This window comes from Trachemys scripta, chromosome 5 (genome assembly GCF_013100865.1).
Source record: "Trachemys scripta elegans isolate TJP31775 chromosome 5, CAS_Tse_1.0, whole genome shotgun sequence".
In the NCBI taxonomy this organism is placed as follows: Eukaryota; Metazoa; Chordata; order Testudines; family Emydidae; genus Trachemys; species Trachemys scripta.
The window spans coordinates 102430711-102502799 of record NC_048302.1 but is presented as its reverse complement, the minus strand read 5'-3'; positions in this window follow the sequence as shown (position 1 = coordinate 102502799).

The window sequence follows — 72089 nt, the reverse complement described above, 5'->3', positions numbered from 1 at the left end:
CAGTGTAATATAAGCCCAAGAACTGATCTCTGCCTGCTCATTGACAATTCCCCATTTACAATTACATTTTGAGACTCCCTCAGGAGCTAGTTTTTAATCAATTTAATGTGTGCCATGTTAATTTTATACTGTTCTAGTTTTTGTTGTGGGCATATGGCTCTGATTGCAGGACTGGAGTCACAGTATGTACCTAAAGTTTTCCACACCAGTTCATCCAACCTATTGCTGAATCTTTAGGATGCACTGGTGCAAAATCCCAATCTCCCTCAACTCCCATTGATGTCCTGATACCTTATAACATAATCCAGAATCCCCTCACTCCAATAGAGTTCTTGTGAATGAAATTAATGAGTAGAACAAAGCATGCCAGGAAGTGGGAGTATGTGATGAACTTTAATAAAGCTAGGAACTAAAGTGATTCAGCCTTATAAAAAAGATAATTACTTATAACATTATATGCACTTAGTTTATTTAAATAGTTACTCTTAGTGCACCAATTTATGAACTAGACCATTAAGACTCAGTGTTTTATCTTAATTTTAGAAAATTATTTCATAATATATATTGTAGCAAAAATGTTCCTAGCAAGATAATTATTGTAAAAATATCTATTTAGGATAATTTTGTTAGAGTAACAGTGTGAGTGAATATAATAATGGTTTGGGGGGGGGGATCTTTTCTTTTCTAAAAAGTATTCCAAAGATGCTGAATAAATAAATAAAAATGAAACATTTTTATCAGGATTCTTACTAGCAACAGCTTAAATGAGCCACTATTTTTGTTACTGTGAAAACAATTGTGTGAAGGAAAAATATCAGTTATTCTCCTATGTGTAATTTATGTGAAGGGTACAATCAAGTAGAATCACAGTCATAAGGTTAGAAGGGACCACGGGGTCATCTAGTCTATCTCCCTGACAAGATGCAGGATTTGTTGTGTCTAAACCATCCAAGACAGATGGCTATCCAGTCTCCTTTTGAAAACCTCCAGTGAAGAAGCTTCTACAATCTCCCAAGTCTGTTCCATTGTCCTACTGTTCTTACAGTTAGGAAGCTTTTTCCTGAGATTTAATCTAAATTGGCTATGCTGTAGATTCATCCCATTACCTCTTGTCCTGCTCTCTGTGGCAAAAGAGAACAACTTTGCTCCATCTTTTTATGGCAATTTTTCAAGTATCTGAAGACCACTTCATATCCTCACTTAATCTCCACTTTTCCAAACTAAATAAACCCAATTCCTTCAGCATTTGCTCACATAGCTTGCATTTCATGCTTTTGATCATCTGTGTTACTCGCCTCTGGATCCTTCCCACTTTCTCTACATCCTTTCTATACATTGGTGGCCAAAATTGGACACAGTACTCCAGCTGAGGCCTAACCAGAGCTGAGTAGAGTGCTACTATCACTTCTCGTGACTTGCACATTATGCCTCTGTTAATGCAACCTAATACTTCATTTGCTGTTTTTGCAATGGCATCATGTTGCTGACTCATGCTGAGGTTAAAAGAACAAGGAGTACTTGTGGCACTTTAGAGACTAGCAAATGTATTTGAGCATAAGCTTTCGTAAGCTAAAACCCACTTCATCAGATGCATTCAGTGGAAAATACAGTAGGATGATATATATACACAGAGAACATGAAAAAATGGGTGTTGCCATACTAACTATAATGACAGTAATCAATTAAGGTGGAGTATTATCAGCAGGAGAAAAAAAGCTTTTGTAGTGATAATCAGGATGGCCCATTTCCAACAGTTGACAAGAAGGCGTGAGTAACATTAGGGGGAAAAATTACCATGGGGAAATAGTTTTTATTTTGTGTAATGACCCATCCACTCCAAGCCTAATTTAATGGTGTCCAGTTTGCAAATTAATTCCAATTCTGCAGTTTCTCATTGGAGTCTATTTTTGAAGTTTTTTGGTTGGAGTATTGTGACTTTGAGGTCTGTAATTGAGTGACCAGGGACGTTGAAGTGTTCTCCGGCTGGTTTTTGAATGTTATAATTCTTGACGTCTGATTTGTGTCCATTTATTCTTTTATGTAGAGACTGTCCACTTTGGCCAATGTACATGGCAGAGGGGTATTGCTGGCACATGATGGCATATATCACATTGGTAGATGTGCAGGTGAATGAGCCTCTGATAGTGTGGCTGATGTGATTAGGTCCTATGATGGTGTCCCCCGAATAGATATTTGGACAGAGTTGGCAATGGGCTTTGTTGCAAGGATAGGTTCCTGGATTGGTGTTTTTCTTGTGTGGTTGCTGGTGAGTATTTGCTTCAAGTTGGGGGGCTGTCTGTAAGCGAGGACTGTCCTGTCTCCCAAGATTTGTGAGAGTGAGGGGTTGTCCTTCAGGATAGGTTGTTGATCTTTGATGATGTGCTGGAACGGTTTTAGTTGGGGGCTGAAGGTGACAGCTAGTGGCGTTCTGTTACTTTCTTTGTTGGGCCTGTCCTGTAGTAGGTGACTTCTGGGTACTCTTCTGGCTCTGTCAATCTGTTTCTTCACTTCAGCAGATGGGTACTGTAGTTGTAAGAATGCTTGATAGAGATCTTGTAGGTGTTTGTCTCTGTCTGAGGGGTTGGAGCAAATGTGGTTGTATCTTAGAGTTTGGCTGTAGACAATGGATCGTGTGGTGTGGTCTGGATGAAAGCTGGAGGCATGTAGGTAGGTATAGCGGTCAGTAGGTTTCTGGTATAGGGTGGTGTTTATGTGACCATCGCTTATTAGCACTGTAGTGTCCAGGAAGTGGATCTCTTGTGTGGACTGGTCCAGGCTGAGGTTGATGATGGAAATTGTTGAAATCATGGTGGAATTCCTCAAGGACTTCTTTTTTATGGGTTCAGATGATGAAGATGTCATCAATGTAGTGCAAGTAGAGTAGGGGATGAGAGCTGAGGAAGTGTTGTTCTAAGTCAGCCATGAAAATGTTGGCATCCTGTGGGGCCATGCAGGTACCCATAGCAGTGCCGCTGACTTGAAGGTATACAATGTCCCCAAATGTGAAATAATTGTGGGTGAGGACAAAGTCACAAAGTTCAGCCACCAGGTTTGCCATGATATTATTGGGGTTACTGTCCCTGATGGCTTGTAGTCCATCTTTCTATGTAATGTTGGTGTAGAGGGCTTCTACATCCATAGTGGCCAGGATGGTGTTTTCTGGAAGATCATCAATGGATTGTAGTTTCCTCATGTTGAGGTTGTGATCCACTCCCAGATCCATCTCAGCAGTGTTGCTGCCAGGTCAGTTTTCTACCATTATGAATGTGTGCATTTGGTTTTACTTCCCAAGTGTAGAAAGTAGAAAGTATTGATGAAATTTTGAAGTTACAAATAGCAATCTAACTAATCTGCCATAATAATGAGCCTCCATTACATTCTTCTCCAGTTTACAAATGTGTTAACTGACCCAAGCCAAAAGAATTAAAAATCTGCAATAGATTTCTGATTTAGAAAGCATTATATTAAAAATAAAAATATGTCATTTTGGATATTTGAGATAATGGAAAACTTAATAATCCTTTTCTCAATTTTCCTATTGACCTTATATCACTGCTCTAAACTAAGAAATTCAACAAAATAATCTAGAGACTAATTTTTGAATTGTGTGAAAACCCAAAGTAATTATGATCACAAAGCTGATGTCAATCCCACTATTTGTAAGGAAAGCCATAATATAATACAGTCAAACTAATAGTGGTGGCAATATCACAGTTGCAAACAATACTGCGCAGACACAGCACTACACCAGGAAAATTGTGTGCTTGTGCAGTGTTGTTTGCAGCTGGGACAGATATCCATTAGTCATGGATACCATACATAAAAGGAAAAATGCATTGATATAGCAATGTGTTTTCTATCCAGTTCACATAGTCTTGTCAGCAACTTCTCCCAGACACCCAATGAACTTCTGTATGTAAAAACTGTGTGACATTTGCCCCTATCTCTTCGCATAAAATGGCAAAAATATTTGAATTAACCAGGCGCGACTTTATAAAGTTTACAATTTTTACTGCAACTGTAAGAATATTGCTGAGCTCCTCTGCCATCTTCTTAGCAGCCAGTGCCTGTCTGTAGATTATACAAAGATTCCAGGTTGCTGTTGGGGCCACTTCTTTTACCCTTGTCATAAGCCTTCTATGCTGTCCTGGCATAGACCGTGCTCCATCGCTGCAAATTCCAATGAAGGTCTGTGACTTGGACAAAATTATTTATTGTAAAAGTTCTTAACTGATTGCTTCTGTTGGAAGTGGATGACAAAACAGAAATTCTTCTTTTAATTCTGTTTGCCATAGCAAAACAAATATACATGAGTAGCTGTGCAGCATTTGATATATCGGCAGACTCATCTATCTGAATTGAATAATGTGGGCTCTGACAAACATTTTCTAGGAGCTGCTCTTTTTACATCCGTGGCCTTCTCTGCAATACGGCATGAAACGGTGTCATTAGAAAGTGGGATCGTGTCTAGCTGTGATGCTGCTTTTTCTCCTATTATCACCACACAGAAATCCTTTGCAGCTGGAAGGAGTAGTTCCTTACCTATGTTGTACAGCTTACCCACTTTGGCAATGTGCAAAATCACATGGTTAGAAGCGTCAGTAGCCTTCATGGTAACAGTTCTGTACACGTCAACCTTTTTTTTTTTTTTTTGGTCATTTTATAAGAAACTTCTCACATGAAAATTAAAGGAAATGTGTAAGTATCAATAAAGTTAGCTACTGTAAAACGGAAGCATCAACTGTACAGTTAAAGAGAGATGACAGATATACCAGTAACAAAGTAAGAAGAGGCAAGGGAAATGGGGAAGAATCAGAATGAAGGAGGAAATGTAATAGAGCCATGAGCAAGAACATTTTATTTACAAAGTGAGATGAGCAATCAGACTAAATGGGAATTGTAATACTGAATCAGACCAGAGGTCCAGTGTCCTGTCTCTGACATTGGCCAGTACCAAACAAAATATTTTGGTTTTGTTGAAACAAAATATTTTTCTCCAAAATAAATATTTGTTTCATAATTTTGTTGCTAAGGAATTTCACATTTTTTTGTTTTGTTTCATTTCAGAACAGAAAAAAATTGAATTTTCCAAATTCCCTGAAAAACAAAAAATCTGGATCCAGGAGGGGGTGTAGGCTCTGGGAGGGACTTTGGGTGTGGGAGGAGGCTCAGGGCTGAGGTGGGGGTTGGAGTGTGGGAGGGGGGTTGGAGTGCTGGCTCCAAAAGGGGGTTCAGGACTTGGGCAGTTGCTTGGGCTATGGGAGGAGGTGACGGGTGTAGGCTCCGGCCAGGCGGCGCTTACCTCGGGTGGCTCCCAGGTGGCAGCGCAACCGGGATAATGCAGACTCCCTGCTTGCCCTGGCCTCACACCACTCCCAGAAGCAGTCGGCATGTCCCTGCAGCTCCCCGGGGGGAGGGGAAAGGGGTCTCCGTGCACTGCCTGCACCCCAAGCACCAACTCCACAGCTCCCATTGGCCAGGATCTGTGACCCATAGCAGCTGTGGCATGGAGCCTGCCTTAGCCCTGATGCGCTGCCAACCAGGAGCTGCCCGAGGTAAGCAGGGCTAGGGGATCCATTGGTGGTTCACTTCTCAGTGCCAGCAAGTCTTTTTAGGCCTTACATCTCCCTACACCTAACAAGTTGTTGTCACGATATATAACCAAAAGATGGCATATAATAAATAACTGGAAAACTAATAACTCATTGATCATTAGTATTCTTGTGTGATGTATTTTGGGGGGTGTACAAAAAGTTATAAATATATGCTAGAATAATGTTCTTACATGTGTTTGGCAAGCAATGAATAAGCATAGTTTGCCTTAGATAAAGGAAAATATATTTGCTTGTCTGACCAGACTGGTTGTCAGGTAGAGAAAAATGAAGGTAAATTTACATAAAAAGTAAACAAAACCATCAAACTAATGGATCAAGGAGATAACCTCTGAACTATAAGGACCGGGGTGGTCTGAACTTCAAATGATAAGCAAGCGAATCAACTGATTGTATACAATATTACAGTACTATAAAAGTTTATAAATTAAGGTCTTTAAGGAAAGTCTGTGACACACTGGTGATTAATGTCACATTGTGAAATGTCTTCATTAACACTATATGAGGAATTATGGATAATCGCTGATATTATGATTTAAAGTCTGTGACCAAAAACAAGTTTTATCTACCTGTACCCAATGTAAATTAAACAGTGTGGGATCAAAAAATGGAAGCCCCATTTGCCTGAAAATCAGTAGGGGGAATGGAGCCTGCACCCCCTGGGAAGCCTTCCTGCCTCTTGAAGCATGGTCAATGAACTTTGGAAAGACAGCATGGTGTCTCACAAACTCTCAGGAGAGAGAAGCTTTGGCTAGACTTATTTTCAAAGAATACATTTGAAAGGTTTACTGGACTATAAAAAGAAAATGGAGATGGCCTCTTGGGGGGATTGAAAGCTCTTGAAGTCACAGAACTTCACAGTCTCTGGGAACTGAGTTTAGGTGAGAAACCTGTTTAAACACAGATTATGATGTGCTGAAATTAAATTTTAGTCTTAGAAATGTATTTTTACGTTTGTTTGTTTGTAAACTTTTCTACCTTTATTCCTTCTGCTTGGTGTCCCTGAAACCTATGACTTTTTGCTTTTTATTATACTTGTTTTACTTTCACTATAAAGAAATTCAGTGCTGTGTTTGAAATAAGAGTGTTTGTCAAATTCCATTTAAATTAATTATCTGTAGTGTATCATCTCTTTAAAGGAGAAATAAACTTAATAACTTCTGAGAATGTTCCAGGACATGCCTGGACACTGTCTCTGGGAAACTCAGGAGTTGGGATTCACTGATTGTTACCTGCAAGGCAAGGTTTGGACTGGCAGAGGCCTGAAGAGTTTGTTGGCAAAGCAGACACGCTGGTGTGTCAGGAAGTTGTAGCAGTAGAAAAACTCTCACTTGCTGAGGCTGAGATGGGTAATGCAGTGACTCACAATTCCGGGAACCTCAGCAGATTGTCACATTGTCCAATGTTTTTGGGGAAATTCAGGATGGGAGGTTGTTGGGGTCACTCTGCAAAAAATAATTGAGTAGCAGAAGCCAGGGTGTGATCTGCATACTTGTAGGGTGTCAGGGCTCTGAGCAATAACAGAATAGCATTGAAGACACCCAGAGTTGCAGGTCAGATGGTGACACAGCTCCTTATTTGTCTGGGTTGAAGCCCCAAGCATTACAGAGCGGTAGAGTTTATGTATTGTTAATTTTGTCTTTTATTATCCAAATCCCTTTTCCAATTGTCCCCTATCCTGAGTCCCCCATACCTAATAAGCCCCAGTTACAGTTTTAACTACTCTGGGAATTGTGATAGCTGTTTTATTTTATTGTGCTCCAACAGTCCTGTGTATGAGAGTAGGTGTTGGATATTTTCCCAAGGGACAGACCCTGTTTTCTCTGCATTAGGAGTCCTTCCTTAGGTGCAGACACCAGGCACACTTATAAATGAACCCTTCAGGAGAAAAGGGAGAAGGCTGCAGCCGTGCCTCAGGTCTGGGTTACATTTTATATGTATGTACAGGGCTTAGCACACTGGGGCTCTGATCCCCAGTTGGGACCATTAGGTGCTACCATAAAACAAACAGTAAATACTAATAAATAACAGCTGCATTCACTTCTGCCTCAGCTGTGGTCCAGGTAGTTCATTTCCTCTTCTAATTTAATTTTCCATTCTGAAGATTCAGTGTCTGCTACAGCAGAACTTAGCTATTCTTTTTTAAAATGCCCCTAACATTTTTACTAGTTGCTTCTGGCTCATTAGTCAAAGCTTTCTGGCCCTCCTTCTCCATTCATTCCTGATTGCTGTAATCATAGTTTTATGGTTTTGCTTTTGTGATTCTCTGAGTTAATCATTTCTCTGCTTTTCCCCGCTGTAGTAACAGTGTTCTGTAGACCAGTGAAAGAAATGTACTATCTAATTGATTTTTTCCTAAAAGTTGCTCTCCACAGTTTGCTTTTGTCAGATTCTGTTTGCGGGTGCATTTCTAAGTCTAAAGAACTCTTCCAGCTCTTTTCTCATTAGCTAACATTCATGATACCAAATACTAGTTATAATAATATTCCTAGCTTCACGCACACAGTTTTCTGCAACAAAGGCTGATATTCAAATGGAATCACCCTGCTCCTTATTATCCTGCAAACCATTGAAGGATTCAAGGTTTGAGTTAGGTTCTATCTTTTATGCTTTATGCTTTTCTCTTCCTGATTCAAGAGCTCTTAAGTTTATCACCCATCCTCACCAGCCTTTTAAATATATTTGAATATTTTTACTTTACTTTCCATCTTGCTCAAACTCCTTTGGTGTAAATCAGAGATGCTGGTGTGATTGAACCAAGGAGCTGAAACATGCAGCTTGGTTCAGGAAACAAAAGTTTAGGAGTCTGATCCTTCGAGATGCTGGATAATCCTGGGCAGTGCTTAGCACCCTCATTCCCAGTTAGTCAGTGGGAGTTGAGAATGCTCCACATCACTCAGAAGATGCTCAGGATCTTGCATCATCAGGCACAAAAAGTAACAAACAGAAACAATATATGGTTTTTCAAAAGCTCAGTAAGGTGAGATGCCCATTTAACTGAGCTAGACTCACCATCATGATATTTCATATCATGCTCCTGTTCTGCACACTCTCTGCTGACTATTTGAGGCCTAGAACATGAACCTGGATGTTATGAGTCTCAGGTCGCATGGGGCCCAGCCACCAAATGCTCTTTCCATATTATTAGGTGAGAGGGTATCCCAGTTAGATCCCAGCTATTTGGGAGGCAATTCCAGTATGAAAAAAAAAAAAAGCAAAATACTACCCAAGAAGGTTTAATGTCTTTACGATTTGATCTAGTTGGCTTGCTCAGTCACGTTGCAGAGGCCAGCTACTACATGGAAAACTGCTGTAAGTTGAGACTGTAACCATCTAATACAGAGATCCTCTTTCTAAATGTCTCCTCAGTATACTGTCTCTGAAGCTTCATCTACATGAGAGTTAGGTGTTTTTATTATTTTATTTAATTTATTTATTTATAGCTCTAGTAAAAAAAATGTAAGACAAATACAAAATCTCACTTTTTCAGTTTTTAAATGAAAAACTGAAAGTGGAAACAGAAAAATTTCCATTTTCCATAAATTTGGTTTTTGAAAACTAAATTTTTCCTGAGAAGATCAGTTTTGGTTTCCATTCTTTTGTGCGATGGAAAAAAAATAAATTCATTCTGGTCATTTAACAAAAATACATATAATTTTTTGTTACCCCAGTTCTAATTATTAGCGCTATAATTATTCTACATTTCTATGATTCTATGATTATTTTTGTAATCTTCCTTTAACACATCACAAACAGCTTTCTACGTCCTGTCCTTCTTCCCAAACCAGCTGGACTTCTACATATTTTTGTATAGATACAAATTCAAACAGGGCATGAAAAGTAAGCTTCAGTGAGGTACACATTCTGATTTCATGGGCCCTTTAATGGCCACGTGGGAGTATAACAGAAAGTTAATCCATCTGTGCCTTCACTCTCTGGGTATAACTTTAAAAAAAATGTTTTTCTTCTCATTTCTCCCTCTTGTCAAAGCTTCCTACTGCTTCTCCTGCTGCTTCTTCAGTTGGGAAGCTGGATGAGGGGGAACTAAATTGGTTGGAGTGGCTTCCTGCTGCCTCTCCTGCTCCTGCTGCTCCTGCTCCACTGTACAACTACCTCAAGAAGGAGTCCTAGACTTACTTATTTCTGACTAGTTCTCCCTTAAGCGAATCAAAGCCTCACTGACCTATTCAGGCTTTCCTCTTATTTGTAAATACTAATCATCAATCAGTGAATAGAACAGTACTGTGACATAGGAGATAAACCATTTAATATAAAATTGTGACTATTCTACAGTTTTACAGCAAAGTTTTGAGCATTCTATGGGCTCAAATACATCTACTTGTATCATTCACTGAATAAACATGAATGCAAACACACACACATATATATATATATATATATATACAATTAAATTATATTATATTTTATCATATTATACATTTAAATTTTATATTTGCACACATATACAAATACATGTGCACACACACATCCATTATAGTTACATACACACGTTACATATCTATATCTATCTACATACCTACACACATATACTGTACAACATGGTAGTTTCAAGGAAAAAAAGTTTCTACTTCTTTTAATTGGTATTACTCTCCCTGTTCTAATCTGTATGCCTCCCACTTTCAAATAGTTTCTTTTTCCTGATACTGACCTAGTCTAAACAGTGTTAAAAAAACTATCAGTATGGGGCTCCTTGTGATTCACTGCATCCTGATTAGAAGCTATTGAGCCATTTCTTCAATAAGGCTGCTGTACTTTGCTTCCAAAATCCATTGACATTAATTCTGTGTACCCCCCACTTTTAAACTTTAGATCTCAGGTGCCATGTGTGCTGTGCTATGTCTGGCTACAGTGCATTTAATACCGCTGTCTCTTCATTAAATATAATCTGGTGAGAAGTAAATTTAAAGATGCATTGTGCTGGCATGAATAGAAGTCAGCCAGGAACTGTGAGAAACAGGTATTTTTTAAAAAAATGTCTAGAAGATGTTTTCTAGTGGCTGGTGCTGAATCCTCATGCATGTCTAGTCATATAATCACTTGAGAATCGGGAGTGAACTGAGGGGGAAAAAATGCCCAGAATTGATATATCTCCTGCAAACTCTGCTTCTGGGCAGAACAAATTCACTAGAGATGAGAAACCTCAGACTTGATCATTGAGGCCAATTAAATGAATTACTGTAGAAGAACAGAAGATAATTCATGAGTGACATCTAATCTATTCTAATTTAATTGCACAAAACTTAATGTGGGTAGTTTCAGTGTCTGTAGTGTATTGTGTGATTTTATCTGGAGTAACACCCTTTTTAGAAAGCTTTTCTGGGGACCTACAGTAAATTCTGAATTTGGTTGTGGGTGTGTAATCTATTGTTTTCCATTAGAAACCAAGTTATTAAAGAATTGTAACAAAAACCCCAATAGAGATAATTGTCATTTTGCCACTTGTACACTTCTTAAAGGGATACAAAGGGTCCTTCTGACCTGCAAGCATGGATTATAACTTATTGTCAAGAGTAATTTTTACCAGAAATAAACCTGTTAGTTTATGTCAATTTAAGATGATATGTCACAAACAAGAGAGGAAAATGATTTAATTTAGTTTCACTGAAGTAACATATCTACCAAACCAGAATTTACAGAAAAAAATAATGTGAACATTCTAAGTATTTAAAATGCAAGTACAGTCTGGTCATGAGGCTTATTTTGTGGCAGACTATGGCCTGGCTTGTGCACCTCAGCAATAGGTCAAGGGGGTGTGACGCACCACCTACCTTCCTTGCACCAATTACCTGGATAGTGGGTATGAATGCAAGGAGGAGAGCAACTTCTGAGGTGTTCCTATATTTCCCCCTGCATTCTTGAAAGTGAGTGGGATGAGTTGGGAAGTGGGCAAGGCCTTAACTCTCTCACCTTCAATGAGACAGCTATGCCAATGCACTGGGGCAGGTATGCTGTACCAGATAGAGGCCTCACACAGGATACTTCCCCCATGAAACAAAAAGGCACGGGATCTGCTGTCGAGGTTGCTCCTGGGGCAGTACATTTCCCTGGTCCTTGCTCAAAGAAAGTGCCAATATTTTCCATCTTTCTTCAATCTCAGGCAGAAAGTCTTTCTAATACAGACCTCCTCTTTATGTTATGCTTAGACATACATTAATCCTGCCTGACAAGAAATCTATAATTAATATCTCTCAGGTGAGTGTTGTCACTCAAATCTCAGCCATTTTCTCTTGTATGACTCTTAGCAAACCACTTAAAATGTCTAGAGTAATATCCTTTAAAATATTATTCAGAATTGTCTTACATCTTCTTCAAAGGGGTATATTCAAAATTGTTACATCCAGATGGTATAATGATCTTTATGGATTATCACCATGTTTGTCTATAAACCAAGTTGGAGACAGAAAGAAAGTGCTGTCCTTGACTGTCCTCTACATATGAAAACACACACAGTTGACTTGAAATCATTTACCCAGTCTCTAATATTGTACCTTTCACCATGGCACATGAGCTTCTCTGTGAGGTTCCCACTGCAAAGTTTCCTTGAAGAGAGTGGTCAAGGGTTACTCACCACCACAACCTCTCCTTCTATTCGAACGGGCAGAGGATAGGACGTGAATCCATAGATCTCAGGAGAACGTCCCATAGGAATCAACAGAAAATGAAACACTTTTTATAAAAATGAGGAGACCTTTGGCATCTTAGAGACTAACAAATTTACTACTACAGGACAGGCCCAACAAAGTAAATAACAGAACGCCACTAGTCGTCACCTATAGCCCCAACTAAAACCTGTCCAGTGCATAATCAAGGATCTACAACCTCTCCTGAAGGACGATCCCTCACTCTCACAGACCTTGGGAGACAGACCAGTCCTCGCTTACAGACAGAACCCCAATCTGAAGCAAATAGTCACCAAAAACTACACACCATACAACAAAAACACTAACTCAGGAACCAAACCCTGCAACAAACCCCAGTGCCAACTCTGTCCGCATATCTATTCAAGGGATACTATCATAGGACCTAACCACATCAGCCACATCATCAGGGGCTCGTTCACCTGCACACTGGGGTGAAAGTAATTTAAAGGACTTACCGGTACGCCGGAGTCTTGAGCAGGCTGTGTGGCCTCAACCGGAAGAGGCGTGGCCTCAACCGGAAGAGGTGGGCCTTTAAATGCCTGGGCCCTTTAAATCAAGATTTAAAGGCCCAGGGGCTCTGACTGCAGCTGGGAGCCCCGGGGCCTTTAAATCGCCCCCGGAGCTCCCAGCTGGAGAGGCGGCTGGGAGCACTGGGGCTCAGGGGTGATTTAAAATGCCTGGGGCTCTGGCCACTGCTACCGCAGAGGAGCAGTACCACAAACAGTACAATGTTGCCTATAACATGACAAACATGATTTCAGACTATTTCAACATAAACTAACAAGTACCTCTATTAGCAAACATCCAACACAACATACTCAATTGTAATCATCATCCTAAAATCTACACCATACACAAAAGCCATCAGCTTGCAACCTACAGCAATTCAATATTGCAAACATAAAAAAAAAATCATTTCCACCAGTTCTGCATGATCAGATTTGAATATTATGTGTGCAAGTCGAGAGGGGAAGTAGGATTAAGTAGGTGGTGGATGTGAGTGAAATTATGTGCAAAAAGACAAATCATGATTGTAAGTTGCTATGGTTGGATAAAGATTAGTGGTTATAGGATAGGAAGCACTGCCTCTTTCCTGCATCTCACCAATGATGGTAACAATACCCTTTAATTATTATAGCTGCTCAGTGCTGCAGAATATCAAACCTAGAGTTACCATGTTTCAAGTTCCCAAAAGGAGGGCACAGTCAGAGGGGGAGGGGAAGGGGAAAAGGAGAGCTGAAGGGGGGCTATAGTTTGGGGTGCTGGAAGAGGTACCTGAGGTGGAGGTACTCACTGGAGGTGGGGGGCTGTGTTGTTCCCTGTCAGGGTGGTAAGGTGGCTGGCACAAGCCAAGACACAGTGACAGCTGTCAGTCAGAACCTCCTTGTGGGACCCCCCCCCCCCCCAGGTCTGGGAGCCAGGGCCTGGGTGGGTGGGATCTGGCAGCTGTGGTTTGCAGGAGAATGGACAAATCAGTTGCAGATGCAGGTGTGGGACCAATCAGGAAGTGGACAAATTGGGACTCTTTCTGACCTGCACTTTGCCTGCTCTGCAAAAACCCCAGACATTTCCTGTTATTTGAAAAATCCGTTCCGGACAGAGAAAGGAAGCTCAAAAAAGAGGCAATGTGCGAGAAAACCTGGCTGTATGGTAACCTCAAACCTCCAAAGGCCTAGTAGTGTGCTTCTCGCAGCCCCTCTCGCAGGTGCCCCATCACAGGGAGGAAAAAGGCAAAAAAGGTATCACAGCAGAGGAAAGCTAAGGTCTACGTTATTTACATCTGGATTTTTTCAGCTTGTGTCACAACCTTCATATTATTAAATTAGGGATTTTTGTTTTTAAAACAACAAAAATTTAATCTAAAAATAAATACACCTTTCAAGAATGGTTATAAAATTGATGTTGTTCAAGCCGAGAAGACAGCATGGCTGCTTCCTGAGGCATTCTCATCTCCTGAGCAAGTAGGATTTTACAGCATACATAAAAATGTATCTATAAATTAGAAGAAATACAACTGTTAGAACCATCATCTTTTTATTTTATTTCTTTCTTTAAAAATAAAGTTTGGAGTCTTCCATTCTATCAGAACCAGCTAGTTCCATTCGTCTACATAAGTGGAGGGTGGGTAAAGTAGTTAGAAATGACTACGGGGAAAATAGAAAGAAGGGAGAAGAGCCTTTACTACATGATACCTGGGGTCTTGCAGAAACCCCTATACCCGGTATGGAATGGTTAAGATTCATCTCTTTGGCACAGCCCAGGAGTAACCACTCTTCATAGCATGCTTTGTTCCTAACTAGATGCATATCTGAAGGTATGTCTACACTTGCCAGTAGATCAGCACTGCTGCAATCAATACAGCGAGTGTCGATTTAGCAGGTCTAGTGAAGACACACTAAATTGATGGGAAAGCACTCTCCCATCAATTTGTGTACTCCACCTCCCCGAGAAGCATAAAGGAAGTCAAAGGGAGATGCTCTCCTGTCGACTGAGCGCAGTGTAGCCAACGCAGTAAGTGGATCTAACAATGTCGACTTAAGTTACATTATTCATGTAACTTAAGTTGAATACGTTAGATCGATTTACCGCGGTAGTGTAGACCAGCCCTAAGTGTGTATCTACATGAAAATTAAGGCTGTTCACAGGAATATACAGCCTAACTCAACTCCCAAAGAAATCAACAAAGATTTCAGGGGCAAGGGAATTAGAATCATAGGCCTGGTCTACACTAGCAGGTTATGTCGAATTTAGCAGCGCTAAATCGAATTAACTCTGCACCCGTCCACACAACAAAGCTATTTAGTTCGACATAGCGATCTCCTAAATTCGACTTCTGTACTCCTCCCCAACGAGGGGAGTAGCGCTAAATTCGACATGGCCATGTCGAATTAGGGTAGGTGTGGATGGAAATCGACGCTAATAGCTCCGGGAGCTATCCCACAGTGCACCACTCTATTGATGCTCTGGACAGCAGTCCGAGCTCGGATGCTCTGACCAGCCACACAGGAAAAGCCCCGGGAAAATTTGAATTCCTTTTCCTGTCTGGGCAGTTTGAATCTCATTTCCTGTTTGGACATCGTGGCGAGCTCAGCAGCACTGGCAACGATGCAGAGCTCTCCAGCAGAGATGGCCATGCAATCTCAGAATAGAAAGAGGGCCCCGGCATGGACTGATCGGGAAGTCTTGGATCTGATCGCTGTGTGGGGCGATGAGTCCGTGCTTTCGGAGCTGCGATCGAAAAGACGGAATGCAAAGATCTACGAGAAGATCTCCAAAGCCATGACAGAGAGAGGATACAGCCGGGATGCAACGCAGTGCCGCGTGAAAATCAAGGAGCTGAGACAAGGCTACCAGAAGACCAAAGAGGCAAACGGACACTCCAGATCCCATCCCCAGACATCCCGTTTCTACGAGGCACTGCATTCCATCCTAGGTACGGCCACCACCACTACCCCACCACTGACCGTGGACTCTGAGGATGGAATGTTGTCCACACCCGCTTCCTCTGAGATGGTAGTGGATGGGGAAGAAGAGGAAGGAGATGAGGAGGACGAGGCAGTCGATAACACGTACAACACTGATTTCCCAGACAGCCAGGATCTCTTCATCACCCTCACAGAGATCCCCTACCAACCGTCCCCAGCCATTAACCCGGACCCAGAATCAGGAGAAGGATCAGCCGGTAAGTGGTTTAAACATGTAAACATTTATTTATAAAAGAATATAAATATTAACTGTGGCTTTTTCATGATTAGACTGTCCTAGGCACTTAAAGTTCTAGTCTTTGGCAGTGCAACTGCTGCAAAAAAATCTAACAATGTCCGGTAAATCTTGATTGGTTTGCCCTAGGCGCTGTACTGTTTAGCCCTGCCAGTGCAGTTACAGTAAAATTCGGTCAATATATCCGGGGATAGAGCAGAAATCCTCATGGAACATCTCCATGAAGCTCTCCTGGAGGTAATTGGAAAGCCTTTGCATGAGGTTCCTTGGGAGAGCGGCCTTGTTGTGCCCTCCGTAGTAGGAAACGTTTCCGCGCCAGGCTACCATCAAGTACTCCGGGATCATTGCCTTGCACAGCATGGCGGCATATGGCCCTGGTCTTTGGAGGCTTTCCCGAAGCATGCGTTCTTTCTCACTGTCAGAAATACGCATCAGAGTGATGTCGCTAATGGTCACCTGCTTTGAATTAGGGCAATGTTAGTATTGGGACTGCTTCCCTGTTCCTTTACAGAACTGTAACCGCTGGTTTACAGCCATGCGGTGGAGGCGGGAGAGGGGCAGCATAGAGGGATCTTTCCCGGGGACAGCTGCGAGGGGGTGGGACAGGGGCAGAGTTCATGCTTGCCGGATTGCTGGCAGCAGGAACTGGCCAACGCTAGGAGCATTGCTTTGAACGTGAAAGTAGGGCAGTGCTATTATGAAAGTTTTAAGCTGCCACAAGTCTACGGCTTACCATGTCAGCCCGCTACCCAAATTCTGCTGTGCTGTTCCGATTCTGTGATCTGCACTGCAGGACCCCAGGGACTGAATGCGAAGGCCGAAAATTCGACCTTGTCCTGAGTGCGCATGTGATAGGTGCTGTGAATGGTCTTTTTCACAGAGAAAGACTATTTTCTTTGTTCACCCAAAAATTTATCTTTCTGAGGAATTCACTCCCTTTTTCCCATCCCACAGCTGTGGCTGTCTCCCGACCTACCCTGTCATCAGACTCCCAGAGGCTGTCGCAGATTAGGCGTAGACGGAAAAGGACACAGGACGACATGTTCTCAGAACTTATGGGCTGCTCCCGAGCCGAGTCAACACTGCAGAGTCAGTGGAAGGAGAACTTGTCCCAAATGCACCGATCACACATGGAACGGGAGGAGAGGTGGCGGCAGGAAGACCAGCAGGCGACTCAAACACTGCTTGGACTAATGAGGGAGCAAACGGACACGCTCCGGCGCCTTGTGGATGTTCTGCAGGACCGGAGGCAGGAGGACAGAGCCCCGCTGCAGTCTATCTGTAACCACCGTCCCCCGCCACAAAGTCCCATACCCCCCTCACTGAAAGTACCAAGGAGGAGGGGCTGCAGAGCCCGTGAAAACTGTCACTCTACCCCTGCAGACTGCTCAAGTGGCAGAAGGCTGTCATTCCCCAAAATTTGATAAGTCCTTTCCTTCCCGCATCATCCAAGCCCCCATCCCAGTTTCATTGTCCATTTGCTAATAAAAAATACGTTTTTGTTAATTGCTGTTTCCATCATGTTTTTTTAGAGGACAGTCTGTTTTAAGGGGGGGAAAGGTGGTTGGTACAGACACGGGGGCAGGTTCAGCAGCAGGTCACACACACAGTGCAGTCACTAGGCACCCTGGTCAGTCTGGGAGGTGGTTTTCATTGTCTGTGGGCGGGGGAGGCTATGAGACTTTGTGGCGTGGGAGGGCGGTTACAGATCTTATGCAGCAGTCCTTATCCTGGATCACAGAGCCACGCAGCAGGGAATCTGTAACCGTCCTCCCCCTGCCACAAAGTCACATAGCCCCCACACACAGAGTCCCGAACAGGAGGGGTGGCAGGCTCTGTTCAAACAATCAGTCCGCCAGTGCGGACCACTGTAGAAGAAGGAGCCTGGCATTCCTCTAGTTTAGAAGCGTCCTTTGCATGAGTACACTACACCCGCTCCCCACCACAGTCTGCGTCCCAGTTTCAACACTTTACCGATAAAACAGTAATAAATAAAACGTTGTTCATTAACAAATTTTCAGTGATTTTATTTTTAAACGTGTGTTGGAAGGAGGGGAAGGGGGCGAACGGGGTATGAAACTGGAGAGGATTGTGAACAGTCACTGGGTAAAGAAACGGAGGCAGGTTCAGCTTCTCTGTAAACCAACAAAATTGTCACAGGTTACCCTGCTCACTCAGGAACCTAGCTTTCAAAGCCTCCCGGATGCACAGCACGTCCCGCTGGGCTCTTCTAATCGCACGGCTGTCTGGCTGGGCGTAATCAGCAGCCAGGCAATTTGCCTCAACCTCCCACCCCGCCATAAAGGTCTCCCCCTTGCTCTCACAGAAATTGTGGAGCACACAGCAAGCTGCAATAACAATGGGGATATTGGTTTCGCTGAGATCGGAGCGAGTCAATAAGCTTCTCCATCTCCCCTTGAGACGTCCAAAAGCACACTCCACCACCATTCTGCACTTGCTCAGACGGTAGTTGAAGAGTTCCTTTTCACTGTCCAGGGTGCCTGTATAGGGCTTCATGAGCCATGGCATTAGCGGGTAGGCTGGGTCCCCGAGGATCACTATAAGCATCTCCACATCACCAACAGTTATTTTGTGGTCCGGGAAGTAAGTACCTTCCTGCAGCCGTCTAAACAGACCAGAGTTCCTGAAAACACGAGTGTCATGAACCTTGCCCAGCCCTCCGACTTAGATGTTGGTAAAACGTCCCCTGTGGTCCACCAGTGCTTGCAGCACCATGGAAAAGTAGCCCTTTCGATTAATGTACTGGCTGGCCTGGTGGTCCGGTCCCAAGATAGGGATGTGAGTTCCATCTATGGCCCCACCACAGTTTGGGAATCCCATCGCTGCGAAGCCATCTACGATCACCTCCACGTTTCCCAGGGTCACTACCTTTGACAGCAGTACATCAACGATTGCCTTGGCTACTTGCATCACAACAACCCCCACAGTAGATTTGCCCACGCCAAAGTGGTTCGCGACTGACCGGTAGCTGTCTGGCGTGGCAAGTTTCCAGAGGGCTATGGCCACTCACTTCTGGACAGTCAGGGCTGCTCGCATCCGGGTGTCCTTGCGCTTCAGGGCAGGGGACAGCAACTCACAAAGTTCAAGGAAAGTTCCCTTCCGCATGCAAAAGTTTCTCAGCCACTGGGATTCATCCCAGACCTGCAGCACTATGCAGTCCCACCAGTCAGTGCTTGTTTCATGTGCCCAGAATCGCCGTTCCACGGCATCAACATGACCCATTACCACCATGATGTCCACGGCGCGGGGTCCCGTGCTTTGTGACAGGTCTGTGCCACTCTCAGACTTCATGTCCTCATCGCGCTGCTGTAGCCTCCTCACCCGATTTCTCACCATCTGCCTCTGGAAAAGGTGGCTGATAAGGTGCGAAGTGTTGACAACGGCCATAACTGCGGGAGTGACGGTTGGATGACGACAGTTACCCAAAACCACCCTCGACACATTTTTTCCCCCAGCAGGCATTAGGGGCTCGACCCAGAATTCCAATGGGCAGCGGGGACTGCGGGAACTGTGGGATAGCTGCCCACAGTGCACCGCTTCCAATGTCGACGCTTGCCCAGTTAGTGTGGACTCACAAAGTCGAATTACTGTCCTTAGTGTGGAAACACACATTTGACTTTGTAATATCGATTCCACATATTCGATTTAAGTGACATCGAAGTACTCTCATAGTGTAGACATACCCATAGACTCATAGAAATGTAAAGTTGGAAGGAACCTCAAGATGTCATGAACTCCAGCCCCCTGCACTGAAGTAGGACCAAATAAACCTACACTAGGGGTCGGCAACCTTTCAGAAGTGGTGTGATGAGCCTTCATTTATTCACTCTAATTTAAGGTTTCACATGCCAGTAATACATTTTAATGTTTTTAGAAGGTCTCTTTCTATAAGTCTATAATATATAATTAAACTATTGTTGTGTGTAAAGTAAATAAGGTTTTTAAAATGTTTAAGAATCTTCATTTAAAATTAAATTAAAATGCAGAGCCCCCCGGACCAGTGGCCAATACCCAGGCAGTGTGAGTGCCACTGAAAATCAGCTTGCATGCCACCTTCAGGGCAGGAGTGGAGTTGCAGCCGGACTGCAGTGGGGGCTGGCAGCTGGGCCCACAGCCAGGTGCGGCTCTGCTCCAGGCTTTGCCCCCACCTTTGACCCTGGGCTGGGAACAGAGCCATGGCCAGTGGCTGAGGCTGAGGGCTGGTGTGGGGCTGGAAGCGGAGCTGCACTGAGACCGGGGCCAGGTCCAGGTGCTGAGCCAGGAGCCAGAGACGTGGTTGGGGCCAGGACCAGAGCAGAGCTGGGGGAGGAGAGAGGCTGTGTGGTAATCCCTCCCTGCCCCCCATGAGGGGTGGCCTGGGCCCCACCGCACCCCCCAATGTTCCTCCTCATCCCCCTAGAGGTGCGCACCCCACTGTTTGACAATCTCTGTTTAGACCAACCTGTTCTTAAAAACCTTCAATGAAGGGGATTCCATAACATTCCTTTGAAGAGTATTCCAGAGCCTAACTACCCTTGTAGTTAGAAAAGTTTTCTGAATATGTAACCTAAATATCCCTTGCTGCAGATTAAGCCCATTACTTCTTGTCCTACCTTCAATGGACATAGAAAACAATTGATCACTGTCCTCTTTATAACAGCTCTTATATTTTTGAAGACGGTTATCAGGTGTGTCCAGCACAGTCTTCATTTGGGCCCATAGTGCACAAACAAGGACAGAGGAGCCAGTAGATTAAAAGGAGTTTAAGCAGTGTGTGGAGAGGATCAGCACACAGAAGAGAAGCTGAATCCTTTCCCTGAGTATTACCACGTTGTATGGTTTCAAGGCTACATCCTCTGCCACATTCTCTTTATGGTGACCTTTTGTTGGAAGTTGCACAATGGGAAGTGCATGGAGTTTCCTCTGCCCCTCTCCTGTATGTTACTGGCAGGAGTGAACTGTGGCCAAAAAATATACATTTTGGTAACTTACTAAATGTATTTCTTCAATTATTTATGAAAAAATAGTTAACATGCTGCTCAGTTCCTTGTGTGCTGAATTTTAGCCTGACATGGATTCTTATGGCTGATGTCAGGGTTTCCTCCCCACTCTGAACTCTGGGGTACAGGTATGGGGACCAGCATGAAAGACCTCCTAAACTTATTTCTACTAGTTTAGGTTAAAATTTCCCCAAGACACAAATTCTTCCTTGTCCTTGGACGGTATTGCTGCCACCACCAAGTGAGTTAGATAAAGATGAAGGAAAAGGACCATTTGGAGTTCCTGTTTCCCCAAAATATCCCCCAAGCCTCTTCACCCCCTTTCCTGGGGAGGCTTGAGAATAATATACCAACCAAATAGGTAAACAAAATGAGCACAGACCAGACTCTTGGTTCTTAAAATCAGGTTCTTAAAAGCAGAACTTTATTATAAAGAAAAAAGTAAAAGAAACACCTCTGTAAAATCAGGATGGAAGGTAATTTTACAGGGTAATAAGATTTAAAACACTGAGGATTCCCCTCTAGGCAAAACTTTAAAGTTACAAAAAAACAGGAATAAACCTCCCTCTTATCATAGAGAAAATTCACAAGCTAAAACAAAAGATAATCTCATGCATTTCCTTGCTTTACCTACAATTTTTGCAATCTGAGATGCTTATTTCAGGTGAGGTTTAGGAGAGGTGTTTTTTTCCCCTGCCTGTTCCCTCTCTCTGTCCTGAGAGAGCACAACAAAGACAGCACAAACAAAACCTCCCCCTACAGATTTGAAAGGCTCTTCTTCCCTTATTGGTCCTTTTGATCAGGTGCCAACTGGGTTATTTGAGCTTTTTAACCCCTTACAGGTAAAGGAGGGATTTTATGCTACCCTTAGCTATATGTTTATGACTGATGAGTAATAAATTGCTGAAAATACAGGACTATAGTAGAAACACTGACATAATCTTGACTTCAGCAGCACAGATTTACCATTATAGGTGATATTCTGATCCCCTGACCATATAGTTGAAATAACACTCATAGATATGAACCAGTTTCCACTGAAGTCAATAGAGTTGCTCCAGGAGAAAATTTGGCCCTATATTGTAGAGTGCAGTTTTGCTAAAGACTAGTTGGATATAATGGTTGAAATTTCCTATTGATTCTGTGGGGTCAGGATTTCAGCCAATAGGCTCTTTCCATTTCTAATGTCTATGGTTCTCACTCTCCTGTGTCTCATTTCTATTGTCATTGATAGTACATGTATTTCTGTCAGCCTTGCATCTAGTATACATTCAAGAATGCTTATAACAATACAGTCAGATTTATGAGACTATTATTCCCTATTACTTCAGGTACTGCCCTGCATTTGGCTCAGACACTTACTGTACCCCATACTAAATTAAAGTAATTAGAGAACCAAAGCCCTGGGAAGGGAACCAGAAAATGGGAATAACAGAGATTCTTGTGATCAATGAATGAAGGCAAAGAATACACACCTCTTCTATTATGTAATGTGTACACAATTTTCACACGTATTTGCTTTTTTTTATATCCAAGAGACAAAGAGCTGCTATTGTGTAGCAATGAAATAGCATTGTATGTCATTCTCTCATTATGTGATGTTCAATCTTTTCCTATCAAGTCAAGGTGCCATCCTGTCAAACTCAATTACTCTCCCAGAGATTCCATCAGGTTACAGCCTGGAAACATTGCCATTTTTATTCATGGCTGATGTTCTGTGGAACCAGAAACACAATGAAAGAATTAACCGATGATTGCAGAACACTGGTGTCACCAATATTGATGTCAACCCAGCATTAAAACCTGATGTCTGTTCTTTGGGTAGCAAAGCCAAACAATAGCTAGCCAAACATATATAGGAAGGAGAGGCAATTCAAATATTATATTAAATGGGCAGGGAGCTGAGGGATCTCTTCCCCAGAAGATTTTGAAATACCAGGGTCTGCAATCTCCTACAGTTAAGAAGATTGTATCAAGTCTACTGCTCCACTGAGTATTTTTAAGAATTGTTCACGAGAATAATATAACAATGGCCATACTTGGCCAGACCAATGGTTCATGTATCACAATATGCTGTCTTCTGACAGGGGCCATGCCTGAGGCTCCAGAGGGAATAAACAGAACACAGCAATTCTGAGTGATTCATCCCTTGTCATCCAGTCCAATAATCTGGCAGTTGGAGTTTAGGTAGGGTTACCATATTTCCACAATCAAAAAAGAGGACACTGGGGGGGAGGGGGAAGCCCCGCCCTAGCCCTGCCCTAGCCCCGCCCCCACCCCATCCCATCTCCCACCCCCAATTGCCCCCCCCCTGCTTCTTGTCCTCTGACTGCCCCCTGCTGAGAACCCCCCACCCCTAGGACCCTACCTGTCCTCTGACTGCCCTGACCCTTATCCACTTGCATGGATGGCAGGGTTGTAGAAATTTTGTTGGTGCCCAACCCCCACTCCACCTGCCTAAGGCTCTGGGAGGGGGGTTGGGTGGGGGGAGGAGGTCTGGGGTGCAGGTCCTGGGCTGGGGATTAGGGTGCAGGAGGGGTGCAGGCTCTGGGATAGAGTTTGGGTGCTGGGGGCAGGCTCTGGGCTGGGGCAGGGGGTGGGTGTGCAGGAGGGGGTGAGGGGTGCAGGCTCTGGGATAGAGTTTGGGGGTGGGAGGCGGTGCAAAGGGAGGGGGTGCAGGCTTTGGGAGGGAGTTTGAGGGCAGAAGGGGGTGTGTGGGAAGGGGGAGGGGGTTTGGGAGGGAGTTTGGGGATAGGAGGGGATGCAGGGGTGAGGGCTGTGGGTCTGAGGATGAGGGGTTCATGATGCAGGAGGGGGTTCAGGGTGGAGCAGAGGATTAGGGTGTGGGGGGATGAGGGCTGGGGCTGAGGGGTTTGGGGCATTGGAGAGGCTCAGGGCTAGGGTGGAAGGGCAGGGTAAGGGCAGCCTGACTTCCCATTAGTGGATGGGGGATGCTAGGACCCGGGGGCAGCAGACAGCAGTTGCTGCTGGCTCTGGCAGTACAAGCAGGCAAGGGAGAGGCAGGCAGGGAGGGGGAGTCCCACGGGGGGGGGGACACACGTGGGGGTGTGGCAGGTGGAGGCCAGGGACCCATCCAACACTCCCCCGCTCCCTGACTGCCCCCCCCGGACTCCCCTTACCATTCTGGCTCCATGTGTTTGCAAAACATGCTGCCCGGTGGGTTGGTTTGTGTGTTACACAGGGCTGCAGACAGAGGGAGAGAGGAGCAGGGGAGGGCTCTGGCTGCTGGAGGCCAATGGGAGCAGCTCAATTGGCCCAGCCACCCAATCAGCAGCCGCACTCTGCATGGAAGGGAGGGAGGGAGGCAAGGGAGAAAAGAACCCCAGATATTTTAACCTTGTTACCAATTCCTCCCGGACGGCTATTTAGAGACGCAAAAGTCGGACATGTCCGGGGAAATACAGACGGATGGTAATCCTAGTTTAGGGACACCTGGAGTATGGAGTTGTATGGAGTATGGATTTGTATCCCTGACCATCTTGGCTAATAGCCATTGATGGACCTATTCTCCATTAACTTATCTAATGTTTTTTTGAACCAAGTTATACTTTAGGCCTTCACAACATCCCAGGGCAACGAGTTCCAAGACTTGACTATGTGTGGTGTGAAGAGGTACTTCCTTTTGTTTGTTTTAAATCTGTTGCCTATTAATTTCATCAGGTGACCCCTAGTTTTTGTATTATGTGATGGGGTAAATAACATTCACTTATTCACTTTCTACATATCATTCATGATTTTATGGACTTCTATCCTATTCCCCTTTAGTGATCTCTTTTCTAGGCTGAACAGTCCCAGTCTTTTGAATCTCTCCTGATATGGAAATTGTTCCATATCCTAACAATTTTTGCTGCATTTCTGTGTCTTTTCCACTTCCAATATATCTTTTTGAGATGGGGTGAACAGAACTGCATGCAGTATTCAAAGTGTGGGCATACCATGAATTTAAAAAGTGGAATTATGATATTTTCTGTTTTATTATCTATCCCTTTCCTAACGGTTCCTAATATTCTTTTAGCTTTTTGACTGCTGCTGCATAGTGAGCAGATGTATCCAAAGAACTATTCACAATAACTTCAAAGTCTCTTTCTTCAGCACAACAGTTAAGTTAGACCCCATCATTTTGTACATAAAATTGGAATAATTTTTTCCAGTGTGCCCAGTTACACAGTTTTATGAGATCCCATTGTACCTCTTCACAGTCAGATAATTTATGAGTATGTTGAACAGCACTGGTCTCAGTACAGATCCTTGTGGGACTCTGCTATTTGCCTAGGGTGACCATATTTCCCAAAGAGAAAATGGGACACTATGTGAGGCTAGCCCGAGTGCCCCCCTGGACCACATGGGGCTGGGCTGAGCCCTCATCCCTATGCAGAGCTGGCCCCACACCAGGAGCTGGGTTGCTGCTCACTCAAGCTCTGCCTACCCCCCAGCCCTGCCTTTCCCCTTGTGCAGGACTGGCATTGCTGCTTGCCCCCTCCCTCCCCCCCGCACATTCCTCCACACCTCGCTTATTTGACAAAGTTTTGATCAAGTTGGCAAGAAAAAAATGGGACAGATACCCACTTTTCCAAAAAAATAGGGACAGGGTTAAAAAAGGGACTGTCCCGGCCAAAACGGGACGTATTGTCACCCTATATTTGCCTCTCTCCATTGTAAAAACGAACCATTTATTCCTACACTTTGTTTCCTATCTTTTATACAGTTACTGATCCACGAGAGAATCTTTCCTTTTGTCCCATGACCAGGGCCGCCGAGAGCGGGTATGGGCCCCGGTGAAAAAAAATGTTGGGGCCCCCCAGCAAGGGTGGACCAGCTAAACAGCGCTGATGAGGAGCGGGGAAGCCGGACCGCCGGGCCCCAGTAATTTGTACCGGCTTCCCCCCCACCCCTCATCGGCCCTGCCCATAACTGCTTAGTTTGCTTAAGAGTCTTTGGTGTGGGACCTTGTCAAAGTTCAAGTACACTATATCAACTGGATCACCCTTGTTCACATGCTTGTTGACACCCTCAAAGAATTCTAATAGGTTGCTGAGGCATGATTTCCCTTTACAAAAGCCATGTTGACTCTTCCCTAACGTATTTGTTTATGTGTCTGCTAAATCTGTTCTTCACTATAGTTTCAATCAATGAGCCTGGTACTGAATTTAGGCTTACTGGCCTGTAATTGCCAGGATGGCCTCTGGAGCCTTTTTTAAAAAATGGCTTATATTAACTACCCTCCAGTCACCTGGTACAGAGGCTGAATTAAGCAATATGTTACATACCACAGTTAGTAGTTCTGCAGTTTCCTATCTGAGTTCCTTCAGAACTCTTGGTGAATACTGTCTGGTCCTGGTGACTTATTGCTGTATAATTTATCAATTTGTTCCAAAACCTTGTCTTTTGACACCTCAATCTAAGGTAGTTCTTAAAATTTGTCACCTAAAAGAATGGCTTGTGTGTGGGGATCACATTCACATCCTCTGCAGTGCAGACTGATACAAAGAATTGACTTAACTTCTCTGCAACAGCTTTGTCTTCCTTGAATTCTCCTTTAGCAACTTAATCATCCAGTAGCCCCACTGTCTGTTTAGCAGCCTTCCTTCTTCAGACGTGCTTAAAAAAACACTATTAGTTTTTGTGTCTTTAGCTATTTGCTCTTCAAATTGTTTTTTGGCCTGCATTATTATACTTTACACGTGACTTGCTAGAATTTATGCTCCTTTCCATTTTTCCCAGTTGGATTTAAATTCCAATTTTTAAAGGATGCCTTTTTGCCTCTAACTGTCTCCTTTGACCTGCTTTTTAGTCATGGTGGCATTTTCTGTCCTCTTACTGTTTCTTTTTATTTGGGGTATACATTTACTTTGAGCCACTTTTATGGTGTTTATAAGTAGTCTCCATGCATGTTGTAGACATTTCATCCTTGTGACTGCTCCTTTTAATTTCCATTTAATTAGCTTCCTCATTTTTGTGTACTTCACCTTTTTGAAGTTAAATGCTATTGTGGTGGGGTTTCTTTGGCATTTTACCCCTTACAAGATATTAAATTTAATTACATTATAGACTCATAGGCCTTAAGGCCAGAAGGCACCATCATGATCATGTAGTCTCACCTCCTTCACATTGCAAGCCACAGAACCTCACCCACACTCCTGTAATAGACCCCTAACTTCTACTTGAGTTACTTAAGTCCTCAAATCTCGATGTAAAGATTTCAAGTTACAGAGAATCACCATTTACATTAGTTTAAAGTGTATAAGTGCCCCACACTGCACAGGAAGGCGAAAAAAACCCAGAGTCTCTGCCAATGTGACCCAGGGGGAAATTCCTTCCCAACTCCAAATACAGCAATCAGTTAGACCCTGAGCATGTGGACAAGATCCACCAGCCAGACACCTGGGAAAGAATTCTTTGTAGTAACTCAGAACCTTCTCCATTTAGTGTACCATCTGCAGTTGTTGAATATATTTACTAATAGCAGTCGAGTAGAGGTTATATGCCATTGTAGGCAATGTCATAATACCATTCCTTCCTAAATTTATCATTCTCAGCCTTACCATAAGTTACTTTTTTTGCCCCCACTATTCCCCTTGGAAGGCTGTTCCAGAACTGTACTCTTCTGATAGAAACCTTTGTGTAATTTCAAACCTAAACTTAGAGATGGCCAGTTTATTTCCATGTCTTCTTGTGCCAAAATTGGTCCTTAACTTAAATAACTTGTCTCCTTTTCTGGTGTTTAGCCCTCTGCTGTATGTATAGAAAACAATCCCATTTCCCTCATCCCTTATTTTCTTAGGCTAAACCAGACAAGCTGTTTGAGTCTCCTTTCATAAGGTAGAGTTTCCATTCCTCTGATCATCCTAGTAACCTTTCTTTGCACCAGTTCCAGTTGGAATTCATCTTTCTTAAACATGGGAGACCAGAACTGCACACAGTATTCCAGATAAGGTCTCACCAGTGCCTTGTATAATGGTAATAATACTTATTTATCACTACTGGAAATACCTTGCCTGATGTTTCCTAGGATTGTATTAAGCTTTTTCACAGCCATATCACATTGGCGGCTCATAGTTATCCTGTGATCAACTAGTAGACCCAGATCTTTATCCTCCTCTGTTGCTTCCAACTGATAAGTACTCAGCTTATAGCAAAATTTGTAGTTAGTCCCTAAGTGCATGACATTTCCCTTGGTACTTTTTCATCCCATTTTCTATTACTCCAGTTTTCAAGGTTGCTCTTATGGAGCAGTTCAGCTATCTGGATCTATATTCATCTTCTGTGCTCCACTTTCTCCACTAAATCAAGAACTGCCTCTCCCTTTGAGAGTTCCAGGACAAGCTGCTCCAGGAAACAATCATGTATGGTGTCTAGAAATTTCATCTCTGCATTCCTTTCTGAGTTGACATATACCCAGTCAATATGATTATAGTTGAAATCTTCCAATATTTTTGTGTTTTCTGTCTTTGTAGCCTAACTAATCTCCTTCACAATCACTGTCACTATCCTGGGCGGGTGGTTGGTAGTATATTCCTACTGCTATACTCTTATTGGTCAAGAATGGAGTTTCTACCCATAGATATTCTATGGTACAGTTTCATTCATTTAAGATTTTTACTTTATTTGACTCTTTCACCTATAGTGTCCCTTTTCCATCAGCATTCCTATATATTTTGTGCCCTCGTAATACCAGGTCCCATTGATTATCCTCATTTCACCAAATGTCTATAATACTTATTATATCAATATTGTCTAGGGCTATGAAGCAATTAAAATTTAATTGTGATTAATCGCACTGTTAAACAATAATAAAATACTATTTATTTAAATATTTTGGATGTTTTCTACATTTTCAAATATATTGATTTCATTTACAACACAGAACACTGATGCTGATGACAGGTTCTGCTTAATAACATTCCAAAGCAGTGCGGACTGATGCATGTTCATTATCTGAGTCAGATGCCATCAGCAGAAGGTTGATATTCTTTTTTGGTGGTTTGGGTTCTGTAGTTTCCACATTGGAGTATTGCTCTTTTAAGACTTCTGAAAGCATGCTCCACATCTTGTCCCTCTAAGAATTTCAGATTCTTAAACTTTCAGTCCAGTGCTGTAGCTATCTTTAGAAATATCTTCTTTGCATTTTTCCAAATCTGCGGTGAAAGTGTTCTTAAAATGAACATGTGCTGGGTAAAATATATGGCAGAATCAGGTAAAATAGAGCAGGAAACATACAGTTCTCCCCCAAGGAATTCAGTCACAAATTTAATTAATACAAGAATTTTTTAACAAGTGTCATCAGCATGGAAACATGTCCTCTAGAATGATTGCTGAAGCATGAAGGGGCATACAAATGTTGAGCATACCTGGCATGTAAATACCTCATAATGCCGGCTACAAAAGTGCCATGCAAATGCCTTGTCTCACTTTCAGGTGACATTGTAAATAAGCATTATCTCCTGTAAATGTAACAAACTTGTTTGTCTTAGCATTTGGCTGAACAAGAAGTAGGACTGAGTGGACTTGTAGGCTCTAAAGTTTAACATTGTTTTGTTTTTGCGTAAAGTTATGTAACAAAAAAAAAATCTACATTTGTAAGTTGCACTTTCACGACAAAGATTGCACTACAATACTTATGAGGTAAATTTTAAAAAAGTATTTTGTTTATCATTTTTACAGTGGAAATATTTGAAATCAAAGTATATATTATTTTTGATTATAATTACAACACAGAATACAATATATATGAAAATTTAGAAAAAACATCCAAATTATTTAATAATTTTTCATTAGTATTTTATTGTTTAACCATGTGATTTAAAAAAATCAATCAATTAATTTTTTAAAATCTGATTAATTTTTTTAGTTAATCAAGTGAGTTAACTGTGATTAATCGACAGCCCTAATATTCTCATTTAATGCCGGGCACTCTAGTTCATCCATCTTAGTATTTAGAGTTCTAGCATTTGAGTATAAGCACTTGTATATTTTGTCAATATTCAGTTGCTTGACTTCATGAGTTATATTTAAATGGGATTCTTTTACATTTGATTGTTCTTCACTAGCTCCTATCCATACTTAACCAACTTCTTACCTAACCTTTTTACTAGGATATAGTTCCCCCTTTAATAAATTCACCCCTAAGTGATGTCTCCGTTTGAACTGTGTGTTCTTCCGTGCCTGTCGGCTTTCTCTCAGCACTTAGTTAAAAAATTCTCTAACAACCTTATAACTTGCCAATGATAAGCTATTATTATTATATCACCTTAGCAGCCAGAAGCCAAAATTGTGTTCAATGGCTAGAATAAGCTTCAGAATGGATATCAGTGATGTAATGCTGCAAAGGTAAATGGTGCTAGTAAAATTAGATATATCCTACCTATGAAATAGGAATAGCTGAACATGGGATCTTCTTTGCTAAGTAGTATTAGGAATGAAAGCCATTCAGGCAAGTTGGATAGACAGGTAGAGTGCTAGTACCTCACTGATTTACTATGAAAAATATTTAGACATATTTCCCTTTATGTCACCCCCAGTTCAGCAAAGCACTTAACTTTGAACACTTGTGTAGCACATTTGTATTCAAAGGGATTACTCATATGCTTAAAGTTAACCAAATGTGTATATGCTATGCATTTCTTTCCCGAATTTTTATTATTCCTAAGAACATTTCCATGCTCTTTGTTTCTTAAGAAATGTGTTACTGCTGTTTATTGAAGCCAGCAAGGTAAGAGGATGTTGGGATAAAGTATGATAGTTGTCTGATGAAAGCTTTTTTCTGACTATATAAGAAAGCAAGACTCAGACATCACCAAGACCCTATTATTAATGGCCATCAACTTTCAGGCATGTGGTTCTGAATAGATTAATAGTTAAGAATTGTTACAAGTGCTTTGACTAGCCAATTAGATTTTCTCTCATCTTTTAAATGCTCAACTGTAGAAGAGAGTGGCTTAAAAGGGGGGGAAAGGTAAGAATTGATAAATAATTTAATACTTTTGTACGCACTGTATCTGATCTTACAGAGGGTAGCCAAAAAATTGCAACTTCGATTGTGCTATAGTGTTTTGATTGTAGGTTCTCTCTTTTTTGTAGTTTTATACCAGATAATGCTAAAAATAAATATATCACACAGTCTCCATAGAGATGTTTACACACAACGTTACATGAAATTAAATATTGTTGCTTGTGAAATAATTCCACCCAAAGGAAGCTTTGTTAGAACTACTTAAAAACATGTTTTTATTTAGTTCAGAAAAACTATTTACAAGCTAAATGGAAGAGCACACATTGGTGTAAAAATTAGATTCTGTAGGTATTGTTCTTATAAGTTTTGGAAATATGGATCAATATTCTCTCCTCCGATCTACCTTTTTGGAAATGTAAGAATTACAATATAACTGAAATCATTTTCTGACAAGCCAATCATTATTGCATTATCCTCCCAGGAATATACCTTCATTTTGTTTTTTGTTCTTTCTTGACAAGGAAACAGTAATAACCGATGGATGAACATATCAGCCATTTTATCCCGACAACAACATGTCAGGAATATTTTTCTGACAAGAAAAATATTTTTTATTATTAGTTATTATTATTATCCACACAGAAAAGAGTGCTATCATTTCCCTCACAAGGACACAGTTATTACTTTGATAGGAACTTTTCCTGTGTACTGCCCTAAAAAGAACATATTTTTACCCAGGTATAAAAATGGCTTAAATGAAAGTTGTTGGGGTTTTTTTTTTAAATTCCAGGTGTAGTTTCTTTGATTTACAGATGGAAATGCATAAGAAAATTAAAGGAGTCAAAAAAATGCAAATAAAAGCTACAGTAGATAAAATCAAGTATAAATTATAAAACAATTTGATAATCATACCAAACTGACCACTGGGCTTCCCACTGGGACATGTCTCAAAGAAAATTCCCCCACTTACCCAAATCTCACAATGTGCCTGTATATGTATTTAAATACATTCTTATTGCCAGATTTTTTACCTGATCAGGGAGGAAGGTTAGAACAGTGTTTAAGTGTGCTAGCCTGGGATCTAAGAGACCAAGCTTCAGTTCCCGGCGCTGCCACAGACTTCCCATGTGACCTTTGAAAATTATATAGAGCCAGATTTTTAAAGATGTAGATAGGCAACATGTGGGATTTTCAGAAGCCACTGGATACCTAACTTCCATTGAAACAGAAGTTAGGTGCCTAGATGCTAGGTGCCTAGACATCTATCTGCATCTTTAGGTGCCTAAATACTTTTGAAAACCTCATCCTTAATCTGTGTCTCAGTTTCCCCATCTGTATAATGTGATAACAGCACCTCCCTATACCACAGGGATGTTGTGAAGATAAATACATTAAAGATTGTGAGGTATTGAGATACTGTAGTCATTGGGGCAATACAAGTACCATACATAGAATTCACTGGTATCCTAGAAAGATAGTGACAAATTGGAAGCAGTTCAGAGAATTGTGACAGACGTTGTCAGGGCCACCATTGGTGCAGCTGCTAGAATAGACAGGGCTCAGGAATTTTACCACTGTGTCATGAAAATCTGCAAACCTCTGTCCACACTAGCTCTCATACTGTTGCTATCATGGTGCACTCGCTGGAACACAGGGAGTAATAATTTCTTAATACACACAATGTGATAATGAGCAAATGGCAATAAAAGCATGTACATCACAAATGTGTCTTTCCAGGGTAAGGAAAACAAGAGCAAGGTCCCAGAATAGAGTAGAAATCTGGCAACCTCTAAGATCACTGAAAAAAATTATGACATGTGGAAAAGATGTTTTCAAAATCTGAAGATGAAAAGTGCAGCTACATGGCTTGGCGAAAATGTTTATCATGTTAAAGTTATAATTTTTGCAACAGATACAGCCTCATGCTGCAGGACTTAAGCCAGTCTAACCACTGGAGATCAGAATGAGACCTAATATGGTGGCATATTATCCCACATTTACTTACTGTGGGTTTCTTACACATTCCTTTAAAGCAGCAGGCAGTGCCTCTCTCAAAGACAGGCTACTGGACCAGGTTGACCTTTGAGTCTGAGTAAGCATGGCAATTCTTATGTTCCTATATTTAACATCCTTGAACATTACTGCATTGGATGCTAAGGTACTGAACTTATTCTGGTACACATGAAGCATGTGTTCTCCAAAATAGAAAGTCAAGTTTTTGCTAGATGCAAAATATAAGAAAAAGCATCAGGATTCACTGAGACTTTAAACAGATTTAGATTGCAATTTCAAATAGGTCAAGGAAGATAGATGTCCAATTTCCTTGGCCTGAAGCTGGTGGAAACATGTTTTGTTTTCCCACAGAACATTTTGATTAAAAAAAATCATGTTTGTCAAAATTTTCACTGGAGAGTTTCACCTGTTTGTCAAAAGAAGCAATAAAACAAACAAACAAAAACAAACAAAGAAACAAAATGTTTTGGAAATCTCAGCCTGCTGCCATTTAAAGATTGTGACTATATGGACCATGATTAAATGCTAAGAGATGGTATAGTTTTGATACAAGGTTTACCTGGGTTAGAGAAAATGAATTGATAGAGCAGATATACAAAAACTCATGTAGAATCCAGTGCATTTAGTGGTGAAAGGCTACATGAATCTTGGCAAACACACATACCAAAAAAAAAGGGATAGAGAGACATAAATAAAATCCACATTGAAAAGCAACTTTACATACCCAAAGTGTAGAAATTGTTCAGAAACTCTGGAGGAATATATACTAGTGCTCACATTTGGCCAGCAAGAGGTCATGGCTCTGCATTATATAATAACTGTAATCACTTTCTCAAGGGATGAAAATATGACCCCAAAAGCCATTAATACTATTGATCAGCAGGTGACAAAACAATGTTTTTCATCAGAATGAGCTTTTTATTGATATGGTCAGTCCTAATTATGCTCAAAAAAACCCAAACAACAACAAAAAAACAAAACCTGAGGATATCATGCACATAAGTGAAACATTTGCTAGTTTCTTATTAAGCTCACAGATACTCAGATTGTTAGATTTAAACTTGATACTAAAGCTCAAGCAAGCACTGTAATCAGACAAAATGTTATGTACATTCAAATCTCCTATTCCATTCCACTCTAACAAAAATCTGTCTATCTATATTGAACAGTGTAAAGTAAGAGGCCAATGCAAACTGCAAAAAAGATAGAACATGATTAGGCTTGCATTTTATGTTGTGAGCACTCAATTATGGGAAACATTTAAATATTGAACTTAAACTGCTACTCTCTATAGCTACAACTGAGAGTAGACAACCTGATAAATACCTCCATATTTTGTATATCTTCAAGGCAGTCGGACAATGTCCAGGAAAATGTTCTTTTCATCTTAAGCTAACAGTCACCCCCTCTTGTTAACACTCTACGGTACCATTTTTATTCCATGATTACTTGCAACGGGAATTAGTTTCTAGTGTAGTACAAAAACCAAACTTCAGATTGGTACTTAACCGATTAGTTGGTATATTAAAACCTCAAACATGAACATTCAAAATCTGACTGGATACCTGAAATATTAAACAGGCAATACAAAAATAATATTACCCTTTAATATTCTTTGTAGAGAGTGATTTAAATTCATCTCTGGTGGAACCCCATTAGTTTTGTATACACTAAATCACCAACCTGAACTGTTCCTTTGTAGAGGGAATTACTTTTTTTAAAGTATGCTCCGATCAACTGAATCCTTATATCATGATTAAAATAAAACACAGAATACTATGATCCTGTTTGCTTGTCCTATATAAATGGGTCACAGCAGTGTTTACTTTGTGCACAACCTCTCACTTCATGGTCTCTTATCTCAATTCTCCCATCCACCTGACCCCACCTGTTTCCATCTTTCTGGTTTACCTTTTTTCTCCTCGCCATTCTGTTTCTTCCTCATCCAGAAGCATCCTTATGGTTCTTAAGAAGAACAAGAGCAGATTTTACCATGAAACTGACCTGCTTAGATAAATTTCACTGTTCCATAAGTGTAACCAGAATAGAAACAGTGAAATTTAAAGCTGGTCAGTTTCACTTTGAGGTCAGTGGTTGTGATGCAAACAGAGCACAACATGGGTTCTGCTGGGACATCTTGTGGGAGGCATGCTGGGGAATAAGAGAAAAGTCCCTAATATGGAACTCCACTGTGTCAAGAGACAAGGTCTGACATGCCTGCCTGGTTTCCCACTCCAGTCTTGATGGCAGAGGACCTTTCTGGACTTCAGAGATATAGTGGTGGTCCCACCAGGCTAGGGATTATGAAGAATGACACTCTAAAGCTTAAGTATTTTTTAGCCTCCTTCTCTGTTAGTTCTGAATAAAAGCAAGGGTAGACTCTTTCTTCTTTCTACTGCACTAGGGTACTGACCACTTCAAACATGTAGAACTTGCTATCCCCATAAAATACAGGTTGTCTGAACATCACCCTGCCTGCCAGAACACAATCCAAAACCATGCTCTGGAGTGTCCCTTGCCGCTGTTTGCCAGAAGCTGGGAATGGATCACTTGAGGATTACCTGTTCTGTTCATTTCCTCTGAAGCTCCTGGCATTGGCCACTGTTGGAAGACAGGATACTGGGCCAGATGGACCATTGGTCTGACCCAGTATTGCTGTTCTTATGATCTTACATACTTTTTATATTTGTAGACACTGATTCACAGGTTAATGGCATGAAAGGTTATACTGAGGTAGAGTAGTGCACAGTACAGTATGCCACTTTGATAATATCAGATTGTCACCTTTTACTTATACCTGTGTGCATGTGCACACACACAATACAAATCCCTTTATTGCTATCAATATTTTTTTTTACAGTTTAAGTCCTTGATATTTGTTTTTTCAGTTACAAAATATAGTAAAGACAAGATGCAGGTGGCTAATTTCATAATAGGAGAAAACTTGAAGGAGAGAGAAAAAATTAAACAAGGGAGCAGAGAATGCAAATGTGCTAGAGTTTTTATTTTTAGTAAATATTACTGATCAGATAATATAATTATAAATCCTTGAATACCTTAAAGAAATTTTGTGAAGAATAGTGCTGCAAGAATATGCTAAGAAATGTGTTGAATAATGAATTAGTTATGAACTGGTAACCTCATGTGGTTAATTTCCAGCTTCCCTACCAGATACAATATCACTGATTTGAATATACTGCAGTTTATTATAGAAGTTTTCCTTTATCCTTCCTAGGTGGTAGCTGCCAGAAGTATATATTTGTATATGTATGTATTATTTCTGTTTTTACTTTCCAGACACCTATGGAGCTCCTTCCAAGCAGACAGTACAAATTAAATGTTGGGCCTGTGGAGATTATTTACAAAGCTCAGTGGCCTCTTCACATGAAGACCCAAAGGAGGGTGCAGTATAGGGAAGAAAAATCTATTATGAGAATCTCCTTGAACAATTTTCCAAAAGATTCCTTCAAAGCTGAAATTTGCTCTCTTCTTCCTTCCCTCCCTCAAGAGGAAAAACAGAGGTTTAGTCTCCTAACCTCATGGATTTCTCAGCATTCAAGTGAATCTCTGTTCCTTCAGAGACCCTGCACTTCTGTAGTTGCTTCTGACCAACTGCAGTCATGCCCTCAGGACCCTTCCTTTAAAGGAATTTCCCCTACTCAGAAGGGCTCCACAAGGAAACGTACACAACTTCCTGGTATTTATCCCTATGTCTACTATCCTAAGACATAGAAGGTATGAATTTCACAGTGTAAAGATAAAATCCTGTTTACTGACTTCAGTGACACTACTTGTTTGTGCCTTGTAAGTAGGAGTATGCTATTAGTTTGGGAGTTATTTCTTGATCAGTCTATCAGAAATATGGCTTAGGGCAAAAGTGAAATAGATTGCAGAGTTTTTGGCCTAGTGTATATTTGTTTCTGTTACATACACAGGGGTCAGGGCCTGTAGCAGCTCCCTGAAGAGTTGGCAGTTTGCATTGTCTCCTTTTAGCAGCCTGCCCCAGGCTGAGCTGGGCTGCTTCCTTTTATATCTTGCCTCCAGGCTAAGCCTGCCCAGCAGAGGCAAAGGGGTGTGGCTTCCTCAGCCTTCAATGCACAATTAACCCCTTCAGGGCCATGGCAGAGTAGGTACACCCGGTCACACCATCAAACGGTCAAAATGCATTTATGGCTACTTTGGGAGGACTTCTGGCTTTTCAACAAAAAATGTTATGTTTTCTAAGCTGAAAAATGTTTTTATGCAAAAAATGTATTTGCTTTGGTGATACTACTCTGTCCCTTATTAATGGTTTAAGTTTAAGAACTGTTCAAAATTAAATTAAAAATCCTCCACTAGGGTCAACCACTGGCTAAATCTTACCTTTATGGTCTCAAAAAAATATCTCTATGAGGCTAATGCATATAATTAGGCTCTTGATGAGCTTCTTAACTGTACAACCACATTTGATGCTGATCTCACGTGTGCTGCTGGTCATATTAATCTCTGGTATGCTGGACAAATGAGAAATCTAGCCTGAAGTAACAATACTGTACTGTGCCTAGATATGTGCCACAGACCAATAACACTGGCAGTAGAGGTTAACTGCAGATTTGGACATGTAAATGAACAATGAGCTGGTTTGAATGAGACTAAGGAAGTTCTTGATCCTGTAAACATTTACAAATGTACTTATCTTTAAACATGCAATTAATCCTACTAACTTTGATGGGACTATTTTGTCAGTGTTGCTTAACTGGGACCTAAAATCCTACACCACTCACTATAGGATAATGCCATGGTCAAGCTAGATCAAGGGCCCATTCCTGCTGAACTTGTCAAATATGAACAGTCACATTGTAGTCAATAGAACTGCTTATATCCATACAATTAAGCATGTGCATAAGTGCTTTGCAGGATTGGAATCCGAATCATGTATGATGCAAGGTTGAGTGACTGCTTCTCTAGACAAAGGCCCTCCCAGAACGACTTCTGTTACATTTCCGTACACTCACTTGACTTGGGCCTCTAATATTTTCTCAGGAAACAGCTAAAAAATAGATATTGCTCAAACAAAACAAAACAAAAAACCCTTTCCCTTCATTTTGGCATATTTGCAAAACTGGGCAGAATTTTCATAAACTACCTGCAAAGTAAAACTGATTCATTTTGCACAATTGTGAACTAGAAACAAGGTTTTTCACAGCACTCAGTGTGCTTGTGTTGGAAGATGTATTAGCATCTATTAAATATTTTCTTGATAACACGGAGAGGAGAAAAAGGAAAGCAATTAGAAGTTAAAACATTTTTCTGAACTTGATGTAGAGTTTCTCTTTAATGAATTACTTACTAATCTACCTTAAACAGCAAAACTGTTGTGTGCTATGTTGTCTATAGGAGCAGGCTCTCCTACAAACCACCAACATTGAGGTACAAAGGTGTGTCCTTTTTCTCAGTTTCCACCTTCTTAGTTTTAGGTTCAGTCATAATTGTTGCACAGATAATTATGAAAAGAGAGGAAATGGAAAGAAAGAGAAGAATATCTAATTCTACAAAAAGGCCTAAGTTGAAGGGACTAACATCACTTTTTGCTCTTCATTATCAGTAATGCTGGTTGGATATTTTCTGTTGAAATGATTTTCTGAAGGAAAATAAACTTGCTGCATAACCAAAATTTTCCATCGGAAAACTGAATTTCTTCATCAGAATATTGTTTTATGGAACAGGTTCTTGTTATCTCCTAGGGATCTGTCTCACTGGAAAACTACATCTCCCATAATGCTATTTGGCTTTCCCTCTGACCAAGCTGTGTGGTGCATCATGGATTATATAGTCTGGTCAGAGAGCCTGGCCCATTGGGGAACCATGATCCTAAACTACAACTCCTAGGAGGCAATGCAGCACAGTGGGAAAATGCAATTTAATTTGATCTGATTTTAATATGGCTAAATGCATACATTTACATCTACAAAAAAAGAATGTAGACTGTACTTACATGATGGGGGATTCTATCCTGGGAAGCAGTGACTCTGGAAAAATTTTGAGGGTTGTGATGAATAATCTGAAATCAGCTCCCAGTGTAGTACTGTAGCAAAAGAGCTACTGCGATCCTGGGATCATAAACAGAGGAATCTCAAGTAGGAGTAGAGAGGTTATGTTTCCTCTGCATTTGGCACTGGTACAACTGCTGCTGGAATACTGTGTCCAGTTCTGGTACCCACAATTCAAGAAGGATATTGATAAATTGGAAAGGGTTCTAAGAAGAGCCACAAGAATGTGTATAAGATTAGAAAACATACCTTAGAATGACAGACTCAAGCAGCTCAATCTATTTAGCTTAATGAAGAGCAGGTTAAGGGGTGACTTGATTATAGTCTATAAGTGTCTACATGGGGAACAGCTATTTAATCATGGGCTCTTCAGTCCAGCAAAAAAGGTATAACAAGATCCAATGGTTTGAAGGTGAAGCTAGATAAATTCAAACTGGATACATTTTAACAGACGTAAATTTTTAACAGTGAGAGTAATTAACCATTGGAAAAACTTACAAGTGTTGTGGTTGTTTCTCCATCACTGAGCATTTTAAAATGAATATTGGATGTTTTTCTAAAAAAAAAAATTGAGGTAGGAATGGGGGAAGTTCAATGGCCTGTATTACACAGGATGGCGTCAGACTAAATGATCACAGTGGTCTCTTCTGGTCTCGGAATATAGAAATGTTTTGTTTTGATCAAAATTGTTAAAACATTTCTGAATTGAAATTTTTCAGAATTTCCATTACACACAAACAATGAAATTTCATATTTTCAGCCCAATTTTGGATGAAAACTAATGTTGAAATCTCATCATTACCCTGGTAGGAAATTCTGAATTTTGCTTAGCTTTAATGTTCTATTATTTTAAAGGTGGCCCAAGACCAGTTTTCAAGCCAAATACAGGCTGCAACCTTTTTTGTCTTGACACCTCCCATGGAAACTACAGGTTGCAACATGTCATGATTTACTTGATTAGAGTGACCCAACATGTAGATTTCATTATAGGAGAAGTTAGAAACCTTCTTCCCAGGGTTTACAAGTTTACTATCCAGACGACTATGTGAAAAACATGGGGTTGCTCTGTATTAATTTATGAATGCATATTAATATATGACTACATCTTGGGAAATATTTACTATACGACTATACTGGAATGCTTACTGTATGCATGTGGAGGTTTAGTTTAATAGCCAAGCTGTTAGGAAACAACCAGGAAGGCAACACAACAAATCCACATAAAATACCTCCTGGCAAACAGGTGAGGACGTTATGAAGTTATATTTGAGCTATTAGCCGTGAACATGCTACTTTTATGCTCCAGACAAAGTTACACAGCTGTCTTGACAAGGCTGGAAACAAACAGATCAAAGGACTTAACCAGTTAAAAAGCAACTTGGAAGTGCGGAGCAATTATCTGGGAGCCACTGCCAAGGAACAGACTGACACAGACAGATGCCTACTTGAGGCCCTGAAGAAGTAAAATCTTTCCTAAGCTTCCAGGGGGTGGTAAGTCTTAAGTAAGATTGATATGCTGTAGACAGTTGACCAGCTTGTATTGTCATCCTAGTTACCAAGTCATTGGTTGCAATAGTATAGGACAGTAATGTTATTCAAGTTCAACATTTGTAATTGAGGTTATCAATGATTCCTTTCTGACACAACAGCGGTTATTTACAATACTTAATGAAAACCACAGTCTTTAGATATGCAGTTATTTTCAAATTACTTCAACGGTATCCTTTTAACCTTTCTGTATACCCATTTGTCAGAGTGATGGCCATTCATTCACATATAGTTCTATCCCCTGGGATCCTTTGCTTTGAGCAAAGAGCTGTCAAACATTTCAACATGAAGGAATCATCTGTATTTTAGAGAAGTACAAACATTCAACCACAATCCTACACTGCCGCATTAACAGGTGTACCCAAGCAAGCTTTGATTAAACTAGCTTGCTAAAAATAGCAGGGAGCCATGGCTGCATGGGTTAGCAGCCTGAGTACATTCCCAGGGTGAGTTTATACTCAGTCAACTAGCCCATGATGCTGCAGCTTCACTGTTATTTTTAGCGAGCTATCTGGATCAAAGGTAGCTTGGGTATTCCCCCGTGTGCTGCAATCACACCTCCTGCTTGCAGTTTAGACATACCTACAGAGGCCACATAGCCCAGAGAAATTAAGTGCTACAAAGAGATGATGACAACAACAACAATATATAAACCATCATTTTGGCAGCCCAGCCCTTCTGAGTTTTGATCCCCCCTCTGTCAATGAATGAATTCCATACTTTTCATTTACATAATTTTGCAAATGTTTGTGGGCCTCTCAACACCTGTGTGAAACAAAGATATGTAGATTAGGCCTAGGATGGGAGAGTTGGCTTTTAAACCTTGTTCTGAAACTGGTTTGCTGTGACCATTGGGCGAGTCTCTGAGCCTCAATGGAGATAATGATATTTATCTGTTTCAAAGAGATGTGATCATTTAACCCAATAAGGTTTGTGAAGTGCTGCCTAATTGAAAAATATTGTTAAGATCACCTCTCGACAGAACGTGGGAATCTCTGAATCATCTTGCACTCACTCCTCTAAACCATATGGTGTCAGAGAGTTCCTTTCCCCTATCATCTGGGCTGAATGCCATGCTTTGTCTCACTCTAGAAGTATTTTTTGTTTTGAAAGTTTAAGTGATCTTCAACCACTTCTGAGTTGCATTTTTCACATTCTTTAACTACTTGTTTTTCTATTCATGCAAAATGCTGAAAAATGGATTAACTTTAAATGTACAACCGTGGCATACAAAAGAGTGTTAAAGGTTGGTTTTCTCTTATAAGTTACTGTGGTTTTGCCCAGGCACAGTAAATTCTCTTTTAAATTTCAAGCTGTGCGCTAACAAAGTGCATACATTTCCAGCTATGTTTGGTGCACAGTACATGGGCAAACCCAATTAAGGGTTTGTCCACATGGTAGGGTATTGCGCTCTACAGGGTGTGTGATTTCTAAGCGCACTAATGTGTTACATATTAATTGGTCTGTGTAGACCCTGCAGGTGTGCTTTAATGTGGTGCTGTTTGAAACAGTACTTTATAAAGTGCAGTAGGGGGATCTTTAGTTTGCACCATCATGGTTTTCACAAACCAATTAATGTGCAACACATTAGTGCACTTTAGAAATCACACTCCTGTAGAGGGCATTACCACACAGTGTAGAAAGACCCTTTGTGTGCAGTTTCTGCTGATGGTTAAGTACCACCAGATGGACAATTGATGTCTGTCCCAAACCTCACTACCCAGCACATTTCTTTGGCCTTGCCTTCTCTAACAAGAATATATTTTAAAATAAACCAAACTTTAAATCCTAACAAAACAAAACAAGACACTCCATGGCACACGTCTCCCTCTGGGGAGAGGATGAGAGAACAAACAACACATGACAGATGTTAGTCACATTGCTTAATGCACTAATGGAAGGATTTCAGATATTACGGTGTTGAGTACCTATATAGACCTATACATAACAGAATAGGATCCAAGGATTAAAGCCACCCTTGCTCCTTCCTCATCCATTCCTGTGCCAATCATAGCTGAGCTAGATCACTGACTCTGGCTCCCAATCTCCAGATTCCTGTTCTATTGCTAATCTAGCAGACAAAACCTTCTGCACACCATCACCACCAAGCAAGTCACTTAACTCCTCTACTTATTTCCCCCCTTATCTGTGAAATAAGGATAATGCCCATGTCTATGACACAGGGGTATTGAGAGCAGTCCTCTGAATGAGGAATACCTATTGACATAGGTGCAGGAACTAGGGGTGCTGCTGCACCCCCTGGCTTGAAGTGGTTTCCACCATATACAGGGTTTACAGTTTGATTCAGTGACTCTCAGCACCTCCATCCCCCCCGCCCCCATACAAATTGTTCCAACACCCATGTCTATTGACTGCAATAAGAGTTACTCCTGCAGAGTGCTTGCAATAATGGGCTCTTAATTAATGTTGGTAAAGTGCTTTGATATGCCTGGATGGTAGGCACTATGTAAATCAAATAGGCTTACCATACTAGGACAGGCATGTTCTTATTTATATTCTAAAATCCAACTGTGGTAAAATCCCTTTAGCATGGCAGTATTCTCCTTAGATCAAATGGTTGATTGCTGTGACAAGCTTCTGTGGGCTCAACAACTTGCTGTAATTTCCATGTGCAAATTGTTAAGAAATATACTTAGTAGCCTGAAATTGTCTCTGCATGATTGTGAAGCAAAGGACCAAAGAATTAATCTTTGCTTAGAGAGAACTCAGTCAAAAAATTACATTTCTATAAGATGCGACAGCTGGGAAACTGAAGGCCATAAAGAGAATAGAATGAACTGCAGTCAGATAATCTTGATTTTTGCTGTTACTCTACTTGTTTTCGAACAGCCATCTTCAAATATTTCCAGGGGAAAAAGTGTTGATTTTTTTAAATGAAATGAATCTCATTATACAATTAAAGAGCCCTTGTGTTTTAGCTTATCTGATAAACTTTGTTTAAACACATGCATTTCATACTGAAGCAAACAACTTTCAGAGAAAAATATACTAGTAACTTGATTTCTTTCCAATGACAGATAATTTGGCATAATATATGCAATTCGTATTGATGTGATATATATTTCCAGCAAGAAAACAAAAACCACAAAAATGAATAAGCATATGGGTCCAAGCCAACTCCATTCAAGTCAGTGGGAGTCTGTCCTTGACTTTAATAGGAGTTAGATTGGGCCCTCATTGACTTCTTTTAAAGTGTTTAACACCATTTATTTGCCCCAAAAGGTAAATAATTGACTGAGGAGAGATTATCTTAATAGCTACATTGAAGCATAGTAAACTTTGATTTTTACTGAAAATATAAGCATTGATACATTGACTGTTTTTTTCCCTCAGAAACATCTCACAATCTCTTTGTGGCCAAGAATTTCAAAATTGTAGATGTTTTTGAAATTTTTGACAAACGTTGTAAGAAAGAAATTCAAATAGACATGCAAATAATGCTATTTACCTCTAGCAGTTAACAGGAGCTGCTCAGCACCTCAGGATTGAGATACCAAACTTTACATACTAGTGTTTGAAAACTTTGGCTTATGTGACTTGCCAAATACCACTCAGGGGGTCCGGATCAAAGCTAGGATATGTCTCTCATTCCCAGTCCTTTGCTTGGGCCACTATTTCTCAAGTTATTGAGCTGATCTTCCTTCTGTACAGAGATCACTCCAACTGTTCAGAGGAGCTCACTCAACCACGGGTGAGGAGCTTGCATTAACACTAATATCATCAAAAGCAGCCTGAGAGTCATTCCTCCCTGCATCTGTGACCTGATCCGTGACTTCCCAAAAAATCAAGTGACTTAGAGCTACCTGGTTGGTTGCTTGGCTGGTTTTCATTTGGTGGGTTTGTTGTTATTTTTTTGTTTGTGGGGTTTTTTTTTTTTGTTTTTTTTTTTTGGTGTGGGAGGGCTACAGGAGACTGTGACTATCTTCTTATCTTCAGGAAAAATCAGTGACAATCTTTCATCCCTAGTGATTGGTTTATGCTTTCCAGGCTATCCTCCCAAAGAAAATGGTTAGAAATTATTTTTAAATTAAAGATAATATTCTCTTTTACATTTCTATGCCCCTCAACCTGGGTGACCCACAGAAATGGGCATCAGATCATCATAAGCTGGTGCTAGTATGAGGAGGCAGAAAAAATAATAGGAGAATGTGGGGGGGACACACCACATTAATGATCATTTAGCATGAATGGTAAACTCAGGAAATAAACTTGGTAGATATGTGAAATATGGTGGTGCATAGGATGGGATTCTTAGCCTGACTTTATTCCAAAAACAAAACCCTGATATTAATGATGAGCTCAGTACAATGAAATGGACAGTGACATATGAGTTCATCCTTTACAAATGCATTATCTACATACACATGTGATGAATGGCTGGTGAATGATAATGTGACATAGAATGGATACTAGTGGATGCCCACAGTGCACTTAACATAATGGTGTGTTGTGTCAAATATAGGATAGGAGTGAACATTTCATTTGAGACTGGGAGATAAAAGGTTATTGCCCAGCAGCATGCATAAACAATTTTACAAGGGGAGCCACTTAAATTCAAGTGTACTGTGGAAAGTGCCTTTAGTTTATATCAAAGTTGGACCTATTGTAAGTAAACCAGTGTGAAATTTCTTGAGGAGTTTTTATTTAGCTTAAAATAAGGTTCAAGTTTTTTAATGCATACACAATTGCTCATCTTAGGTGTGTGTACACAGTTACCCCAACTGAATATGTAAATTGAATAATTTATGCAAAATTATTCTGCACACAAAATTTTAATTAAACTCATCTTTACATTTTTCTTTTGTATCTTAATTATATGATGTTAATACCAAACATCTTTAGCTAGTTCTTAGTTATGCATTTTTTTCTGAATAGCCTGCCTTTATTTTCACAATACTTATGAAGAGTATAATATAAATTCTGTAACCATGTTTCTCCTTGACTAGATCATACTTCAAGTGTTCAATCTGTGTCTCTCATGTTACCATAGAATACCATTCATTTATGGTAGAGGTTTATTCCCCATCAGCTGAGACACAAAAGAAGAGCGGCTTTGGACTGCAGCCTATGTGCACATGGAGACTCCCGTGTTTAAGTGGAAGATAGCTCCGGAAACCTACATCTCTATGGAGGACCCGGGACACCCATTAAAAGTTTTCAGCTTCCAGCAGGAGTAGTGATTGTACTAGACTGTTTGGGAGAGAAGTATACATTAATGAATCAGCCAATTAGTATTAATTATTCACAGCTTGCAAAAAAAGAAAATCAGACATCTGTTCCATTTCAAAGAGGATTAAGACATTTTCACATGTATTAACCAGCAGATTATTGCAGAATAAAATGGGTCATCTATACTGCTATCCCTATTATTTGGCAAATGATGCTATCTGGTTCCTAGTTCTACATGTAGCAGGACAAGTCTTTTGAAATAACAAGTAGGGTTTCTTGCCTCTCAGGAATATAATACAGATCAAAAGAGGTAGAGACAGAAAAGACCAGGTAAATCTTCTTATCCATCTCCCTATCAATACAGGACTGTTCCCTATTGCACATTTACTAGAGGTTTTTCCATTTTGATTTTAAATGTGGCAAAGGATGAGGTTTCTAACAGTTCCCATGGGGATTATTTCATAGTCATATTTCATGAACTGGTTTTATCTGTTTCGGGTCCCTTAATTCTTCTGTAACTGTATAATAACTCTTGTTTAACTCACAGCTTCTTCAGTGGAAGAAAATAAGTGACCCTTTGATGCTGGGTTTTTCACCATGCACTTGGTATGGATGTGCCACACCAGGTTCTAGATTGCCAGAGTTAATTATTTTATTGCAAAGAAAACTGATCTCATTGGACAGATCTGTTGTTCTAGACTACAGCTATGCCATCTGTATAATAAGTTTCTCCCTTCTTCCCTTGATCATTATTTCCCTTCCCTCACTACTTTTGAGCCCTTCTCTACCTTATTTTTAAACCAAACACTTCAGCAGCCATTTACAATTCCTGTTCAAGGGCCACTGCCTAGAATCACTTGTCATGAGACTCAGCTGATAGCCTGCTTCTTGTCATTTGGGTCCAAAGAACACATCTCCCATCTCTTCTGCTCAAAAGCTTTTAAAATGCTTTTCCAAGAAATTCATGACTAACATTATTTTGCGAAGAAAACTGCTATTAAACATTCTTCAACCAATGTACTGCTGAAAGGACTTCTGCCATGCTCTGTATAAGCTCTATTAGTCTAATCAATATTTGTAGAATTAAAAAAAAAAAAAAAAACATTTCTCCAGATTCTAAAAAAAAAATGGGTTGCTGAGTTGGTGTTTCTTCTGGTTGTGCAGAGAAACCAAGTGTAAAAAAAAAAAGTCATCTATATTATGATTGTACTCTAAAGAGGGATTTTTTTTAAAGGCACCTAAGGAATACATTCTTTTCTTATTCCCTCTCCGTGAAACCAGTGGCCAGATTACTCATCAACATTTCTATCACAGGCTACTTGTAGTCAAGTTAATGATAATAGTAATAATACCAAGGATATTTTTTCTTGCCACATGAACGGTAACAGCTTCATGTTCCTAACAGTAAATACAGTATAATGTGGCATGAAAGCTGAATTAAAATTCCTGGTTTGAATAAATGAATGGAAGGGAAAAAAAGAAAACATGATAAAGGAGGGTGAAAGTAACCAGGAGGGATTCCTCTGAATGGCATCAAGTGATTCATACTTTTTTCTAAAACTTTAAAAAAGTCACAGTTCATATTTTTAGCTATCTTGGTGTCTTTCCCCCCTCCTCTATTTGACTATTACTATTGATAGAAGAGGTTCTTTCTTTCATTCTCACTAACCATCTTTGATATGCAATTGGCAGCTTTCTTTGTTCTCAGTTAGCCTTTTTTTCACAGATGAAAGATAGAACAATTCATTGGGGAAAGAAATGTAGACAGGATGCACTTCATTGATCCTTACAACAGGGCTCAACATAGCCCTCTCTACTTAACACAAAAGGCCAAATCATGAAAATTGTCTTAACCCAGCTTGTACATTTGAATACTTTTAACTATTTCAAACAAGTTTTTCGGTATACATATTTTTGCATGTTTCAAAACTGGTAAACACCAATCAGTTGACAGATATCTAACAAAATCTGAACTTTGGGGTAGAAACTTGCACATCCCAGGTTATATGCCCAAGATCATACATGCACAATTTTAATTTTAGTGCCCTGGTGGTTAGAGATGGAGTCTGCCTTGAGAGTGACACCAGCCAAGAAATGGCACATGCAGCAACATAGCAGGGAAACTCTCTTCCATCCCAGGGGCACCTGTGGTAACCCCCCGAAGTAAACACACACACAGAGGAATAGTAAAACAAATATAGGAAAGGGAAATATCTATATACACATTAATGACTGGAGAAAAACAACAGGGGTAGAAGATAGTGAGAGCAGCAAAACAAGGTTACATTCAATACAAGGACCCATGGGCACATTGGTACCATAGTATAAAAGGATAGATGCCCAACACTATGTCTGGACTCAGAGTTCCGGAATCCTGGGCAGGGTTCCAGTCCAGCAGTGAGTTTTAGGTGCTGCTGGTTGTTAGGATATAGATATTCAGGCCTGTTTGTAAAGGCCTATACTTTAAGAATTTAGGTGTATTCCTATCACTTAGCTAGTTATAGAGGTATAAAAGAGAGAATCAAAATTACTGTCTGTTTGTGTAAGAGACAGTCTGAGGCTCTGTTTTTAGGCTAAGTAAGGCCTTTGGCTAAGCAGCAGAGGCAGCCATAAGCTGAGAAGCGACTGGTCACATCCTCACATTCCAAACTAGTCACATGGAAATAAAGTGCTACTGGGCTGTTAGGAACACAATTCTGTCCTGATATTCCTATCACCTCCAGAGAAAGGAAAGCGCCTAGAACATATAAAAGGAAATTTAGTTTGATAGTTTTCTGTCTGGTAAAAACTTACTTATTAATAGACACAGCTGGAAAACCCTTATGTCTGTATAGATGTAGTTGTAAAATCCTCACTTCTGTATTGTTTTGTATGTTTATTTGCATGGTCTCTGGTTCTGTAATTGTTTCTGTCTGCTGTATAATTAATTTTGTTGGGTGTAAACCAATTAAGGTGGTGGAATATAATTGGTTAAATAACCATGTTACAGTATGTTAGGACTGGTTAGTTAAATTTCAGTAGAATGATTGGTTAGGGTATAGTTAAGCAGAACTCAAGTTTTACTATATAGTTTACAGTCAATCAGGAAGCCAGGGAGGAATGGGAACAGAGGGTGGGGGAACTGGAATTATGCTTTGCTAAGGGGGGGGGGGGAATGGGAACAGGGGATGGGGGGGGGGAAATTGGAATCATGTTTTGCTAAGGGGGGAATGGAAACAGGGATGGCTCTGTGGTGTCAGAGCTGGGAAGTGGGGACACTGAGGAAGGAAACTGGAATCATGCTTGCTGGAAGTTCACCCCAATAAACATCAAATTGTTTGCGCCTTTGGACTTCGGGTATTGTTGCTCTCTGTTCACGCGAGAAGGACCAGGGAAGTGAAAGGGTAAAGGAATAAGCCCCCTAACACAGAATATCAGGGTTGGAAGGGACCTCAGGAGGTCATCTAGTCTAACCTCCTGCTCAAAGCAGGACCAATCCCCAGACAGTTTTTTATCCCAGTTCCCTAAGTGGCACCCTCAAGGATTGAATTCACAATGCTGGGTTTAGCAGGCCAATGCTCAAACCACTGAGCTATCCCTCCCCCTTGGTGCTGTGACTTGGATGCATCGCATCAGATAGGTGAGTGGCAGTCTGTAAGTCCCCCTCCCCAACAGTCCACGCAGCTGCTTGGAGGAGGTATAGTGAACTCTCGTGATGGTAGTTGTGGGTTCTGGAAAGCCAGGATAAAGGATTTTTAGGATAAATGGATAAGGAAGAGCGTGCAGGGGTCAGCCTGGGATGAGATTAAAAAGGAAATGGAGAAAGTGTTAGGGGACCCAGAGGGATGGGAGGTGGCTGAGGAGCCCACCCTCCTTTGGTATATGGATAGTGGAAGAAGGTCCCTGCCCATTAAAACTAAATTCCTTCCAGGGAAAGGAGGCACTTCAGTCCACTTGTGAGAGGTTTGAAGTAAGGACAGCATTATGGGAAGCTGCCAGTAATCTTTCAAGTTTGGTGCTGTTTCAGCAAGGGCTGCTGAAGGGCTGTAAATTAGTTAGGGGTGGTTAAAAATAATTTGGCACAATAGGGTTTAGAGTCAGAAGCAGAATTAACAGACCATCTTTAGAGACAGGAGCTGAGACTTGGTCCTGAGGAAGTGGAGGGGGAAAAAAAGTTTCAAAGTAAAAAATGGCAGGGTTTGCAGGAGCAGGTAACAACCCCCACTCTTCTCCCAGAGCCAGGATAAGAACCTGGGGGTAAGGGTTCCCAACTGTTTCAACCCGGGGAGCCTACTCTTGGTTCAAAGCTAACTATATCCTTTTCTTCTTTTCCTTCTTCTTTCTCTCAGCTTACTTAATTTGCTGCTAGTAGCCTGTACTTTAAACTGACCTGATAGGCTTAATTGGTTTCTTTCCACCTCTTCCCTCTCCTATCCCCCTGCCTTTCCACACTTTTGTTTTTCTAAAGTTTTAATGGAGGGTACTTTGAATACTTATGTAAAATGTTTTTGTTGTTGTTTGTTTGTTTTGTTTTGTTTGGGACAAAGTATGATGGAGGTCTGCTGTATTCCACTGGAATTTTTGGAGTAACAGATCCATGGGCAACCATGGAGACAAATGTTTTAATGCCTTTTAAACAGTCTCAAGGTAAAGACAGCACAGGTTAAGGCAGATGTGTGGCAATAATTGTACTTGGTGGCTAAGTTGTTAAAGACAACGTGCACTACCTTAAAAAACTAAATGTAGGAGTAAGAAATTGAAATAAGTAGAAAGTTACAAATACCTTTTGCAAAAATTAATAATAAAGGGTTTGGAGAAAAGTAAACATTTGGAAGTTGTGAAAATGGTAAAAGGTAACAGTTGTAAAAATGTTAAAGGTAACAATTGTGGTGTTACAAAAGTAAGTTTTTGGTTTAATAATAAAACTCCGTTATATAAATGTAACTGTATGTGCAACTCTGTGCAGTCACATTGGATAAAAGCTTGGTAATTAAATTATACCAGGTGGTCATGAAGAGTGGCCACTACCACCACTATGCTCCTGTTCCCAGAAGCCTTTACAGCTATTCTGAGGAAAAATGGGCCCTTTTCCCACACAGTTGGAAAACCCTTATGTCTGTATAGATGTAGTTGTAAAATCCTCACTTTTGTATTGTTTTGTATGTTTATTTGCATGGTCTCTGGTTCTGTAATTGTTTGTCGCTGTATAATTAATTTTGTTGGGTGTAAACCAATTAAGGTGGTGGAATATAATTGATTAAATAACCATATTACAGTATGTTAGGATTGGTTAGTTAAATTTCAGTAAAATGATTGGCGAGGGTATAGCTAAGTAGAGCTCAAGTTTTACTATATAGTCTACAGTCAATCAGGAAGTAAGGGGGAAATGGGAACAGAGGGTGGGGAACTGGAATCATGCTTTGCTAAGGGGGGAATGGGAACAGGTATGGCTCTGTGGTGTCAGAGCTGGGAAGGGGGACACTGAGGAAGGAAACTGGAATCATGCTTGCTGGAAGTTCACCACAATAAATATCAAATTGTTTGCACCTTTGGATTTCGGGTATTGTTGCTCTCTGTTCATGCGAGAAGGACCAGGGAAGTGAAAGGGTAAAGGAATAAGCCCCCTAACATTGGTCATCTTCAGCACCACTAAACTTTCCCCAACAAGCCCTTCCAGTGCCCTCTTCTGTCACTCTCTGCAAACCCATTCAGAGCAACAATCTCCCCACTTAACTAGCTATACCTTCTCTCTATTCTCAGTGCAAAGTTACAAGCTCCAGTACTCATGGGCCCATACCATTCTGGGTGATGGGGATACTGGGTCTGGCTCTGGTTTGTCCTTCTCAGAAGATTCCTTCCTGTCACAGTGCTCCTCCTGAATCCCATCCTTGGACATACTTGGTCATCTGCTCTGTCTCTCCCAGACTTCAGGCTGGTTCTCAGATGCTTTGCTCACTGTAGGCCCTCTTCTCTGGAGCTACAGACACACACATGCCACTCTTGCTCTCTCCCTCCCCTTTCCCTGGAACAACCAGCATTTCCTCTCTTTCAGGAGGAGGTTTTAAAGGGGACATGCTCTCTAAACCCCTTTAGGGCATTACATGAAGAATTGGCTATTTTAAGCAGCCAGGTCAGAAAAGACCTAATGTGGCTTATCAATTTTCCTGCTTCTTAATAGAGTGCAATTCAATGTCCCTGAAACCACATGAAATTGAAGAATTTGTTTGTGTTAAGAAGTTAATATTATTCATGTGTATTACAGTAGCACCTACAGTCTCCACTTAAGTCTGGGCCCCATTATGCTGGGTGCTGCACAAAGACATAGGAAGAGTGTGATGGGGTATTGTGGCAGGGCAATGACTCACCAGTGTGGCACCTCCTGCTGGCCATATTGGGAATTAGCCCTTTCCAGCCCAGAGCACCCTCTGCAGTCCAGTGGCTCACCTGTCACTGGCTCCCATGTCCCTCCTGGACCCCACTGCCCCTTTAATTCAGGGTTCTGCCCCCAGCAGTAACCCACAATCTGGATCTCCCCACCCAGGGGAACCCCAACCCTCTATCCCCACCTTGCCTCAGTGGCTACTGCCAGTAATCATCTAGCCCCCACCTCCTGGGGCAGACTGCAGTCTGTAAACCACTCATCATCAGCAAGGGGGGTTAGGACCTGCTGCCTTTGCCTATCTCTGGGCTGCCCCTCTATACCCAAGTACCTTTTTGTAGGCCCTTTTCAAGGCCTGCAGCCTGGGATTTTACCAGGCTGGAGCTCCCCAGCTCCCTCTGCCCTTCCCCAGCACTGCTCAACCTCAGGTACCCTTCTCTGCTCCCAGACAGCCCAGTCCTTCTCTCTCCAGCAAGGGCCTCTAGCCCTCAGCCCTCTTATAGGGCCAGATGTGGCTTGATTGGGGCATGGCCCCAACTATGGCTGCTTTCCCCAATCAGCCTAGCTTTCCCTCCCTCCCCCCGGCCACAGCCTCTCCCAGGGCTGTTTAAGCCCTTCAGGGCAGGAGCGGAGTAATTACCCCACTACAGGTATACAAACCCCACACTGGAGAACAAGGAAGTAAGCAGCAGCAGCAGCAGCTCTGGGTGCAGGCAGTTTTACCTTACTGCACCTGTAAAGCCTGTTCAAGTTTTGAAAGGTTAACAGATGCCCCAAGGATGCAAACAGGGGAAGGGAGCAGATCTCTGCTGTGAGCTTGGGGAATTATGAGCTAGGAGCACTCGTTGCCTGAGACCTGGAAACACAGAATTCTGACAAAGCCTGCCAAGGAGAGCCTGGTGATTGATTGCAAAGGTCAAAAACTTTATTTTCCATTCTTTAATTTACCCTGGAGGGAAAAAGGGGACTTAGGTAGGAAATGATCCAGGGAGGCAACTGCTTAGCACCCCAAGGTATGAAACTTAGCTGCCCACCAGTGGCCCCTGGATTGGAGCCCAATGTAGAGGGTGGGCCTGGGCTCCCCCACCAACTCCAAAAGACGTGATAATAACAGGAACCTTTATCTCAGGGGACATTCCAGCTGGGGAAGACCCTGTCTGTTTAAAGGCCCAAACCCACAGTCAACAAACTAAGAGGAAAGCCCCAAAGCCCGAGAGGGTGCTGAAAGACTTCTCCATGATTGGACTTTCTTCTAGTATTCCCTGAAAGGGGTGGACTGGGAAATGTGACCTGTCTGGTGAAGGGGCTGATAGGAAAGACCCCACTAGACAGAACTATAATTGAAAAAATGTTACTTCAGGGAGGGAGACAACCTGCCTGGCAACTAGGCAGCACTGATGGTGAGTGTTTCCCTTTACAATGAGACATTCCAGGATCTGAAAAGCTTACAATCTAAACAGACAAGAGATGGAAGAAAGAAAGTACTAATGTCCCCATTTTACAGACTAGGAACAGCTAGACTGACTTGCCCAAGATCATATATAAAGTGATGTAGATGGGGAATTGAATTCCTATCTCTTGAGCCCTAGAGCAGAGCTTTAGCCACAAAACCATCCGGCTTGTCTTATAAGTCTACCATCATTTACATGGTCTAAAATATGATTCCATAGTTCTAAGGGGGAAATATTCATGTTGCTCTCATTTCCTGTTTTATCCCATTTATGTCTGTAGTTTATTATGGGAACTTGTTGAAGTTATCTTGGAACTAGTCAGATTGTTTCTGGGGAGAGAGCAAAAAATTGAAAATCTATGATTTGGATCCTTGATTTTCTAGATTATATCTTTAAGATATCATTACTAGTTCTTCTAAGCACACTAGTACATGGTTATTAAAAAGGTGTTTCTTTTGTCATTTTGAGGACTTAAGTGACAGTTAATTCAGAGGTAGTTTGGAATAGTATTAACTTGAGCACATTGTCCACCTCCCACATTCGAGCTAGTGAACAGAGGAATTTAAGAGGGAGTTTGTAAGAGGGAGTTGTAATATAATTGCTATGATTAGGAAGGGCTGCACCAGTGCCAACACTGTTCCTCTCTCCCCTTCACCTGTGTCTAGACAGAGAAACTGACCATGGATGCCTCTACCCAGATCCTGGTATGGATTTGCAGAGACCGTGGCCTGCATTTCCCATTCTCATAAAGCCAGGATGGGGGGGGGGGCATCCAGTGTGAAAAGTATGTGCTGATGGAATCTCTCAGGAAGCAGGCGGGAGATCTATAGGAGGAGGTGGCTAGGCTAAGGAGCATTCATGCCTAAGAGGAATTCATTAAGAGTATTCATATAGCTTCCAAAGCTGAGGAAGCTATCCAGATGGAGAGGACTGTTGTCATCCCACAGAGGGAGGATGATATGGCTCTACCACAGGGAGGACAGTGGCTGCTAGTTACTTCTGGCAGTGGGTAGTGCTCCACCCCTACTCCCAACACACCCACCATAGTGATGAAGAACCATTATGCTGTCCTGGCAATGAGCGATGAGGAATCACCCTCAAAGGTGGGGGAGGATAAGCCATGAATCCCCAAGGCTAGGAGGAACTTAGCCACCACTCCCAGGAGGAAACATAAGGTGGTGGTGGTTGGTGACTCTTCTGAGGGGGACAGAGGCACCCATCTGTTGGCCTGACATGGCATCCCAGGAGGTATGCTGGCTACCAGGAACCTGTATCCGAGAAGTTATGGAGGGATTGTTGTGGATCATCCGGCCCTCTGACTACTGACTACCCCATGTTACTCATTCATGGGGGCACTAATGATACTGCGAGGTATGACCCTGAGCAGATCAGAAGTGACTACAGGGTTCTGGGAGTAAGGGTGGAGTTGGGGGCACAGGTAATATTCTCTTTGATCCTTCCTGTCAAGGGCCCAGACAGAGACAGATGCATCCTGGAGATGAATGCATGATGTTGCCAGGAGGGCTTCAGCTTCCTTGACTGTGGGATGCTTTTTCGTGAAGAAGGACTGCTAAGCAGAGATGGAGTCCATCTATCGAGAAAGGGGAAGAGCATATTTGGATACTATGATAAATGAAGGGGGGATAGTTCCCTTTTATGGACACCCAGCCAGCCAGCAGCTATAAAATCCCTCTTAGTAGCTGTTCTCTAATTGCTGTATCTGTAAAGGGTTAAAAAGTCTCACTGCTATGCATAGGTAAAAGGAAGTGAGTGGGCACCTGGCCAAAAGAGCCAATGGGAAGGCTAGAACTTTTAAAAATTGAAAAAAGACTCCCCTTTTGTCTGTCTGTTGTTGTTCTCCCAGGAAGAAACAGACAGGGCAATTGCTATGCTGTAAGAAGCTTGGGCCAGGTATGAAAAAATCACCGGTATCATACCTAGAAACTACTCATTTAAAACCACAGATATGTAAGTAGATCAGTAAATGTCTAGGAAGACGTGATTAGGTTTATCCCTTTTCTTTCGTTATGGCTTGTGGATTCCTCTGTGCTAACCCTAGGTGCTTTTGTTTTGCCTGTAAATTTTAATCTCGACTTCAAGAAAGCTATTCTTGGTGCTTAATCCTTGTCGTTGCTCTTTGAAAATCATCAATAGCCTGAATTCCAGGATGTATTTTCTTTCTTTTTTTTATTAATAAAATTTACCCTTTTTAGCAACAAAATTGGATTTTTGTGTCTTAAGAGGTTTGTGCACATGTTGTTTAATTAGCTGGTGGCGACAGCTGATTTTCTTTTTTTCCCCTGTCTCAGCTCTTCCCCAAAGGGGGGATGAAAGGGCTTGAGGGTACCCCACAGGCAGGAATTCCCAAGTGCACCTTCCTGGGCTCTCAAAAGGGTTCTGCACTTGGGTGGTGGCAGCATCTCCCTATCCAAGGTCAGAGAAAAGCTGTAACCTTGGGAGTTTAATACAAACCTGGAGTGGCCAGTATTAATTTTTAGAATCCTTGTGGGACCCCACCTTCTGCACTCAAAGTGCCAGAGTGGGGAATTAGCCTTGACAGATACAGACTGGTTAACCTAGTGAAGAGTGCTTTAAACTGGGTTAGAATCATAGAATCATAGAATATCAGGATTGGAAGAGACCTTACGAAGTCATCTAATCCAACCCCCTGCTCAAAGCAGGACCAATCCCCAACTACATCAACCCACCCAGGGCTTTGTCAAGCCTGACCTTAAAAACCAATAAGGTTCAGCATGGGCAGGTGACAAAAGCCTGGTAAGTGGAGACTTGGGAGAAGGCTTGGAATCTGGGGGGAAGGAGAATGGGGTGGAGGACATGGGCCATTATAGCAGGGATAAGTGAGAGACAAAAGAGAACAGAGAAGGGAAATAAAATCACTATCTTAGATGGCTGTCTACTAATGCGAGAAGTATGGGGAATAAGCTGGAAGAACTTAAAATGCTAGTTAATAAACACCACTATGACATAGTTTGCATCAGACTTGGTGGGATAATACGCATGATTGGAATATTTATATAGAAGGATATAGCTTGCTCAGGAAGGAAAGGCAGGGAAAAAAGGGAGGAGGTGTTTGCTTGTATATTAAAAAAGCATACACTTGGACCAAGGTTAAGATGGAAAGAGGAAACAGACTTGTGGTGATGTCATGGTAGGCATCTACTACAGACCACCTAACCATGAAGAAGAGGTGGATGAGGTTATTTTTAAACAACTAGCAAAATCATCGAAAATACAGGACTATGGAGTGATAGAGGACTTCAATTACTCAGACATCTGTTGGGAAAATGATACAGCTGGGTACAGATATTCCAACAAGTATTTGGAATGTATTTGGAGACTTTTTTTATTTCAGAAGGTGGAGAAAGCTACTAGGGGAAAGGCTGTTCTAGATTTGATTTTGACAAATAGGGAGGAACTAGGTTGAGAATTTGAAAGTGGAAGGCAGTTTAGCTGAAGGTGATCATTAAATGGTAGAATTCGTGATTCTAAGGAATGGTCAGAGGGAAAACAGAAGAATAAAGATAATGGATTTGATGAAGGCAGTGTTAGCAAACACAGGGAATTGGTAGGTAAGATCCCATAGGAAGCAAATCTAAGAGGAAAAACAGTTCAAGAGACTTGGCAGTTTTTCAAAGAGACCTTATTAAGGGCACAAGAGCAAACTATTCCACTGCATAGGAAAGATAGTCAGTATGGCAAGAGACAACCCTGGCTTAACCAGGAGATCTTCAATTATCTGAAACTCAAAAAAAGAGTCCTACAAGAAATGGAAATTAGGCCAAATTATGAAGGATAAATATAAACAAATAACACAAGTATGTAGGGACAAAATGAGAAAGGCCAAGGCACAAAACTGTATTAAACTGGCTAGAGACACAAAGGGTAACTATAAAAATGTCCATAAAAACATTAGAAGTAAGAGGAAAACCAAGGACAAAGTAGGCCTGTTATTTAATGAGGGAGGGGGAAAACAATAACAGAAAATGTGGAAATGACAGAAGAGTTAAATGACTTTTTTGTTTCGGTTTTCACCATTAAGATTAGTAGCGATTGAACATCTAACATAGTGAATGCCAGTGAAAATGAGATAGGATCAGAGACTAAAATAGAGAAAGAAGAAGTTAAAAATTACTTAGAAAAGTTAGATGACTTCAAGTCACCAGGGCCTGATGAAATACAACCTAGAATATTCAAGGAGCTTACTTAGAAAATATCTGAGCCATTAGCAATTACCTTTGAAAAGTCATGGAAGACGGGAGAGATTACGGAGGACTGGAAAAGGGCAAATATAGTGCCCATCTATAAAAAGAAAAATAAGGACAATCCAGGGAACTGCAGACCAATCAACTTAATTTCAGTACCTGGAAAAATAATGGAGCAAATAATTAAGCAATCAACTTGCAAACACCCAGAAGATAATAAGGTGATAAGTAACAGTCATCATGGATCTGTTGAGGAAAAAAATGTGTCAAACCAACCTAATAGCTTTCTTTGAAAGAGTAACAAGCCTTGTGGCTAGGAGAAGTGGTAGATATGGTATATCTTGACTTTAGTAAAGCTTTTGATACTGTCTCACATGACCTTCTCATAAACAAACTTAGGAAACAAACTAGGTGGAGTTAATGTAAGGTGAGTGCATAACTGGTTGGAAAACCATTCCCAGAGAATTATCAGTGGTTCACAGTCAAGCTGAAAGGGCATATTGAGTGGAGTCCCATAGCGATCAGTTTTGGGTCTGGGTCTGTTCAATATCTTCATCAATGATTTAGATAATGGCATAAAGAGTACACTAATAAAGTTTGTGGACAATACCATGCTGGGAGGGGTTGCATGTGCTTTGGGGGATAGGATTAAAATTCCAAATGATCTAGACAAACTGGAGAAATAGTCTGAGGTGAATAAGATGAAATTCAATAAGGACAAATGCAAAGTACTCTACTTAGGAAAGAACAATCAGTTGCACACATACAAAATGGGAAATGACTGTCTAGGAAGGAGTACTGTGGAAAGAGATCTGGGGATCATACTGGATCACAAGCTAAATATAAGTCAACAGTGTAACACTGTTGCAAAAAAAGGAAACATCATTCTGGGGTGTATTAGTGTTATAAGCAAACATGAGAGGTAATTCTTCCGCTCTACTCCGTGCTGATTAGCCCTCAACTGGAGTATTGTGTCCCGTTCTGGGCATCACATTTCAAGAAACATGTGGTCAAATTGGACAAAGTCCAGAGAAGAGCAACAAAAATGATTAAAGTTCTAGAAAACACAAGGGATGATTGAGAAATTTGGGTGTGTTTAATTTGGAGATGAGAAGACTGAGGGGAAACATGATAACAGTTTCAAGTATGTAAAAAAACAGTTTCAAGTTTGTTACAAGGAAGAGGGAGAACATTTTTTATCCTGAACCTTTAAGGATAGAAGCAATAGGTTTAAATTGCAGCAAGGGCGGTTTAGGTTGGACATTAGGAAAAGCTTCCTAACCATCAGGGTGGTTAAGCAGTGGAACAAATTGCCCAGGGAGGTTGTGGAATCGCCATTATTGGAGATTTTTAAGAGCAGGTTAGACGAGCACCTTTCTGAAATGGTGTAGATAATATTTAGTCCTGTCATGAGTGCAGGAGACTGGATTAGATGACGTCTTGAGGTCCCTTCAGTCCTACGATTCTATGATTCTGTGGACATGTCCTCATAATAAAGGAATTGGAATAATACTGGAAGCAGTGCATGAGTATGTATTTATTTGGTCTTTGTAAATGTGGACAGATAGTACCTGTCAAACATTCTAGGTGCCCCTTAAATACATATAGTTGTCTAATCATCTTGAGTTTACAACTTTAAAATTGAATGGCACTTGCTTCTAATGTCTCTCCATCTGTCCATCCCTTCCTCAAGTATTCAAATATATGACCATTTAAATTTACAACTACTGTTTGTTTTTGTTTGTTTGTTAAAACCCATTGGTAGTAGAAGATTAGAGCACTAGTTAAATTCATGGGACGAACAGATATCTATATGTAAAACAGAAAAATGTAGTCAATTTAAAATCAAGTTTGTTAGCAAATAATCCAAAGAGAGGATGGATTACTTGGAGTCTTCTGTATTGAAAAAGTGTTCTTCATATTTTATTTCCAGCTGAGAACAACATACAAACACATGCCATGGTCACTAATCTAATTTCACCAAAGGTACTGTGAAAACATCATTAGTCACTTCAAAGGCCTTCTGTATACACCACATTTTGTTCTCTGGCAGGTAAATGAAGGGATTGATTTCTGTGAGACCAACCTCATTGCTGTTTATCACGAAGGTGGCCTTCTCAAAAGGTATCAGTAAAATGATTTACAGACATCCTATGGTTCATTAAGCAGGTGTTAGATACAGAGATGCATTACCATCCTGCAGGGCTTCAAAGTCATTGATGTCTTTGTACTGATCAGTCATTCAAGTATAAAGCTGGTCAGTAAGGTACCTCTTATTTAAGTTGGGGAATAGGTAGTCTGAAAAGAAAGTGATCTGCAGATGAAGCAATTTTAATTGTGCAGCAACTAAGAACATATTTTCAGAAGCCTACAGTGATTCAAGTGGCCTCTTGTGTTGCAGTAGGCTCCTTGCAGCTTTGGGAACACAACAAATTTTCAGAAGTGTTTAATTTGCTGAGCATTTTCCAAGTGGTTGGGGCCAGGGCATGGTTAAAGGACTAGGTACTCATTTGGCAGATTACAAAGCACTACAAGGTTCCTCACACACTTAGCCAAGAGCTGATAACTTTGTACTAGTGGCATGAGAGAAGAAGGTATGAATTTCTGTTTATGATACTATTCTCTTTTCAGAGGAGCTTCCTAAGTCTTTGTAGGTCGGACTGCTGTGCTCAAAGAACATATGAAGCACAAAGTGTTTTTGTTGGTACTAGTCATAGCACATTGTGTTATAACTAGAGAGGGTGAACCCATTCGAAGCTGAACCTTCACCCCCTCTCCAGACTGAAACAAACCTGAACCTTTTCTGAGTTTGGGAAAGTTTGATTAAGAAACTGTCCATCATTCAGCATAAGAATATGGGAGTGGACTGCCAAGTTACCACAGTGAACAAAAAGCCAATGCTGCAGTGGAAAGCAGAATACTTCTGAAGAGCCTCCTAGTACTGAAAGGAGTAGGAGATTGCCAGGCCTTCCTTGACCTCAGGAAGGTAGCAAAGATAGGAGGGAAGGTCTATAGGGTAAATAGTGAAAGAGTTGACTGTGAACGGTTCAAAAGTCTGGATAAACTAGATGACCTTCCAAATATTAAGATGCTTAAGTAAGCCATGCTTTCCAGAATTCTGAAACTTTCAGCTCCTTCCCAGGCTGATCTTCAAATGGAAAGATGTTCAACAGGGAACAGGGGACCATAATGACAAAATAGGATACGAGAAGTGCAGAACTAATTCTCCAGGAGCAGAAAGCCACAACACATTGAGAATATTTTCTTCTGTCTGTGCCCTAAAGTTCTTCTAGAGCTCGGGACTCAGATGTGTTTACAGCATGGAGAGATAGAAAACTCCTAGGGAGTATAAAATAGATCTGAATTTTGAAGACTGGCTTTCTCTAAAGAAAAAAAGCATTTAAGGTATAATACAACAACTACATCTTTCACTCTTTGCCATTTTGTCAAATACACAGACTCAGTTTTTCACAAGGGTTTAGGCCTGACCTCCCTTTTGTGAATTCCTGTTTAATAATATCTTAGCTGTACAGTTATCCCCTTTCTGGTTAGTGTTTAATAGTGTTTCCAGTGTCTACATCTTCTCACTTCAGAATCTTCACTAGATAACTTCTTTAAGTATGGATGCTATATCAGAATCTTCCTAATCCATTGGTAAGAATTACTTTTTTCCCCAAATACATGTTAAAGATGTGCCAAAGGTACCCTGCTCTCTGTTTCTGCATTCTTCAATATTTTGGAACTGCTTCCATGCCGGCACAATTTTTGTCTGCATTCAGATATTTCAATTTTGTTATATGTCCTATCTAATGTAATCTCTGGTTATTTCACTAGGTCTTCATCTTTCCCTCAGAACTGAATGCCTGTTCTGGTATCTGTGCCTCATTCTCCTTATGAAAACTGTGGCAAAGAATGTATTGAAATTTATTTCTGCAATCTATACCTTTTTGTGTTTGATAAATCACCTTTGTCATTGCTTAAGGGTCCTTGTGGGTCTCTCTAACCTCTTGTTCCCAACAAAATGTACTTGGAAAATGTCCAATTATACATAAAAAAAATTGTGCTCTTCGTCTTACTCTATAACTTTTCTTTTCTTATCATTTACTTGCACTCCTGTAACATAGAGAAGTCAGAAAAGATAGTTTAAATATTATCTGATATTTTATACTTTGTTTGCACACTATATCCCTGTTTCTTACCTCTGATAAATGCTTGCATCTTATTCAGCCACAGTAACTTGACTCCTCCCTGCTTTGCTTATTACAAGATGTTATGCATAACCATTGTACATATGTGAAATTATCTCTGAAAATGTTTTTCTTCTCTGTATTTTTGGCCTACATTGCTTTATTCTGATTCAGTGTCACCAAATAATTTCATATTCTCCCCTCACACCACCACCTTTTGGCTTTCACTTTTTGGTTCAAATTTCAAGCTTAGAAGCTGATAATATAGTGACTGCAGTGAAGGAGAGCAGGACTGAATCCTCAAGTAGAATACTGCCATTCCTCTTTAAATATTCTTGGTTTATGTCTCTCTGGGTAGTCCCTCAAAAATCATGTATTTTTACTTAAGAGTGAATGCTGACTTACATTCTGTGGCGTATAAGTTTGCATTTTGTGCATCTTGATACTAAATATGGTCAGAATACCCCTGCATAGGAAAGTAAAGCCTAACTTGCACATTCCCTGCTGCAGATATTTGACATTCAGTCAAGAAAGCAATAGACTGGTGAAGTTGATGAAACATGCAAAAAATGTTATGTTGTCATAGAAAAGTTGGAAGAAATCAGACAACAGCTTTTCTAACTATATGCTCTCCCACTAGACTGGCAAGATTTTGCACAGAGGAAATCAGTGAGCTCATGCTCCAGTCGTTCTTATGAGAGGTTTTCCATACCCTTAACCATTCTCATCACCTATCTCTGAATCCCCTCAAAATCTGCTATCTCCTTTTTTGAGATGGGGTGACCAGAACTGAACATAGTATACTAGGTGAGAGCCATTGATTTAGATAATGGCATGATATTTTCTATATAATTTTCCATTCTGTTCCTTATGTACTGCAAAATTTTCTCTACTTTTTTGACCACTGCTGCACATTGAGCAAACCTCTTCAGCAGGTGTCCACAATGATGCTCGTGTTTTTTTCCTGAGATTATACAATTAATTTAGAAGCCAGTGAGATGCCTGAGTAGTTCCAATTATTTTCTCCAATATAAACTCATAGACTCATAGACTTTAAGGTCAGAAGGGACCATTATGATCATCTGGTCTGACCCCCTGCATGCTGCAGGCCACAAAGCCGTCCCTACCCCTTCCCTTGACTCTGCTGTTGAAGCCCCCAAATCCTGTGGCTTAGTGACTTCAATTGGCAGAGAACCCTCCTGCTAGCGATCCCTGAAGGCGAAAAACCTCCAGGGCCTCTGCCAATCTACCCTGGAGGAAAATTCCTTCCCGACCCCAAATACTTTGAATTGCATCTGTTGTCACATGTCTCATTCACCTAGTTTCATAAATCCTTCTGACATTCCTCACAATGCCGTTTGGTTTTGATTAACCTAAATAATTCTGTTTTCCTACATTACTGCTCTAGCCTTTTCCAGATGCCTAATAAAATGTTATTAAACACTGGTCCTAAGGCAGAACCTTGAGGCTCCCTATTGCTAAACCTCTTGCCATGATGAGATTTAATCATTTATTCCTACTCTTTGTTTTCTGTCTTAGCTCATGTCTGATTCATGACAATACCTGTTTCTCATATTATGATTACTTACTTTCTTCAGTAGGTTTTGTGAGGGGTTTTGCCAAAGACCTCTAGAAAATCAAAATAAATTATGTAAACTAGTTCTCTATTATCCACTATTTTATTGACACGGTGATAGTGCTGCTTCCTTTAATGGAAGTGATATGGGCAGTAAGAACAAGGAAGCATATGGATTAGGTACACATAGGCTCGTGTCTACAGGACTGAGACTGTTCTCACTCACAGATTCACAACATATTCATCTCTTTTAGGCTGTACCCTTACCATCTATACCACCATCTGCTCCGTTTTCCATATTGTGTAAAAGAGCTGCTTATATATGCTGTCAGCAAATACTTGATGCATAATTTTTTTCTACTTAATGTGCTTCAGTTTAGGACAAAATAGCTGAAAACCCCATTTACTCCATTTACTATTATTTATGGACATAGTTGTGGCTAAAAGGCTGTCACACAGGGGTAATTCATAAATTCATCCATGGAAAAAAAAAAAGGAAAATGGCTGAGAACTTAAAAATTGGATGGTAACTGACCATGAATCCTAGTGTTGATTGAACCTGGTGATATTCGCACAAAAAGAGACTCTCAGCCATGCCTGTAGTTGTATACATCGCTTCATGCTGACTCAACAGACATTCTCGGCTCCAGAGGGATGTTTAGGGTTGTTGTGTGGGTAATTGTGTTGATTTGTGTGGGGGTTGTGTTTGTGCTGGCAGAGTTGTATGTGTGGCAAATGAGGGGTGTGTGCTGTGGTGAGGGTCTCTGTGTGTTTGCTGTTATTGTTTGTTTGTGCTGGTTATGTTTATATGAGGGTGGTTATGTTGATTTTGTGTCTTAGGGAGATGTGCTGGAAGATTTGTGTTGATTTGTGAGGGTGGCAATTGGGTGCATGAGTGTAGCAAGTAGTCTACCATCTGTGTAGTCTCCCTCAGATACTCAATGAAATTGTTGCTGGCCATTTAGTTGTATAGTAAGAGTGGTGATTGGTTGAGTTACTTGTCACATGGCAGTGATCTAGGTCTAGGACTCTTGGTGTGGCATAGATACATGCTTTACGGTAACTGTACATTGCACAAGTATAAGTTGGAAAGTTAAAATGGTTGAGAAATTAAAAATTAGATAATAACAGATCACAAAATCCAGTGATGATTCAACCTGGTGATAATCTGAACAAAAAGAGCTCTCAAACATGCTTGTAGCTGCTTCCATCACTTCACACTTAATTGGCAGACATTTTAGGATTCAAAATGCCACCTGTGTGTAACATAACTGGGATTTTATTACATAAATACTGCTCCTTTCAGTCAGGTACCTTACTACTTTCCATACTGCCTTTAGTTTTTAAGAATAGAACTTTTATTCCACAAATAGGTGTGTTTTTCTTTTGTTTTTTTGTTTTGTCTTAAGATCGCCAAACTTTGTTGCATCTAAATTTCCCTTTAAGGTTTGCAATATTTATCCATCCAATGATGTTTTTATCACATCCCATGAAGCTGAAATCTCATGTGTGTGTATATATATTTGTAGTCTTTACTCCATTATCTTTTTTATAAATCACTGCATCCATGTCCATGTTTCCTCTTGTTTCTCTCTATGAGCCTTGATGTTAATTTCTTCACCACTCATCTGTTTCTGTGGGCAACTTCTTTTTCCTCACCTGACTTCTGTATAGACTGTCTATTTAAATATGCCTACCTCTTTCACATGTCCACTAGTTCAAATAGAATGCTTGATAAGTAATCAGTTTTCTGACTTGGTTTTTCAGCCTGTACCACTTTATTACTAAATCTGGCAAACATTACATGATTAGCTATATTATTATGATCGGGGATATTCAACTGGTGTTGTATTCATTGACCTGTCAAAGCTTTTGCTTTGGTTAATTGCTTGAGAAACTAAGAATCTAGGGTTTGTGATCAAGTGGCAAATTTGTTTTCTAGTTATTTAATTTTCAGTAAACAGATGGTAAAACTTCAAGGTACCTTATCACAGTCTCTTAAGATTGCTTTTCAGAGTACTACAAGGTTCTCTATCAGCTTTTTCTTACTTAATAATTCTATAAATGACCAGTCATAGATTACTGTATTCAGATACGTATTCAACTACATATGCTACTACAGTTCATTGCAACAGAGAAATTAGCAAATATGACCCCATATTCAAATGCACATAATGTTTGCGACATATATGTGCTGAGATGATCTTAGAAAGACAGGGGTTTTATTTATAGGATAGTTTTAAACCTTATTACTGTATAAAATAAAAATGTTGCCATGCTATGGTGTATTGCAATTCAGTGCTCCCTCATTGTAAATCTATTTATTATGAAGTTCCTCTGACATAGCTATTGGGGCGGTCTAACTTGAAAATCAGTTAATTGCATATCAGCTGTTCTGTCACAACCTGGACATTATTGCAATATGTGAAAAACATGACCCCCAAAACATTCTTAACATTGTAATGTATTATTGGAGCTTAGGATGTAGTACAGGAAGAGTAAGATATTGATCCAAATTAAACATTATTTACTGACCTTCCATCACTGATTAATCTATGTAAAAGCTATGTTAAGAAATTATTCATGTTTAATGCACAAGAAATGAAAAGTCAGGAAATGCCAAAGTCAATGTTCTGCATGCAACCTTAACTCAGTTTCTTTATGCTTTATAATATAGTCTTTGATTACATGATCACATATATTCTCAAATAATATCATTTAATTTCAGTGTATAATATTATACAATTTTTCCACAATCTTAGTTATAGAATGTGCAGAGGCAGGTAATATTGTTCATTCTTTTATACTTGTGCCACTCTCATTGTCTTCATGGTCCAGTATATCTTTACCAGTATACTGTTTTAAAATGATACTAATATGAAGCTAGATGATGCTCATAGCATGCTTGTAGTTGGGGTGACACATAAGACCACCATTCCAGTGAGAGTACCAAGATGCCTTAAATCATACTAAAAGAGTGGTTATCAATAGTTCTCTGTCAAATAGGAAGGATGTATCTAGTGGGGTCCTGCAGGTGTCTGTCCTGGGTCTTGTAATATTTAATATTTTCTTTAATAATTTGGATAATGGAGTGGACAGGATGCGTATAAAATCTGCAGATGATACCAAGCTGGGAGGGGTTTCAAGCCCATTTGAGACAAAAGTAGAATTCATCTGGATTAACTGGAGAATTGGTCTGAAATCTATAAGATAAAAGTCAATCAAGACAAATGCAAATTACTACACTTATGAAGGAAAAATCAAATAAGCAACTGCAAAATAGGGACTAAATGGCTAGGTGGTAGTAGTGCAGAAAAGGATTTTAAGGTTATAGTGGATCACAAATTGCATATGAGTCAACAGAATGATGCAGTTGTGAAAATGGTAATATCATTCTGGAGGATAGTAACAGGAGTATCATGTGAGATTGTGACACTCTGTATCTCAAAGAGGCACCCTGGAATCCCCATATTCATATAATTATGGTGGTTTAAAATGTGCACATTAGGAAAGAAATTATATAAAAAGAGTAAACCTGTGTTCTTATATACGGCATGCCAGGGAACGCAATGGGAATGTGCCTGCATGTCTGATTAAAAAAGACACAAGTGATGTAGAGAATCTGTTAAAACACAGCTAAGAGAGCTTTTCTTTTGTTCCTCTCTAAATATAGTAACATAACATGGTGATACAGTATCCACAAATATTTGTCACCCTTTTCCATATGGCTCATCTCTTTTGCCTACAATGAAAGGCTAGAAAAATGAACTAACATAAAATACCTGTTGTTGTGTGAACTGAAACTGCTGATGGAAAAAAGTATAGAAAATATTTTTGAAGCACAATTTTATCTACATTCTCCCCCTGTTGGTTCAACCGTGATTGGAAGATTCTTCAGCAGAAAGAAGAAAAAAAAAAAGAGATTTTCTTTGCAAACAAAAACAAACTCATTAGAAGACTTGGTGTTATACTTCTAAGCATATCCTGTTGTTAGGGTAACTAAAGTTCTAAAAATAATTTAAATAAAAGGACATCACCTTAAGAGCTGCTTCAAGTAGTCATAGCAACTGGATTCTTTTTTTTTTAAAGTAACTGTGGGTAATAGAGCTTTTTCCTCCTGACCTAAAGCTTTCCAAAAATATTATTTTACTGTCTATTTTTATACAACGTATATTTGTTTCTTTAAAATCAGAAAAAGTCTAAATTAGGGATGTGCAAAACTATCCTAAACTGTTTCCTGTCAAGAAACTTTAGCTACTGACCAACTGAAGAGTAGACATGGGCAAAATTTTTCAACCCAAACTTTTTTCAATTAAAAATACTGATTTGGGTTTTGAAGAAAATATTTCATTAATTCATGTCAATTTCAGTTAATTGTTTTGGTCAAAGGAAAAAAAATAGAAATGTCAACAGTTCTTTTTGACAATGAAGCATTTTGATTTTGGGGGGCTAGATTCACAAGGTGACTTAGGTGCCATTCATAAAACTAAGGAGGAGAAGGTGTCAGCTGCCCCTTATACCCAATAGCCCATATTAGAGAAGCCCATATTAGAGACCTAGATTCACATCCCCCATATCCCCAGGTGAGTGCTTAATCATTCAGTGTAAGGAGAGGTCCTACCTCCTTGGTTTTATGAATGATGCCTGAGTCCCCATGTGAATCTAGCCCTTCCTTTCCTCTGCTTTTTAACAACCAACCTTCCCCCCAAACAACCAGTTATTGATGTCCAAAATTGAAATAAAACATTTTATTTGACCCGAAACAAAAAAATCCAATTTTTGATTCAGTAAAAATTCTGAAAAATTTTGGTTCTGGGTTGAAACAAAATGATTTTTTTCTTATTTTTTGGAACCAAACTATCATTTATTAGCACAACTCTATTTAAGAATATTTATATTCCTTCAGAATATATCAGAGAGGTGTACCTTCCTACTGAAGACTGTTACAAATACTGGCACTGAAAAGCACTTTCAATTAATTTAAGATTCACTGTAATGCATTATATCACAATGCATATGTATTTTAAAGGGCAATTTTTCAAACATTCATATCCATTATGTGTTTATCAGGTGGCATAGCTGCAATTTGCTTCAGAGCTCAATTTTTGTTTACCAAAAGCTAACATAATTTCATTCCCTTTCCAGTGTTAAAAATAATCTATTTCTAGCCTGAATGAGTTGAGGCTTACTGGACCTTAAAATGCAGTTGTGCTGTGAACAGTGACTTTGTAAAGACAGCACCTTCTTACACAACAGGATCCTGATTCACCACTCTGACACACTGCTTGTATGTCAGAGTGATTAAGCTGGCTCTAGATCTGTTCCCTGCACATATTAGAAGGTTACCAGTTCACGTTAATGACAAAATTAATTCATTAATACTTTTAACTCCCATTATCAGTGCAGGAGCCAACACAGCTAAGAGGGAATGAGCTGGATATTATTCCTTCTTGTCCATTATTAACATCCTGGATACGTCTACACTGCAATTCAACACCCCCAGCTGACCTATGTCAGCTGAGTTGAGCTAGGGCTATGGGACTGATTAATTGTGGTGTAGACATTTGGGCTCGGACTGCAGTCAAGGCTGTGGGACCCTCCACCCTCCCCCAAGCTCCAAAAGCCTGAGTCAGTTGACACTGGCCAGATTCCTGTATTGACTTGCAGTGTAGACATACCCACATTCACTTCAATAGACTTTGGATCAGGCCTTATGTCCCATTCAGATATAAGTGTATCAACCCACTGAAGGCCATGAGGTTATTCAGATGTCACTGAGGACATGATCTGAAGGTAATGGTGTTGCACCAACATAATCAAGGGCCTAATTTGGACTGTAAAATCCTATTACTGGGGAAGACGTATACAAAGGGAAGAATATAGCTTGAGCCCAAGGTTGTATTTGTGGGGCTGGCAGTTGCAAATATAGCACACTCAATATGGAAATGTATTGAGGAACATTAAACAGGAACTTCATGAGGCCATTTTAATAGCAGCTGTTTAAAATTGGGACATATTCTAAATCCATCACTAGATTAGAATGGAATATTGCCCAACTTGAGCCAATGACAGTATAATTTTGAGGGCTGAAAACCTTTGGAGCAAAGATGGAAACATTTTTATGGCAGGTTGATTTTTTCATTTATATATATAGGCATCTATTTTAAGATCTAATGTTTTAAGAAGTCAACAAGAGAACTGGATTAGCAGTGTGAAGGAATGAAGGAACAGATATGTAAAGGTATTGATTAAGAAGTTGGAGGAAATGAGTGTTCTGCTTTTTCCTCCACTGTTAAAGAATGTTTTTATGTCATACAGGCTGGAAAACTGAAACTGGCTGGCAGCCTGTAGAAGCTCTATGGGCCTCCTGAAATCTGAAATTGTAGAAGTTATTCCCAGTTCTACCAGAGGGTCCACCACCCATTCCCTCTCCACACACACACCGTGGCTACTGAATGATGGATAAGACATTCCATGTCACTACCTTTTCAAGAAAAATCTACAACTGCAACCCTGACTGTGATGCTCTGGAAAATGACAGTGAACATGCTCAGAGAGTCTCTAATCTAAGGAAACAAATTCCATGGGTGAAGGAATGCCAGGCAGCTGGGAAAATAACGTAAAGATGACACAGTCTGAAAATATTGCGCCTTCCTCATTGACAGCTCCATTCTGGATGTCAGCCACAGAACAACTCAGAAGTAATGGGACCTCTAGGTGTCTACCTCTTGAGTAAACCAGCAGGGTCTCAAATAATTTTGTTTTCAAATCATTCCAGGGCCATAGACTGAGCCCTGTGTGCATCTCTTTCCCTTCCCAAACAAGACAGATATCACAGTCCTTGACTGTTAAGCTTCTATCACTACTTATTTCATGCACATGCTTGTAGAGAATATGTAAAATCAGGAATACTTCATGCAGGAGATAGGAAGTAGGCAAGTGAGGGGAGACTTGGCATCCATATGAAGACACAGTCTGTTAAATAAGTCAGTTTGCTGAGATACCAAGATCTTCAACCTTCTGGGGCCTGTGTAGCTCTGAAATCCGTGGTTATTTTGTGCTAGATTGGATGCAGAATGAGCAAACAGAACCCCATCTAATGGAATGATTAAATGTTTAAAATGATATTTTAATTCAATCAATTAAAAAGCATAAACAGCATGAGTTTGATTGAATCAATTTAAAGAATTACACAGAAGCCAATGTACTTGTCAGCAAGGGTGAAAAATTCATGTATCACCGCCACACAGCTTGAATATTGTATCTCTCAATTAAATATAACAAACACACTTTTACTCTATCACAAAAGGATAGCTTTTGAGTAGGAATAAAATATGGTGCAGCTTTTGAACCATTTGTAGTTAATTAAAATTAAGGCATCCAGCAACCATTGTCAAACATTTAATAAACATGACAGCTTGATTAGTCATTATTTTTTGTTTTCCATAAGCAATTCTAAGTAAAGAAACACCTAATAGATTAAGATTTAAATATGCTTTTAACAGAAAAATTTTTTTTAGCATAATAGATTAATGGAAACATCTGCCTTTTAAGAAAAAATGTCATTTCCACATCTTGTGGAAGAATTCATAAAACACAATAAATTAAAAAGAACTGTAAATATTTAACTACAGTTAGTTGTCTATAGAATACTTAAGAGACAACAAAAAGAAAGCAAACATAAAAACATCAAAGTAAAATCCTAATGTAAAATTGCTTTTGTGCTGTTCTAAACATGTTTGTTATTTTGAAAAATAAAGTATAAATTAATATTAGGGGTCCCATTTTGAAAAGTCCTCGGAATTGCCTAATTGTCCTTCCATTGAAGTCAATGTGAAAAATCAGGCTCCTTTAAGGTGTCTCAAGTTGGGCAACAAAAAAGAAGACACTCAAAATCACCAACCACTTTTGAAGACGTAGACCTAAAATATAAAAAGTACAAAAATAAAGTTTATTATTGTAATGCATGCATCTACAGTGCTGTAAAGCCAAATTCACTGTTGGTATAAATTAAGGCAGTTCCATTGACTTCAGGAAGTGGATCAGTTTACACTAGCTGAGAATTTTGCTTGTATTGACTTTATAATCATAGATTAGAATTGAAAGAGACCTCAGGAGATCATCTAATCCAACCCCCTGCTCAAAGCAAGACCAACCCCAACTAGGTTTTAGGTTTTATTGTAATCAAGAAAATAAGTTACATTGATAAAATAACTAAAATCAAACCATTTTCTCCAGATGGATGAATCCTGCTTTTAAACCTATGTTGTATCATTGATTCAGTTACATATAGTCAGAACTTTCATTTTTAAAACAGTATCCATCTTTAAAGTTAATGTACAGAAGTACAACCAAAAATAAATAAATAACTAAAACTGTAAGAACTAAATTCTCAGCTTTGATCTTTTTTTACTTTGTACTCTTATTCACCAGGCTTTGCTCCAGTAGTCCAGCAAGTTTAGAAAAATAAAATCAAGAATATTAATTACCCTGACTAAGATTGTTTATATCTTATATGCAGCAATTTACAGCTTCACCTCAGGGTGATCT